The following is a 56,767-nucleotide window of genomic DNA, read 5'->3' as shown; positions in this document are numbered from 1 at the left end:
CATGTGCTTCACAAAGAGACTTAATGTTGAAAATGGAGAAATATAAAAAAACAAAATATATAGAAATCTATTGAAGAAACATTTAAAATGACCAAAATTAAAAGGTTCATCACAAATATGACTAATTACTTATGTGAAGTTTTAAGAAATATTGTGCTAAAAGTAACAATACATTTAGTAACGGCGTATTTTTTCCCCCTTAGACTTTTATCTACGCTAATTTCAATGTTTAGTCTATTTCAAAATGATCCCACACCGAAGGGTGACGGCCGCGCCCAGGGCACTTTGTCTTGTCCACATACATCCAAGAACAACATGGTTTCCTTTACACAGGAAACAACGATATGTTGAGTTTGGCCACGTTCTGTTTCTTTTCTCTCACCGATCTGGAAATAAATTCGCTGGGAAACGTCGGTTTCTTAGGCACAGTGGTCAACAATCTAACGAGCCTTCTGGGGGGAAAGTTCGCCCACCTGAGGTTGGGACACCGTGGACCTCATAGATGACTGGCACTAATAGGCAAAGCCCCAGATGGCAGGTGTCACTGTTAAACATGTCCTGCTGCTGTGTTTACAGCAGAGTAGGTGGTGCAGGATGTTATTTAGAAAGCTGGAGGAGATGGAAGAAACTGAATTCAGTCTTGTAACGCTGCCTAGCCAAGGATTCTCTCAAGTAGTTGTGGCCAGTAGCATTAAAGTTGTCATGCACAACCGCAGGGAGCCCCTCTTGCTCCAGGAAAACGTAATCTCTTTTGACTGTGTGGGTTTCGATATAGGACTGTTTTCTACCGTCAGTGAAGACAAGAATAAACTTCACCGATACATGGAAGTTAGCGGATCTAAAGAGCAACAAGATTGTTGTGTTTTTGTTTTTGACCGCCTCCATAGCCGCGTCTGAATCCAGTTCAATGCAGTCACCACCAACGTTTCCATTACCAATGCATTCCCTATTGCTCAGTTCTCCATTCCAATGCGATGCGACTGTAAACCAGATGTCGCTTTGAGCGTCTCCCATGTGGAGGAGCTCGCTCCGGTACCAGCGCCTTCGCTCCAGCGTTCAGACGGTGATCGGTGGAAGAAGGAAGCGCAGAAACGGCAGCGGATGTTTCATGGCTGATGAGATCATGGAGTCATCTGTTTCGCAGCACATCATCAGGCCGTGCCTCGTTAAATTGGGCTGAACTGTGTTACAGTTGTGTGAGTTTATTGAGGGAAGACAGAGGGGATGAAAACTAATTTCAAATAAAGCATGACATCGAAACTCTGCAGGTTTCTCTTACACAGTTATTGATGCCGCTTCCAAGAACATATTTATTAGCGAAGAAGTCCCTGTTCTTTAGATTCCAACCAGTTGAGTACTGGACCGAAGAGTCCGACCCAACTCTTGAGCCGTTCTGGAATTATGTCATGGTCGGTGTCAAAAGCTGCACTGAGGTCCAACAGAACCAGCAGTGTGGTTCTTTCACAGTCTGTGTTTATGTGAATTTTATTGAACATTTTGACTTACAACAAAAAACTGTCTGACAGGAGACAGGTTACCTCACCAAGTTTCAAACACATCTCCTTCTGCCCTGTTCAGGAATCCAAAGCCATATCTGTAATTTTCTGACACACTTCCATCCTAACCAGCAGGACTGGGAGGAGAACATCTGTCCCTCCAGATGTTCTTCTCCTCCACATGGCAGGAGAACAAGCAGCTTTCTGGAGTGAACGCACAGGCACTCAGTCATGTCTGGATAACAGATGGAAGATGATTCCCTGAAGCCGTGTTCACACCTTCAGATCCACCAGGGCCTCAACAGAACCTCATTTTCACATCAGTAGCGGTTTGAGTTCACATCAATAAACACAGAACACAGTCTGGGGAGCGAAACTGTGCGACCAACAGCCTGCAGGACAGCATGAGCTCAGCTAACAGGACTAATGAAGCTCACAGTTTGTTAGCTGAGTTTCGTGTTTTAGGGCGACAATGATGCATGTTGTCTCAAACCTCCGGTGGATTTGGACCAGACGAACAAAAAAAGTAAAAGTAAAATTAGTTTAAAACCAACCAACTTTTCACAGACAGTCCCGTGCTTTGTGCTCAGAAACGGCAAATTGAAAACCGTGGCATCAGGAGGTCTAATAATGGCAGTAATTTCCTGATCTTCCTGTGGTTCTTCAGTCTCAGTTTGATCCTTCGTTTCGCCTCCTGAGTTTGATCCAGCATCTTGTTTGTAGATCTGCTTTCCAATTATTGTGAGCGGCTATCAAGCGCAAATAACATGTCTTTGTTGTCCTTGGTGCCGGGGCGGAGGCTGCGACTGTGATGGAATGACTCAGATCAGAGATGTCCAAAGTGTGGCCCCGTGGATGGTTTTATTTGGCCCCTCGGTCCACAATTCAGGAGTGGAGCCAATCTGCGACTAATTTGAGATTTTTACAGCCAAATAAAATCTTCTTAAACATTTATTTAGATGCAAGACAAAGTGTTTTTCTTTTAACAATGTTTGATTTTATTGACTATACATTGATAAAACTGGCAACCGCTGTTGCCAAATGTAAAAAAAAAAAAAAAAGATGACAAAGAAAAATTGAGGACAATTTTTGGAAACTAATTAGTACAGCAACTGTGAAAGACCCTGTTTATATCTTAGATCAACATTATTTACATATTACTTCTCTAGAAAATTTAGACTGTTTTTAGAAATATGTGCCTAATATATTATGGAGTAAATGACTTAAAGAATAAATCTTTTCACTTTAAATTTTTTTTAACGCGTCCCTTGAGTTTTCTTACAGTTTTGGCCGTAATTGCAAAAAGTTTGGATACCTCTGATATAGATCAAAGCAAATTCAAGTGGCAGCTTGAAAAATAAATTAAATTCAATTAATTAAATCTCTACAAAAAAAAAAAAACCCACAGGGAGTTGTGCTGCTGAGATTGAACATTTTGCAGAACTGCTTAAAAAAACCTTCATTAATCCATAAATGTAGGAATATATTTCTTTCTTTGTGGAGCTGTGGACGGAATAACTGAATCATAATAATTGTGTCCACTTCTATTCCCAGCAGATTCACCAGGGGAGCAAAGTGAGAAATTAAAGGTAATCTCTGTAAGCGTCTCGGCTTTTGGCTTCCAGAAATAACCCGACTATTATCGGTTTCCATCGCTCACTCGGTTCTAAACAGCGGGACACGGAGGATGTGACCGCTTCCTGGCTGCGCGCGACATCTCTCTTACAGCACGCGCTCACTTTGGCCCATTTTAAATTTTCATGCCACTTCAGGAGATGAAACGGGTAAAATTAGCCCCCACGCTGCCAGCAGCAGCTCCTCATTCAGAAGTTATTACACCCTGAAGCGGCTCATTTCGCCACGTTCCCAGAAAAGCAGTTCCCGCGGAGGGAGATGGGAATGACGGAGGGTTGGTCACTGACCTCTCGAGGAACGAGGAACGCCATAAAAATCTAATTTGTGACTCACTGCGTGTGTGTTTTGTCAGGCGAAGCCCCCACTGGTTAGATGAAGCTCTATGGAGGGTGTGCGCAGTTCCAGACGTCCACGGTGGGTAAATGTGTGTTGAGGTCCGCTGGGAGAGCACTTCCTGTCGGCGTGACGGCTCAGTGTTCACCGGCTGGGCCCTGAGGGCCTGGATTCAGACCGCTGCCTGCTCCCGCTGCTCCATTAAAACTCTGCAGTTTTCACAAAGATGTCATTGATTGTGTGACACTGTGAAATAAAAACGTTAATTTAGAGCAATTTCCAAACGTTTCAGATTGAATCTGAAATCTATAGCGGCATTGTGGATCATAACGCAGTCCAGCCATATTCCAAATATAAGAAAAACAAAGTTTTTCATAGAGGTGAAAGATTTCAAAATGACACGTTTTTTTTAGATAAAGTATGACTGAACCGTAAATAGTATTATAGAAAATGAAGTAAATAGTTGTATTCTTGCCTTTATACAAACAAAACCCAGACAAGACAAGATTTGACGTAATATGTCATTAATATTCATTCATTAACCCACAATACCTTCTGGTATAGTTACAGTATCTTGTACTGTGATGTAAAATAAATATGTATTAAAAAAAACATGCTGCTTACTCAACACATCCAAACCCATTCAGTATCTTCTACTTTTTGACATTTATCGTGCAACCGTATTTATTTATTTATGTAACTTTTATAGGTTTTATCAAGTAAGAACAAAAAAAAAACAACGGATTTCAAATAAACCGACACAAAGTCTGATATAATTGCTACCTGGAAGGAAATAATAAAAATCACAATCTTATTTCTTTGAATTTAAATCTGTACTTTGACTTGGTCTGTCTGTCTATCAAAAATAATTTCTTTACTGCATATCTCTGTCACCGTCTTGCTTCACAATGGAAATGTTGACCTTATGACCTCTTAAAAATGCATTTTTTCCACCAAGTGATAAATGACCAAAACTGAAGCCGTAGACAGACAGGACTTTCATTTTCTGTACAAACCGTTCAGCCATCCAACAGTGAGCTTGTTTTTATCCTCACTGTGTCTCAGTTGGAGTCTCCTCTCCTCTTCTCCTTCTTTATTTCTATACAATAGCAGCACATCATAGATATAATGGTTGTTCACACATTGAATCATAATAATCCGGACGTTTGATTTCATGTTTCCTGCTTCTGTAAACAGATTAAACTGATGACCTTATTCCATATGTCAAATAAGCATGCTGCTTACAAATGCATCAGATTTATTTTATTTTCCTCTAAATGTGAAGTTATACACACTGCAACATGGTAAATAATGACCAGGTCTGAGCGCAGGAGTTGTTCTGAAAAAAAAGGACACCTCAAGGAGAAACTGTCTTTTACAAGAAGTTTAAAATGTGATTATGATCCGAGGTCACCTTTATCAGTGGGATAAGTCATTGTCATGATTGCTTATTCTTCTCTATGAATAATGACGGGGAAAGAAACATTTAAACAGTATAATTCATTTACTTTAAAAAAGCGACAGGCTAGTTGAGATTCGGTGTTGATTAAACCGAATAAAACTTTTACATTTCTGATTGCAAGAAGAAGCTTTTTTTAAATGCCTTCACTTTTTTAGGACTTACCTTAAAAGCGGCATAAAATATAGTTGTTCTTAGCAAAGTCTGATGTCACTAAAAATAATCAATTTATTTGCAAAATTTGGAAAGTCATAAGATTCTCTGATGTGAACAGGCTATGATTTTGTTCAAAATGCAGAAATGACTGAATTGAGGTGACAGCAGCAGGTTCCTTATTTGTGGTAAAAAAAAAAAGCTTGATGAAGGTAAATAAACAGAATGATGAAAAACAGCAGCAAGCTACTCATTCCAACAGCCACTTTAACTCATTTTGTGCACACAAACAAGAAATGTGACCTTGAATCTTCTTTGCTTACAATAACGACATTTAAATATAAATAAGGGAAACATTTTTAAAGGGCGGGTTCATGTGGTGGAGTGGGTCTAATTAGCTGTTAGCTTTCCTTTGTGGAGTTTGTCACTTTTCTAAAGTCTTACTGAAATACGTCAGACCTCCACCTATTCGCATTTTCACCTGTCTGTGAAAAAACAGGAAAAAATCATTTCCAGTAGCTTGTCAAATGTCCGCTTCTTAAAGCTTTCATGACCAAACAGTGGATTTTCTGCAACTTTCCACAACAAAGGAGCTTCATGGTCACCTCTGCTGCCTCTATCTGATCAGAACCAAAGTTCTGGTTCCCCTGTGACTGAAGACATGGAGCTTATTAGAGCTTATTAAGCTCAAACTGAACACTTAATTATGGTTTATCTCCTGAAGCCTCACTGATTCCCCTCTTCAGACATTTTGTTTTAGCCCACGGTTTAGAAACGAGGACAATTGTCTCCTTCATTAACAGGGTGGTGATACGAACACCAGAGGTTTACAGAGGCCTGTTATTTTAAGATTAAATAAGGACACAGTGGTCTGTTCACCTGTGTGTCAGTTTCTGTGTTTTTTAGGGGCAGAAAGGGGATTAGAAATGAGGAAAAAATAAACTGGTTGCTGCGACGGAGTATTATGGCCTTATTATGGTTTTTATTTTATTATGAGAATAAAGTAATAAAATTACAAGATTAAAGTTGAAATAAAAACACTAGAATAAAGCCATAATGACTTTATTCTAGTACATGTCATAATATTGCAAGATTAAAGTTTTGCGAGAAAGTAGTCGAAATAAAAGTACTCTATAAAGTCACAACTTTATTCCTGACTTTATGTAGTCACAAATAAAGTGGCGACATTTATGTATTCTAGTGTTACATTCGTATATGACTGTCCTTGTACTATGACTTTACTCTCGTAGTTTTATGACTTTATTCTCATGATACTTATTGTATTTTCATAATGTTATGACTTTATTCTTATAATATTGACTGTATTGCCATGTTATTTCATTTCATAAGTCATAATATTCTTGTAATATAACTTTATTCTCATAATACTGACTTTATTTTGAGCAATAATATGACTCTGTTCTTTTTATTTTGACTTTTTTCTCATAATATTATGACTTTCTCCTCAATACAACTTTATTCCCATATTATGACAACTTTATTCCTGTATTATATTTTTGTAATATTATGACTTTTTTCTCATACTATGATTTTTTTCTCGTAAAATTATTATTTTTCATTTTCTTAGCCCGGACTCTGCTGTTACCAAGACGACAGCCGATCAATATTTTTTCTCCACCCTTCACAGAGCTGCAGCTGCCTGATTGAAAAGATTCAGTCTGAGTGAGTCAGAAGCCATAGAACTTTAGGAAAGTTGACCCAAAATGTTTCTGGAACAGGAAGATAAGAGTTTCTAAAACGCTGCTGTGAGAGAAAGTTATTTGACAAACGCCACACAGGAAGGTGGAGAGACACAGATAGTTTTTATAGAGATCAGAACGTAGAGCTGACAGGCCTGTTCTCCACATCAATTTCCTGTTCTTGATTTGCTCGTCACTTCCTGGTGAGGGCTGCAAGACGGGCTTATAAAACTTTATTTTGATAACTTCTTTTCACATAGCTACTGCGAAAGAACACAGGTTTGCTGACAAATGATTTAGATATTTTTTTTGTGTGTGCTGTTGTTATTGTGATTTCATTTTTCTGTTTATTTTTGCTTTGCTTTCCAGGGCTTTTTAAAGAAATGAAAAAAAAAAAATTGGGGATGAATGCATCTGTTTGGGAGTTTTCATGTTCACACTTTGCTCCCAGAAACTTCAGTGGATTTTATTTATATTTTATGTGATGCAAAAACAAATACTTAGTTGAGAAGTTTAAGAAAAAGGATTAAAACGAAATATAAATCTCTAAGGTGTGGTGCTGATTTTCATCCTGTAACGCAGAGGTAGGCCCATAGCAAGCAAAAAGAAAAACATAAAATAACGAGAATAAAATTATAATATTGTGAGAGTACAGTCGAAATAATACAAGAATAAAGTTGCAATAATATGAGAATAAAATCATAAGATTTCTAGAATAAATTATCCGCAGACTAAAGTTGCAATATTGCTGCATTATTTTTGTATAATTTTTATTTTAGGCCAGATCAAAATCACAAATGTCATTAAAGGGTCGGTTTAGTAAGAATCTATTGATAAAACCAGAAACAAAATGTTAAAACATGAAAAAAAAACTGTCTTTGAATTCCAGGTGTACTTCTTAAAGTTAAATAGTATTGACATTTTTTTTCACATTAGTGTGACTTGGCAGTATTCAGATAAAAACATCTTTGATTTGAGTGATATAGTAGTTTGACGCGTGTCTTCTAGTGACTGAAATTTGTTCTTACTCTTCAGATTATGTCAGATCTGCTAGAGCAGATCACTTGGTCATGTGACTGAAATCCACATGGGAGCAACAAGAACAACAGCATTAAGTCAAGATCCAGCTACAAGAACAGACAGAGGTGTTTGATAAAAGGTACAAATTCTGACTTGCATCCTCACTACAGTATTATTAATTATTTATAATACATTTTCATTCTTCAAGTTTATTACACTGAATCTTCACAGCAGCATTTAGGATGCCTGCAGCTTCCCTGTGTCCACCTCAAGCTGCTGAACCGTCTCTTACTTTCACCTTTGTCTCTGAGAGTTTTGGTCAACTTTAATAAAAATAATTAGTTCAGAGGAAAAACAACATGAAAAGTTTATTCATTTATTTTATTTTTTTTATGCCTTCCATTAGGAACGAATCTTCAGGAATATCAGAGTATTATATGTGCAATTTACAAATTAGAAAGTCAGCTTTCATTTACAACTTTTATAGAAATAAATGAAGTCAGTAAAATCAGCCAATTAAAAATGTCCAAAATATGTCACCAATAATCCACAATATCAAAAGATAAAAGTACAACCCTAGCCGTTGAACAGCTACAGGAGCTACAGTATCTTACGTTCATAACAAAGATTCTTCCACATTGTGTGCTATAATTCAGCTGTGGAGTTTTACTGTAAGTGCCTCACAAGCTAGATGAGTTCAAACTTCATAGAAATATTTTAGTCTTGTCATCAATCAGTCAAAGACCAGAGGAAATAAAGATTTCTGAACGGTTCTAATGTCTGAGCAGAAAACATTTGAAGAGCACCAGCTTTAAGACCAGCAACTATTTATAAATGATGCTGAGATGATTAATCTAAAGCAACATCAAGAAATTACAACAGTCAATGTGAGGATAATAAAAGCATGAATAACAAATTCCATAAAAAGAGAGATAAGGCTTAGCTTTAGCCAAAGGTCAAAGTTCAGAAAAGATGGAGGTAATGACATCATTATCTTGGGCGTTATGCTTCATACAGAGAGGATAGTGGCAACATGTACAAAATAAACAACTAAATTCCTAAAAACATAACAAAGTTGTGTTTTTAGGAATTTAGGTCATTTCAATCTGACAAGTCTCATCAGAACACATGATTTATTAAATACGTCTATACATTATTATACATTGATTTCTTCTGATTTGCTTTCTTGTCTAATTAGAACTTGGGAAATACCTTTTAGTACCGTCAAAGACATCATAAGTCATTTGAGGTTGTTGGGTCCATGTTGGTTCCCAACCTGCAAAGAATCAACCAGAGGCATAAATTGCTTTTCTGCAGAAGAGCGGAGCAGAGCCAGACGCAGAGAACCGCCGTCAAACACTGTCTGGGGTCAACTCCGCCGGCTCCCAGTCCCCAACTGCCAAGGAGAGAGGTTGGGCTTTTTCACACAATCACACAAACGATTGCAAAGACCTCTACCACAAGATGTTCTGGAACCTTCTGTGGACATGCCCTTACCAGGGCACAAGGCTGACCGTTATAAATCAGCTTCACAGGCAGCTGATGACACAGGAATGTGTAAACGTTTCTAACCCCCAAGCAAACATCCAAAAACCAGTTAATATTGTACCACAAAAGAAAGGAGCCAAGTAAACAACACACAGAATAATAATATGAAGACATAACCTTTCAAATAAACTCATAAGTAAATGAACTTGGATAATAATTTTTCCAACAGATTTATAGAACTTCATTATCCTTATGTTTTATACGCATAATATTTTTGTAAACAATTTGTTTTGTTTCCAAGAAGAATTTATTTCTTTGAATTTCACTAAGTTGATATATACTGTAGATGTTTCATAGTAAATCAGTCATGAAGTTTATGTTCTCTCTGCTTTTGCATTTGATATACAGTGAACCCTCGCTGTATCGCGGTTCACCTTTCACGGTCTCGCAGCTTCGAGGATTTGCATCGTGTTCTGTATTCTGATTGGCTAAACAGTCTCTCCGCTTCTTCTCTACTTGTGTGTCAATAACTTTGCGGGTAATATGTACACGTACGTAAAACAGCTTGCCAAATTTCACATAATCGATGGTGGCATGTCGGTTTATAAGAATTCTTTTGCCCAGAAGAAAAAAGAGCGACAACAACAACCGATAACTATGTTCTTCTCTCGAACAAAAACACACCTGCACCGCGGGCTTTAGAAGACAAAAACGTGACAGAGCGAAGTCAGGAGGAGCAGTGAAATACAAGTGAATCACTATTTGTCCAACTGCACTTTGTATTTTTGTTCATAATCATTTTTTTCCCTGTTCTAATCCAATGACTCGGGTCGCGGTGCTGATCTCCGCAATTTGAAGCCTTCACTTTGTATTGATGATTAAAATTATTATTTTTACAGTACAGTAGTTATTTGTAAAAAAAGAAAAACGTTTATACGACACTTTTATTTGTTAAAAAATGCTTGGCCCTGTAAAAAATGTTTTGTTATTTGTTTTAAATGTATTACGGAGTATTTGATTGTATAATAATTGTTAAAAAAAATTAAGGTTCCTACTTCGCGGATGTCGCTTATCACGGTTTCTTTTTGGAACGTAACCCCCGTGAAAAACGAGGGTTCACTGTAGTTTGATCTCTCTTTTTATTTTTTAATTTACTCCTGTCTTTCTTTTTTCTTTTCTCCGAAGAGTTTTTGCGGCGCTAGTAGCTCGTATTTTTTCAACAGTAGGCAGACAGGAAGGAGGGTGAGGAAGACATGTGGTAAAGGTCGTCGGGACCGGGAGTCGAACCCGCGACGAGGACTAAGGCCTCCAAATGTGGGGCGTGCTAACACCCTGCGCCACAACAGCACACCCAACTACTGATATTCATTTTTTCAGTTTTGCTCTTTTCCTTTTGTTTTAAAAATTCAACAATTTGATCCACTGCATTATGATTTTGTGAACATTTCAACAACCCCGGCACAGATTCATGGAACAGAACATGAACATCCAAGTCAACATTATCGATTGTTTCAGACCAATTTGTCCCAGCAGTTGAGTAGTCAGGATCTGTGGTGTGGTGCATCAAAACCAAAATGATATCTCGATCACCTGTTGAAACAAAAAAGAGAAGCTCAAAGTTTGGCCTCCATATCATTACAACAGACTCTTCTAATTCCATAAATGTATCCTTAATTTATCAATCTCAAAAATCTGAAAATTCAGTACCAAGAACACTCTTCTCACATACAAGTTATGAACACATTCATAACTATATTCAGGTTTTTAATGAGCTGGTCTAAAATGTTGGACCAGCTCATTAAACCTGCACTTGATCAAACCGATTCTACAAGGTTTTGATTGATCAACTTGAAATTTGGTGAGTTTTCCCACAAGGCATGGGGGACCTAGACTTATTGATGTTTCTCATCTCCTGACTTTTTTAATATGTTGAAGTAGATTATGAAATTTACTAAAAATCTGCAGCGTCTCAAGACCTACAGAAAAGCCGCAGAAAAGAAAAACATGCTGGACTGCAACTTAGTATAGATATATGACAACAAAGTTTGGTAAGATATTCTTGATTGTTTTCTATTTAAAAAAATTAAATACATAAACATAATACTTTTCATTTTGTCCATGGCTGCTTCCACATCTGAGCCAACACGAGACGTGATGGGACAAAAAACAATGAGGTGGTGTATCTTGGTGCGGATTTTTTCCTTGAGCTTCCTGGTAACTTGTTCCTTCAAAGCTTCGTCTGCCCCAAAGGTTTCACCTGTACTGACACACTAAATACACAGTTAAACAACCAAGGGAAAATTACCATAGAAAACAATGCCAACAATGAGATTTCCATTAAAATATTTGCTGGCCTGCCTACAAATCTGGTCCAAGACAAGACGTGATTGAACGAAAAAGAACAATGTCATGTCTCTGCTTGTTTACATATGTTACCTCAAGCTGCTTCTTATTATGTTTTGTTGATGTTGCACCATCTGTGTGGACTTGATTGTGCTTATCTGAGCCTTTTATGAGAAATAAAAGAGCATAAAAAATGAATAGTTATGTAGGATCATACAGTGTAAGTTTGGTATTAAAATGAGTTGAGATGATCACTCACTTTGCTTATTCCCCATCTTGTGGTTTCCTAGCACAAATAAATACACATTAACATGAGTGGATCCATCCATCTTTCTACTTTAGTGCAGTGGCTGGCAAAAGTATTTATGTCCAATGAATTTTCTAGATTTTGTATTTATCTTTGTTTATAAACATATGTAATTGTACTTTAATGTGGAAGACAAAGTGGTGTACAATTGTGAAGTAGAAAGAAAATTATACATGATTCAAAACATTATTTTTTTTTACAAATAAAAACTGAGAAGTGTGGTGTGCAAGAGCCCTTAGCCTCTCTGAGTCAATGCTTTGTGGAACCTTATTTTGAATGCAGTTACAGCTGCTAGTCTTTAGGGTTCGTCTATTTCAGTCACAACAGGTGACTACATTTTTTGCCTGTTCTGCTTTGCAAAGCAGCTCAAACTCAGTCAGATTAGAAGCAGAGTATTTGTGAGCAACAGTTCTCACATCTTGCCATAGCTTCTCGATTGGACTGGACTTTGACTGCGGCATTGTAACACATGAATGTGTTTAGTTTTAAACCATTCCATTGCATCCTTTAGAATTAGGGTGATTGTCCTGCTGGAAGGTGAAACTTTGCCCCAACCCAGTCTCAAGTCACTGCCGTATATTTGGCTCCATCAATCTTCCCATCAACTCTGACCATCTTCCCAATCTTTGTTGAAGAGAACCACCCCACAGTATGATGCTGCCACTCTCTCATGAAGACTACATTTGTAAAGTGACTGACAGTTGCCCTGTGGACACATCCTCCCACCTGAGCTGTGGATCTCTGCATCTGCTCCAAAGTTACCATGGGCCTCTTGGCTGCATCTCTGATCAAAGCTCTGCTTATTTGGCCTGGAGGTTTAGGTGGACAGCCTTGTCTTGTAGGTTCACAGTTGTGTCATACTCTTTCCATTTTCAGATGATGGATTGAACAATGAGATGTTAAAAACTTGGGAAATTGTTTTTATGTCCCAAGCCTGCTTTAAGCTTCTCCAAAACTTTCTCCTCGGCCTGTCTGCTGTTTCTTGGACTTCATGCTGTTTGTTCCCCCAATGTCCTCTGAGCCTTTGAGGCGTCACAGAGCAGCTGGATTAGATGACACACAGTTGTACTTTATTTAGTCATTAGCAGTCAACAGGCACCTTCTGAAGGCAACGGGTCGCACTCAGAAAAAGGAGGCTGAATACTTCTTCACACTACACTTCTCAGTTTTTTATTGGTAAAAAATGCTTTGAATCATGTGTAAAGTGTAATATATGTAAATATATATTTTTAAAATGTTGCATTTACGGAAAAAAACTGTCTGTGCTGAATTATTGTGATGTCACCTGCTTAACGAAGCGGTGTGAACCACAAAATCTAAATATTACTTTAATGAAAGTAATATTTAGATATTTATTCATGAGGATAAATATTGATTCATTTATTTGTTGAATGCATATCAAGTTTTTCTCACACGTGTAAATACACATTTCGGAACATTTTTGATTTATTGGATTGTGGCGCCTTTGGCTTTCCATACATGCCGCGGTCCAAATTGTCGGCACAATATTAGAGACGACTTTAAGATGTGACATTTTTAGACTGGACCTCCAAATGCTATGCGCCGAACCTTCCTTGGCTTTATTTAGAGGCTCTGCGGCAACAACTTCATTCTGTTCTCCTCCAGCCCGGATCCCGTGAGCCGCGGAGAATGCTCAGGTTTTAAGACGAAATCAAAGCTTCCTCGATCAGCTACATTTCTCACATACATTTCTTTCATTTTTAATGACAAAAAACACCATCACAGCCCAGAATGACAGGGGAAAATCTTGTCTCCTACCTTTGCTGTTTGTGTTGCAGCAGCTGAAAATGAGAGCGAAAGACGCTGCAGGATGATCAAGCAGCTGGAAGAGAACGCTTTCACTTTCACTTTAGGTCAAACCACGTGGTTTACAGGAAGCTTGCTTATCCGACATGAAGGGATTCCTCCCTGGCAACAGATTGTTTTGCAGCCCACTTTTCCGTTCATCAGTAAATAATTCACTAATACGTTTTACTGTCAATGACAAAAATAATGAAAGTCTCAGAGAGACGACTCCACATTACATGTTACAATGAAAGAAGAAAAAAAGAAACAAATAAAACCTCTTGGTTGAATTATTGGGTGCTGGTTAATGAATTCTACAAGTTATCTTTCTCTGATTTTGATTAAGATAAGTTATATTATGTTGCAACCTCCTGAGTAATCTGTTGGTAAATAATAATCTATTCTTAAGGTTGTAAACTGTAATTTATTGTACTTTTCTGCATGAACAAGTATTAACCACAGAGTAATGCTCTGAAACTCACTGAATACTTACTATTTATTCCCACGGTAAACGAAACAGCCACCAAAATCCTAAAATGGAAAAACGGTCCTTACACTGAATAAAAAACAAGCCCCTCCCCTGCCACAGACACACACACACAAATTCATGTTTTCATGAGTTGTGGGGACTTTACATTGATTTCCATACATTTTCTACAGCCTAACCCTTACAATACCCCTGTGCCTAAACCTAACCATCACATACCTAACCAAGAAATGCCCCCACAAAGAGCAATGGTCCCCACAATCCCACATTGTAGACAGAAATAGGTTCCCATAAGGACATAAAAACCTGGTGTACATACACACATATTCTTGTACTTGTTATTTATTGAGACTGAAAGCATGTTTTTTCAATTTAATTTCAAGTAATGACAATTGATTTTAATTTTTTGAATATTTGTCTTATTTTCTGACAATGACACACACCATCTCAGAATGTTTGTGTTCATACGAGCTATTTTCCAAAAACCCATCATAATTCATCATCACGTAATTGTTTATTGGTGCTGCTGGTGGATTCATGCTTCTTTAGACAGACAGCAGCCACACAGACATATTCTCTTAAGGTGCATCAGGGTTAACTTTGTTCTGTATTGTTTCAAATATGTTTGTATTTGATCCACTGCCTCCATGTTCTTGGAACAGGTGAGTAAACCCAGCACACTTTCATGGAAGAGAACATGAATATCCAAGTCAACATTTGGATTCATTTCTGACCGAGCAGAGTCAGAGTCGGGTGTGATGCATCAAGATTAGGATTATCCTTTTACTGACTGTAGGGAGAAAGAAAAGAATATGAGATTAAGCTTTATTTTTCAAAGTTCTCTCTTTGTTTTTTTAAAAAGAAAAGACTCTATATTTCCTTCCCTCCACAGCTGAATGGTTGCCTTGGAGATTAAAGGACTTTTCAAGCATGCATGAAAAAAATCAAAGCATCACTCCAGATATGGCGTGATGAGGGAATAACATTATAACAAGATGTAAAGCTCAAAAAAGTATATATTTTTAAAAATGTAGAATTTCCTAAATCTAATGTGCTATGTCTGGATAAAAACAGTAGCATGATGTGTTGGTGTGCGGGTGTGTGTCTGTGTGTGATTGTCTTCCTACCTTTCTTTTACCAAGCAAGAGAAAACAGAGCATGATGTTAATAATAAAAATGACACCTGTCTTACCTGGCACTTTTCTTAGAGCCGCTTCCACATCTGATCCAACACTAGAGTTGATTGGACAGAAGACTATGCTGTATTGCCCATCTTTGGTTCTTCCCTCCAGTCTTATCTTGCTCTGCACCTGTTTCATCAGATCTTCATCAGCACCAAAGGTTTGCCCACTGACAACTGTCTCCACACTGATAGAGTCTGTTATCAAAATGCAAAACAGAAAAATAGAAAAACCATAAGAACCAAACACACACATGGGAAGTCACAATGAAATGATTTTCTCTCTCTTATCTCTCTACTTTTTTGAAAACTTGACTTTATTATTTTTATAGGCAGCATAGCAACAGCCACAGTCATTCGTGTCTTCTACTAAAACGTCACCGTCAAGCACGCTAAGCAGGAATGAACCATTTAACGCAGATCATGGACTTCAGGAGGAACGCTGACCCACATCCACCCATCCACATTAAGGGGACAGTGGTGGAGAGTGTGGACACCTTTAAGTTCCTGGGAGTCCACATCTCCGAGGACCTGACTTGGATGACCAGCTGCTCCAAACTCATTAAGAAGGCGCATCAGCGCCTCTTCTTCATGAGGACCCTGAGGAAGAACCACCTGTCCTCAGAGATCCTCACAAACGTCTACCACTGCACCATTGAGAGCATCCTCACCAACTGTATTACAGCTTGGTACGGGAACTGCTCTGTCTCCGACCGGCAGGCGCTGCAGAGGGTGGTGAAAACTGCCCAGTATATCGCCGGGGCACCGCTCCCTGCCATCAAGGACATCTACAGGAAGCGGTGTTTGAAAAGGGCCGGGAAAATCACAAAGGACTCCACTCACCCAGCACACACACTCTTTTCCCTCCTGCCCTCTGGGAGGCGTTACAGAAGCCTACGGACCAGAACCACCAGGCACCGGAACAGCTTCTTTCCCAAAGCTGTCACGCTGTAAATAAATATTTATATCTCGTAGAGCACTTCTGGATAGATGCAAACTACATCTCGTTGCTTGTACTTGTGACAGTGCAATGACAATAAAGTTGAATTCTATTCTATTCTATTCGGGGGGAGTTCAGTGCAAATATGGATGTGTGCTTTTTGGTCTGGGAGGGGTAACATTTAATTTTTACTGCTAAAAATATTTTTAAAACACACAATAACAGCAATTGAAAGGGCCCTGATTTTTTTTCTATTTCTGTAAAAAAAAAAATTAATAAAAATTTGTGGGGCCTCTGTGGTCACAGTGGTGACAATTTGACCAAAACTTCAGCTGCTTCTACAATGCTTAGCTTTGAAAATGCTAAAAAAATACAAAATAACATGTTATCAAAAAACACAGTACGGTACTTATTAAATGTGAACAAAACAAAAATGGTTTTAATGTCAGTCCTAGACTCTTGTGCTTCTACTTCAGCCAAACCTGATTTAACTATCAGCAACAAGGCAGTTCAAAGGGCTTTACATGATAAAAACATCATAAAAAGTTACAGTGACTAATTGTGAAACCAGGGTGTTTACTGCATAACAACTGCAGTAAACCCAGTTTGTAAATCACTGAGCAAGGAGCCTTTCAGTGATTCATGAACTAACAGAAGTATTTTATGGTCTATTGTCTGAGGGAGCCAGTAGAAGGACTTTAGATCTGGTGTGATTTGCTTTATCTTCCTAGTTTTAGTGAGAACACCAGCAGCAGCGTTCTGGATCAACTGCAGCTGGAGGATTTTTTAGTCAGACCTGTGAAAACACTGTTGCAGTGATCAATGTGACTAAAGATAAATGCATGGATGAGTTTCTCTAGATCTCGCTGAGACATAAGTCCTTAATCCTGGAAATCTTCTTCAGGTGACAGAAGGCCGACTTTGTAACTGCCTTTATGTGGCTCTGGAGGTTCAGGTCAGAGTTCATCACTACTCCCAGGTTCCAGGCCTGATCTCTAGTTTCCTCTGTAATAACTGCAGCTTTGTCTCAAAGACGGAGCTAGCGCCACCTAGAGGTTTTACACAGCTGAATGGTTGCCATGGAGATTAAAGGATTTCACAAATATGCATGAAAGAATCAAAGCAACACTCCAGAGCAAAGTACCAAAATGTATTCTTGTTAACCATTAATTGGCTCTTCTTATCAGTCAGATGAGTTACTCAAAGTAAAAGTGAAACCAAAAATATCCTATAAAAACCTTGAACTCTTACTTTTATTCCACTTCGACCGTCCTCCTTCTCTACAGATCTTCACCTGTTCAGGTAGGTTCAACAGGAAAAATCGCTGCAGTTCAGCTGCACTGACTGATGAATTTGTGTGTTTGGGAACTTTTAGACAATATATTTAATTAATTCTCTATTTTAATTGTTTGAACTGGTCAATGTTTCTAATAATGTGCTGGGGTTTGTCTTAGTAAAGGCTACAAATAAGCTTGTTCATGTTCCTCTGAATAAAAATTTAAAACTCAATTTTACATGTATAGCTTTAAAAGAGCTCCAAACAAAATGATATTAAACAAAAAAGGGAAAAAGAAGGTGGAGTGAATAAACCTAACTCTTCATTCTCTCCCTCCCAGTCATGGGGAATCAGCATCCAGAACCTCGTAAGTATCACAGGATTGTTTCACCGAGACACATACTGTATAATATATACTCTAACTTACTGTCAGTTTTAAATCACTCAAGTCAAATGAAGTTGCAATTAAACAATGAGTAATCAACTCATTTCCACTTTATTTAAATATATTTTGAGCCAATATTTTGTTCTATTAATCAAGACTATTTTGGCAACTTTGTTTATATTGATATTATTATCCATTCATTTTTTCAGTTTATTTAGTTTATTATTTATGCTATATATAGGATTACAATAGCCATCATTAGAATAAAATCTAACAGGGTCAAAAAAGTACATTTAAAAATGTAAATAATGTGGGGTCTAGTACAGCTCCTTGTGGGACCCTGAAAGAAATACCCAGACACTTTGATTTAAACTCATCCATGAGAACAGGACAGAGATTTTAATAAATGTCAGATCTTGTAATGTCTAAATATGCTAAACGTTATCTATGTAATTGTTTTGTGAAAACGTAATTAATAATTAAGATCAATGGGATGATATTCACAATACATGCCACAGAACAGGTGTGACAATCAAGGGGTGGAAATTTTCAACATGTACAAAAATAAAATCTGTCTAATTATTTACAGTAAAATATTAAATGCGCAAGAAAATGATGAGGGAGCTTTATCTTATTGTGAACTTTTTCTTATTAAAGTTCATAAGCATTCTTGTAATAGCAGGCAAAATGGTGTAGCAAGCAATAAATGAAGCCTAACAGTATAATAATCGAAGCATGATTTGAATTGGAACTGCTAAATATTTTTACATGATTTATTATGACTGTTTTATCATTTAGCACCACCGCCTCCCCCTCAGCCTCCTCCTCAGCCTCCTCCCCAGCCGGCTCCCCGTAAGTACTTTTGCTTTTCACTCCCACACAAAAATGCACTCACCTTCTCACTGAAGAGTTGAATCTGTTTTATATATTACCAACTATTCTATAAACTAAAAGTAAAAATCTATCACTTTTTTAATTAAAATTTTTGGCCCAATTAAACTTAATCTATTTTGCTGTGTTTAGCTCCTCCACCACCTCCACGTAAGTCAAACTTATGTATTAAGGCTTTTACAGAGAAAATGTGTTTGTGGTTCTATAATAATATCATTATTATTAATAATAATGATAATAATAATAATTATTATTGCTTAACTTTGATTGCTTGTGTAGTACCTATGTATTTAATCAAATGTGATATCAGTAGCAAATTATTCTTGCTATTGCAAGATGTTTTTTTTAAAACATTGTTCTTAAATCTCCATCAGTTTTAACAACTCCATGGAGAGAAACAACTTGGGGGTGAGTACATTTGTTTCTATCCATCAGCTTGTTGCCAAAGTGTTTGTTGTTCTTTCACAATCTCTTCTTTCTTGTCTTAGCAGTGGAGGAATTGATCAAACACAGCCCAGGTCACTTTCCTTTATGCAGACGCCTACATTCCCCTTATCAACGTCTAGGACAGACTGGACTTTATCCAAAACCATAACAGTCCAGACATTAGAACACCACATCGTCCCCAAAGTTTGAGAACCAGCATTGAAACCAGCAGTGTCTCTTTAAATAAAGAACATATTTAACTTTAATAAAACATAAACTAATATCCCAATGCCTTTGGTACAAAAAGCCAAAATGTTTTGTTTACGGTTATGAAACAGAAAAAGTACAGTCAGCACAATATTTCAGTTCAATTGGAGCCTGGTGTGAACGCCAGTTTTATTATGTATTTTTAGTTTTTGTTCATTTTATATACATTTTAAAATACAATGTGAATAATCTTTTTACAGTGTTACATTCTTTTTATTATTAACTTGCAATTTCAGGGGGTTTTGGTTTATCATAACATCACTTGATAATTCATTTCCTGTCTTCCTATTGTGAGCTCATCATCAATAACTATAATGATTCCAGCCATTAATACCTTAAAAACACTTTCAATTCAATTCAAAAAGGCTTTATTTATTCCATAGGGAAATTAAATTATGAAAATATACAGTACAGACCAAAAGTTTGGACACACCTTTTAATTCAATGAGTTTCCTTTATTTTCATGACTATTGACATTGTAGATTCACACTGAAGGCATCAAAACTATGAATAACACATGTGGAAATATGCACTAAACAAAAAAGTGTAAAACAACTGAAAATAGCCCTTATATTCTAGTTTCTTCAAAGTAGCAACCTTTTGCTGTGATTACTGCTTTGCACACACTCTGCATTTTCTTGATGAGCTTCAAGAGGTCGTCACCTGAAATGGTTTTCACTTCATAGGTCAACCTGCCCTGTCAGGTTAATAAGTGGGATTTCTTGCCTTATAAATAGTCATGAAAATAAAGAAAACCCATTGAATTAGAAGGTGTGTCCAAACTTTTGATCTGTACTGTACATAAATCAATATGGCTGTGGCTTTGTTAAATGTGGTGAAATGCAAAGTCCTTACCACTTTGGCTTGTAAATGCAAATCCAAAACTTGCATTTACAAAAGAATCCAAAAATGGTAAATTATGCCACAAAGCTGATGAGGAGCCAGAAGTTCATTCTGCCTGATATTATTAAAATTATAACCTTTATTTCTGTTCAGAGGTGAAAATAAACAGGAACTTCTGAAGTATGTGAAGAATTTTCAGCCTCAAAATGAAGAAATTGAAGCCATCAGAGTTTTGCTCCACGGCCCAGTCGGTGCAGGAAAGTCCAGCTTCATCAACTCTGTCAACAACGTCCTGCAAGGGAGGATGACCAATGAAGCTCTGGCCAGTTCCACAACCTCCAATCAAAGTTTTACAAAAATAGTCAGTATAACTTCTTGTTTGATGTTAAAGGCTTATTCTTATTTTTGGGATTTATGATTTCTTATACATCTCTGCTTGGTGGATCAATTAATCTCCTCATGGTTGTGTGGAATGTTAATTCATACTTTTTTTAAATAAAGTGTAGAAATTTCTGTCATTCCTCGTTCACCCTCTATCCACAGCTAACATGATACATTTATGGTTAAAGCTTATTATTGGCCAACAGTCATAACAACAAAAATATTTAGTAGTTAGAAAAATAAAACTATGCTAACCTCACATAAGAGACAACAAGCAGTATCATCTGACCTGTCATCATGTCTGGTGGGCATAATGAGGGTCACAGAGACTATTTGTTTTGAGAGTTCTCGCTTTATGGCACCAGTTTTCTGATCTCCACTCTTGTCAGTTGGGCGGCCCTGTTACACTTGTTCATGTTACAGGTTCACTTTGCGGCTGTGTGGTGAGATCTGCCTGACTGTAGAGAAAACATTTGATATGATGCAGTTTGAGGCATTGTGGTGCCGTAAAACAACAGCATGCTGCGTGACTGGGAGGCCAGTCAGTCCGCTAATGTTAGAAACTATCCCACCAAGACTTATTATGTAGCAACATGTTCAGAATTTTATTTCGCAAAACAAATTTAAGATTAGAATTGAACTAATATATGTATTTTGAAGCACATTTACTGCTTTTCTCATAGTTTTAAATGTATTTGTAGCAGCTACATATGAGCTGTTTACATAAAAACAGCTTTAATTTTTTTTCTTTCAGTATCAAACCTATAAAATCAAGAAAGAAGGCAGGGGAAACTTTTACCCCTTTGTGTTCAATGACATCATGGGCCTGGAGGAAAAAACTGGAGTCAGAACAGACGACATCAAACTGGCCCTGAAGGGTCATGTGAAGGACGGATATAAGGTACAAATACATCCGTATTTTTTACTGTTAAAAATTCCTCCTTCTAAAGCTATTATAATAATCTTGCTTGACATGGAAAATATATGTTCATAGACTTAGACTTAGACTTAGACTTGTACTTTATTGATCCTTTGGGAAGACTCCCTCAGGAAATTGAAGTTACCAGCAGCTCCCAGGCAAAAAACAAAGATAACACACAGTAAGCAAAAGTGCAAAAGAATACAAAATACAAATTAAATACTAAGTTACACACTAAATGTGAGTAACCAAAACCTTAAATTATGCAAGAAAAACCTTAAATTATGCAAGAAACAAGGAATAAGAATATAGAATATAAGTAAATATAAATACAACACAAAAAAAATATAAGAATTTGGCGGATAGATTGACCAGTGATATCGTATTGCACTATGTGGTTTGACCTGATAAGTATGGAGAAAAATACAAGGGGTCACTACTCCTTCTACCCTCTGTCCTGTGTCACCTCCCCCCCCCCAATGAGGAATTGTACAGTCTGAAGGCATGGGGGACAAAAGAGTTCTTAAATCTATTGGTCCGGCACTTGGGAAGCAGCAGTCTGTCACTGAACCGGCTCCTCTGGCTGCTGATGACGGCGTGTAGAGGGTGGCTGCTATCGTTCATGATGTCCAGCAGTTTGTTCAGTGTCCTCGCCTCTGCCACCGTCAACAGAGAGTCCAGCTTCATGCCGACCACAGAGCCGGCACGCCTGGTCAGTTTGTCCAGTCTGGACTTGTCCTTCTTGGATATGCTGCCTCCCCAGCACACCACGGTGTAGAAGAGGACACTGGCAATCACAGACTGGTAGAACATCCAGAGCAGTTTGCTGCAGATGTTAAAGGACCGCAGTCTCCTCAAGAAGTACATCCTGCTCTACACTTTCCCATACAGGTGGCTAGTGTGTTTTGACCAATCCAGTTTACTGTCCAGCCACAGCCCGAGGTATTTGTAGGAGCCCACGACCTCAACCTCAGTTCCCACTAATGTGACTGGTCTCGGCTTTGGTCTGGACCTCCCAAAGTCTATAACCAGCTCCTTCGTCTTAGCGGTGTTGAGTTCAAGGTGGTTTGTGTGGCACCAGAGAGCAAAGTCCCTCACCAGACAGCGATACTCCTCCTCTCTGTCGTCCCTGATACATCCGACTATGGCTGTGTCATCAGCATACTTCTGTATGTGACACAGCTCCGAGTTGTAGTGGAAGTCAGAGGAGTACAGGGTGAAGATAAGAGGGGCCAGCACTGTGCCCTGGGGGGCTCCTGTGTTGCTGACCACCGTGTCAGACACGGTGTCCTTCAGCCTGACATACTGCGGCCTGTTGGTGAGGTAACTATGGATCCAGGTGACCAGGTGCGGGTCTACTCCCATGCTGTTTAGTTTATCCTGGAGCAGAAGGGGCTGGATTGTATTAAAGGCACTGGAGAAGTCCAAAAAAAGGATCCTCACCGTGCCGCTGCCCTTATCCAGGTGGGAGTGGGCCCGGTGCAGCAGGTAGAGGATGGCATCCTCCACACCAACATCTGACTGGTAGGCGAATTGCAGGAGATCTTGGGCATGTTCCACCTGGGGTCTGAGGAGGCCGAGGAAGAGCCGCTCCAACGTCTTCATCAGGTGTGAAGTAAGTGCCACGGGCCGAAAGTCATTCAGCTCGCTGGGCCTGTTCTTCTTGGGCACTGGGACGATGCAGGATGTCTTCCAGAGGGTGGGCACTTCCCTTAGCTGCAGGCTGAGGTTGAAGATCCGCTGTAGTGGCTCTCCCAGTTCAGTAGCGCAGGTCTTCAGCAGCCTTGGACACACCTGGTCCGGCCCTGCTGCTTTCCTGGGCTTGAGCATCCTCAGCTGTTCTCTGACCTGGTCTGTGGTGAAGTGGGGCGGGGGTTGTGCTGAGGTGTGTGGGGGGGTTGTCAGTGTAGTGTTGTCTGGGGGGAGGTGTGTGGTAAGGAGCAGGGGTGGCTGCAGTGAGAGAGGGGGTTGGGGGGCCATGGACTGGTTGAACCTATTGAAGAAGTTGTTCTGTTCGTTTGCCCTCTCCATTGTTCCCCCAACGATTCTGGTCTTTGTGTTGAGGCCAGTGATGGTCCTCACACCTTCCCAGACCTCCTTCATGTTGTTCTCTCTCAGCTTCTGCTCCACCTTTCTCCTGTAACTGTCTTTTGCTTCCCTCACACACTGTTTCACCTCCTGCTGTGCTGCCTTCATGGCCTCCCTGTCTCCTCTCCTGAAGGCAGCCTTCTTCTTATTGAGGACAGTTTTGACTTCCCGCGTTACCCATGGCTTGTTATTAGGGTAACAGCGGACAGTCTTGGCAGGGGATACCACATCTGCACAGAAGTTCAGATAGTCCGTCAGGCAGTGTGTCAGCCCCTCTATGTCCTTGCTATGTGGGCTGAACAGTGCATCCCAGTCCGTGGTGTTATAACAGTCTCTCAGAGCACTCTCCATCTCAGGGGACCACCTCCTGATGGAGCGGGATGTTATAGGCTGCTTTTGGACCAGGGGGGTGTACAGTGGCTGTAAGTGAACGAGGTTGTGATCTGACTTCCCTAGTGGGGGCAGGGGTGTTGCTCTGTATGCATCCCTCACATTGGCATACAGGAGGTCGATTGTCCTGTTATTCCTAGTGTGGCAGTCAACAGCTTGGTGGAAAGTGGCCAAAGTAGAGTCCAAAGTCACATGATTAAAGTAACATAGCAATTGTATTGAAAATACATCATATTTTTTTTCCACAGTTCAATCCTATATCTTCACTTTCCGATGTTGATCCTAGCTACAACTCTTCCCCGTCCGTCAGTGACAGAGTTCATATTTTGGTCTGCATTTATGACGCTAATGCACCACAAATGAAGTCGTCTGTTTTACAAAAAATGAAGGAAGTCAGAGAAGCAGCCAGTGAGCTGGGTAAGAAACAAAAATATACCATAAACTTGCGTTCAGTAAAGTAACATAACTGTAAATGTAACTAAGCCAAAAATACTCAAATTTTACTTTAAACAGTCATAGAGGTTACATAATAAACCTCCATTGTGTTTATTATAATAGAGGTTTAAATGATTTCAAAAAGTAGAAATCATGAAAAAGTTTATTTAAATCAGTAATTCCATTCAAAAGGAGAAAATTGTATATTATATTCATTTGTTACACACAGACTTGTAAATTTCAAATGTTTATTTCTTTTAGTGTTAATGACAACTAATAAAAACTCAGAATTCAGTATCTCAGAAAATTTGAATATTGTGAAAAGGTTGAATATTGAAGATCCCTGGTGCCACATTCTGATCAGCTAATTAACTCAAAACACCTGCAAATGCTTTTAAATTGTCTCTAGGTCCAGTTCTGTAGGTTACACAATCAATAGAGAGACAGCTGACCTGACAGCTGTCCAAAAGATGACCTTTGACACCTTGCACAAGAGGGCAATACACAAAAGGTCATTGCTAAAGAAGCTGGCTGTGCGCAGAGCTCTGTGTTCAATCACATTCATAGAGGTGAAGGAAAGGAAAAGATGTGGAGAGAAGATTGTGAAAAAAAAACATTTACAGATTCACAAAGAGTGAACTGCAGCTGGAGTCAGTGCTTTAAGAACCACCACACAGATAAATACAAGACATGGGATTCAGCTCACATTCCTGGTGTCAAGCCACTTTGAACAAGAGACGACATCAGAAGAGTCTTGTCTTGTCTGAAGACGATAAAAACTCTGGACTGGTGCTGAGTGGTCCAAAAGTTATGTTCTCTGATGAAAGTAAATTTTGCATTTCCTTTGGAAATGAAGATTCCAGAGTCTGGAGGAAGAGAGGAGAGACACAGAATCCACATTGCTTGAGGTCCAGTCAAAGTTTCAACAGTCATTGATGACTTGGGTCTCCATGTCATCTGCTGGTGATGGTCCACTGTGTTTTCTGAGGTCCAAGGACAGCGCAGCCATCTACCAGGAAGTTTTAGGGCACTTCCTGCTGCTGACCAACTTTACTGAGATGCAGATTTAATTATAAAATATGACTTAGCATCTCTGCCATGGACTGGCAACATGTCCAGGTTGTACTCCTCCTCTCACCAGTTGGTAACTGGAGATAGGCACCCGACCCCAATGGCATCATGAGGATGTAAGAAAATGGATGGATGGACTTGGGACCTGCACACAGTGTCAAAGCACCAATACCTGGTTTGAGGACCATGGTGTCTCTGTTCTTAATTGGCCAGCAAACTCACCCGACCTTAACTACATAGAAAATCTCTGGTGTATTGTGAAGAGGAAGATGTGATACACCAGACCCAACAATTCAGAAGAGCTGATGGTCACTGGGCTCTCATAACACCTGAACAGCAGCACAGACTGATTGACTCCATGTCACACTGCATTGCTGCAGTAATCTTAGCAAAACGAACCTCAACCAAGAACTCTGTGCTGTACATGCTCATACTTTTGATGTTCATATGTTTCGTGGGCTAACATTTTTAAAATCCTTTTATTGTATTGGTCTTAAATAATATTTTAATTTTCTGAGATGCTGAATTTTGGGTTTTCATTAGTTTTGAGTTCTAATCATCAACATTTAAAAGAAACAAACACTTAAAATATATCTGTAAAGTCTCTGTGTTATGAATGAATATACTGTAGTATCACTTTTTTAATGGAATTACTGACATAAGTCCACTTTTCTATGATATTCACATTTGTTGACTAACACCTGTAAGTATAAAAATGTGAAAAAAAGAAATTAGGAAATGCAGCTACTCTCAAACATTTCATGGTGTTTAGAAAAGCCATAAAATCCATCATGGCAAAGCAAAGGAGAGCAAAGGGAGAGGCCTTCAACTCTAAAACATTATTGACATTTTACAGTTTAATCTTTTTACATTATGTCATACAAAAATTCATCTGAGAAGAATTAATTTCATGTACTTGTTAAAGTATATTTACTGCTAATACCGTATCAAGATACAAGAAAATAATCTCTGTATCCACAGGAATCCCTCAGCTGGCGATTCTCACCCACATTGACTCAGCCTGTGGGGAAACACAGAAAAATCTGAAAAACGTCTACAGGAGCAAACATTTAAAGAAAAAGGTGAGCTCTAGTAAGATTTACTCAAACAGGAGAGAGAAAAAAACGGACTCAAAATAAATGTTCATTTTTAAATATAGATGGGTGACTTCAGCTCCAGTCTGGGGATCCCAATGAACTGCATCCTCCTAATGAAGAATTACAGTCATGAAATTCAGCTGAATCCAGACGTCGACACTCTAATCCTGAATGCTCTGAAACTGATGATTGACTTCGGAGACGACTACGCCGAGAAACTATGAAGCCACAGAAAACTTTGTGGGGATATGCATGAAAATCACAGCAGTAATACAGTTCATATCAGTGAAAAATTATGAGGTGAAATAGTGGGGTTAATATTAATAAAATAAACATCAGTAGCAGCTTTGATTATAGTAAGTTTGTTTTTTCTTTAAGTTGGTTTCATTTAAAACACTATTCAGGTGTAAACGCCATAGAAGTAGCAGCAGAAAACAAAGTGACTGAAGAAATAAAGATGATGTGTTAGTCAACAAAGAAGTAGAACAAAAAGAGATAGAAGATCAGATAGAAGAGGACCAATTTTATCAAAATAAATTTATTCCTTATTAACCATGTCATAAACCATAAAGACAAACTGAGAAAGGCTGGACTGACAGTTTTCTGTAGCATTCATCAAACTTTCCTGTTAGTTTGAAATCACTAAAGACGTTCATTACAAATGAAGAAACCTTAATAAAAGCTGTTTACTGTGAACGAGATTCAGAGAGTGAAGCATCTGTGGCCTGAATGAGTAGAGGCAAGTGTTGCACTATTATTATTGCTGCAAGCACTGCAATTATCATTACAGTTATTATTCAGTAAAGATAATACCTGACATGAAGATATTTTCTTCTGCTAATACTATAAGTTCACTTAAAATAGAGCTTAATTTTTAGTATTCTAATTTTAAATGTTGTAATTTTAGTAGCTGTAAGTGAAAAAAAAAATCATAATTAACAGAAATAAAACCCTGAAAACATAAATCTGTGTGATGATTGATCCTAATATTGTGTTCTATGGGTCCTGAGTGGTTCAGTAGCTACAACTCTTCCCCGTCCGTCAGTGACAGAGTTCATGTTTTGGTTCACATTTATGACGCTAATGCACCACAAATGAAGCACGATGTTTTACAAAAAATGAAGGAAGTCAGAGATGCAGCCAGTGAGCTGGGTAAGAAACAAAAATATACCATAAACTTGCGTTCAGTAAAGTAACATAACTGTAAATGTAACTAAGCCAAAAATACTCAAATTTTACTTCAACAGTCATTGAGGTTACATAATAAACAGGTGGTAGTCAAAAAGTAGAAATCATGAAAAAGTTTATTTAAATCAGTAATTCCAATCAAAAGAAGAAAATTGTATATTATATTCATTTGTTACACACAGACTTGTAAATTTCAAATGTTTATTTCTTTTAGTGTTAATGACAACTAATAAAAACTCCATACTCAGTATCTCAGAAAATGTGAATATTGTGAAAAGGTTGAAGATTGAAGATCCCTGGTGCCACATTCTGATCAGCTAATTAACTCAAAACACCTGCAAATGCTTTTAAATTGTCTCGAAGTCCAGTTCTGTAGGTTACACAATCAAGGGAGGGACTGCTGACCTGACAGCTGTCCAAAAGATGACCTTTGACACCTTGTACAAGAGGGCAATACACAAAAGGTCATTGCTAAAGAAGCTGGCTGTGCACAGAGCTCTGTGTTCAATCACATTCATAGAGGTGAAGGGAAGGAAAAGATGTGGAGAGAAGATTGTGAAAAAACCCATTTACAGATTCACAAAGAGTGAACACATAAGACGTGTTCCTATTGGTTAGCGCTGACTAAAGCGGATGACTTTGTCTCTTTCTCACCTCAGAACTCTGTCCTGAACTGCAGAGCTACCTGCTTCTCTTCAGTAACGGGACATAGAATGTGAATGATAATTTATCTTCACAAAATTACACCGTTAACAGCTACTAAAGTGTCCACCCTGTTTTCAAAGAAGAAATCTTACACAACTTATGACGTCAGTCGCATATTTTGTCCCCGTTAGCATATCGTGCTAGCTAATGTTAGCATTAGGTAAAGTTCATAAACTAGGCTTGTGTAATATTCGCCTGTCTTTATGTTGAATTCGTTAACCAGCGCACTTTTGTAGGGTTGCATTAAGCGTGGAAAATACCAAATGTATGTTTAAAAGTTGTAGGGTAATGCCTCCGCTTCTGTATTAATTAGCATTGAAGCTAAAGTTTGAAAACACACCAGACCGCTGCACCAGTGTGTCATTAGGTCCAGGTTAATCTGAACCACACGTCAAATGACTGTACAAACAGATTATTTATTTATCAAGCACATTATCAGTGCTGTGGATGAGGGGCGGCAATGTAACTCTTAAATATATATTTTCTTCCAGATGCAAAATGAACAAGCAAGCTGGTAGATCATGTCCAATTAATATCTGGGTTAAGGGTGTGGTAAAAAAAAAGAAGCAAAATTCTTACACTCTGTGATTACAGGTTTATTTATTAGGAACTTTTCCAAGAGCAGCATGTTCAGAATTTTATTTCACAAAGCAAATTCACGTTTAAAGTTAAACAAAAATATGCAGTTTGAAGCATGTTTGCAAATGTGTTTTTAGCTGTTTACATAAAGAAACGGCTTAACCTCTTTTATTTTTCTCTCAGTATAAAACATACAAAATAAAAAAGAAAGAAGAGGAAACTTTTATCTCTTTGTGTTCAATGACCTCATGGGTCTGTGGACGGAGAGGGAAGAGGAGTCAGAGCAGAAGACATCGAACTGGCTTTGAAGGGACACTGGAAGGATGGTTATAAGGTACAAATAGTATTGTTACAGGTGGCACCTTTAGGTGTTGCACTCTCTACAGCCTGAGCCTCCATAAAAGGGAAGCTGGAAGGATGGTGGCCAAGTATCAATTTCCTGTGTGTTAGACCGGCTGTGTGTTGGGCCCACTGTTTGGTTGGAGGAAACCATTTTAAAGTGATTCTTTTAAGTAAGTTGTGCTGATGTGGTGTTTTTATACAGGACTGCATTGATGATGGTGTTGGCTGGTAGCGTTACCTGAGCGTTCGACGCCGCAGGTAGGTTTTATATATTGGTCTTTTTTAATTAGAATGAATTGTATGTTTATATATTGTTTTATTTGCTAAGTTTGCACCAGATCGGCTACACCAAGGCTTAATCTGGGAGTGTTGATTTACGCAATACAGGTAGGAAGTGTTTTAATGTGTTTTAGGTTGATTTGATTAAAATGATTTAATAAGCATTTAGTAATTTTTGTGTTTCTGTTTTACAGTTTTTGCACTGCTTCCTGCTGTCCTTTTTAGCGTTTGGTTTTCCTTTTTTGTTAGTCTGCCCAGTTAGGATTGTTTTTCTTCTTGTAGTACTTGTGAGGGCGGGCTGACAACCTTTCCTTTATTTCGTTTGTTTTGGGGAACTTTCCTGAATACTTGCATCCTGTTTGGTATGATCCCCATGTCGGGTTGACAACGAACGGATAAAGCTAGCGGGGAATCCTTTTATGCATGCAACAATAAATATCAATAATTAACTTAATTCCGGTTGTTGTGCTTTGGCTTGTCGAAGCTATAACAGTATGGTTTTTTTTTGCTTTTAAAATTATTTTCAACAGTCATCTGAAAGATGTGTCGTTATTGGCTCTGATCCTAAAGCTAAAACAACCATCTTGCTTTGATAAGAAATATGTTTTTCATTGCATTTTTATTTAACAGACATCATGTTTTTTCTCCACAGTTCAAACCTGCATCTTTACTTTCTGCTGGTGATCCTGACTACATCTCTTCCTGTCCGTCAGTGACAGAGTTCATGTTGTGGTCTGCATTTATTCTGCTGATGCATCACAAATGAAGCTGTTTGTTTTACAGAAAATGCGGGAAATCAGAGAAGCAGCCAGTGATCTGGGTAAGAAACAGAAATACACAATAAACTTGCATTCAGTAAAGTAATGTGAATGTAAACACATGTAAGAAAAATACTCAAACTGTACTTCGGCAATCATAGAGGTTACATAAAATAGGTGGTAAAGAAAAGCATAGAAAAGAAATTAAAATAACATTTTACTGCTTAGTCATTTTTTCATGATGTCACAAATGTTTGTCACTTATTTAAATGAATCCTGAGAGGTTTTAATATTCTTGTTAAAATATAATTATTGTTAAGTTACAAGAAAAGAAACTCTTTGTGTCCACAGGAATCCCTCAGCTGGTGATTCTCACCCACATTGACTGGGTGAGAATCGCCAGTCAAATATTGTAAATAATATTTATTGTTTTTAATAATATTTATTTACAATTATTAATGCAATTTGGCACTATTCAAATAAAAACTGATTTTCACTCAACATCCTGAATGTTCATGAATCAACCAGCGGGTTTTCCTATAAATCACATGATCTATTAAAACTGAAAGTGAAAGTAAAATCCTTTAAATATCTTTGCACTCAGCTTTTGTTACCACTGTATCGGCTCTCCTTACCTGAAGCACATCAACGTTTCAGGTAGGTTCAGCAGATAAAAAACCTTCATTACAGCTGCAGTAACCCATGAATTTATGTGTTTGGGCAATTTTAGGTTTGTGTTAGAAAAGGTCAGCAAAGTATCATACCTTTGGTTGATTAGTTGGATTCTGTTTTCTGTGATTATTAGTTGCTCTTTTATTTAGATCTGATATGTTTTGTTTTACTTTGGTTCAGTCCTTCATAGTGTTTATTTCTTCTAGTTATTCTTAGATACTCTAGTTTAATAATTTCTTATGTCTATTATTATTCCCTGTAGATTTATTTTCTAGCTCCCTGTACATCTTCCCTCACCCCATGTCTGTCTCTCTCTCTCTCTCTCCTCAGTCAGCCTTTCTCCTCTCTCCCCCTCACATTTGTGATCAGTTTGCTAATTACTCCAGTTCTTTGTTTCAGTAATCAACCTCCCAGTAATTAAGCTCCTCTCTATCAGTCACTCCTCGCTGGTTCCTCCCATCATTTCCCTGTGCTTCCCAGTATTCTCCCAGTGTCTCCTGGCTGGATGATCCTAGATCTATTTTATATTTCATAACTTTTTCATTAAATCATCAAATCCACTTGCTGCCTTTGTTTGAAACCAGCCAGCTGGACCCAGCAGAGATTCTCCAAGGTGAGAGTACAAAGAACTTTCTAAGAAATATCAAGTTAAAACTAGACAACATTTCCATCATAACCTCACCTTGGGAACAGGTGGCTGCTGCTGCTCACCTCAAGACAGTTTTAGAACCAGAATTTTCACTCCTGTCATCTCTTGGATTAATGAACATATTGAAGAGGTGAAGATTAACAGACCCACTCCACCCCGACCACAACTGGCCTCATTTCAGGATCATCCACCTCTGCCACAATGCATCACAGTTCAAGACCACTTCCCGTCGGTATCAGCCCCCCACAGCTTTTCTGATTGGTCCGACTGTCACCTCCATGTCTCCTTGTTATTTCTGTCACTGTCTTCATGATTTCCAGCTCGCTCCACTTATCAGAACTTTAAAATCCACTATTCACACCAATTTTTCAGCAGCAGCCTCCTTGTCTCCACCCATAGTGTTTAAATCCATCGCCACCTCTCCCACAACCTTCCAGCCTACTGCAGAACCAGCAGTGGCATGTCTCACTTACCTGCAGCCACTGCTGGCGCCAAGCTCCTCCAGCCTCCTGGTCAGACTCCAGAGTTTCTTTGTGGGCTTCTCCGGCTTCATGGCCTCCAAACTTCCTGCACTGCCTGCGTCCTCCAAGGTTGCTGCTCCTGCATTGCCAGACTGCCAGACTGTGTGCTCCTTCATGATCTTAAGAACTATAGTCTTGTTTTTGTCCTAGCCGTTCTTCTGAGGCTCCCTCCTCCCCCCACTCCGGTTTGGCTTGTTTTTGTGTTTTGAACTCTTCAGCAGTCTGGTATCCGAGGGGGCAGTAATGACACAAAGACTTGCATTCATCCTGAATTCATTTATTTTGTAGCTTCTGAAGCTACAAACTAATTATTTGTTATTATTTGTAAAATAATAAAAGCAAAACAATATGGAGAGAAAAAAATAACTTTATTCTCACATTTTCTCTCATAGCACATTTTTGACCAAGTCATGGCGGGTAACTCTTCATCATCTTCATCTGGTAAGTAACACAGAGTTGCATGATCAAGATGCAGGCAGTTTAATAGGTTCTAAGTTACTTTCTGTTTTAAATTATCTAACATAATTAAATGAAATTAAGCTACTGTTAAACCATTATAAATTCATATTCTAGAATATAACTAAACTGATATGATGAGTAATTGTCTAAAAGTATAGTAATGGAAGCATTACTAATTACCCACAGGGCAAGTTTTTTATTCAACTTGTGTCTGTTTTCTTATTTACCAACTAAGTATAAGTACAGTGATTATTTCTTCTGTGTATTTTCACTCTCACACAAAAAATAGCTAATCTTATCATATTAACAGTTTTGACTTAAGTAATCTTAACCTTAATCTTAATCTGTTTTTCCAGAGTGGGCTTATCCACCGTCTCCACGTAAGTAGAACTGAAGTTACATCAAAGCAAGAGTTTTGCAAATTATCAAATTTTTATCAAATGAACTGCTGGAATATTTTACTAACTGGACCCAAGTTATGTATCAAACACAAAATAAATCACAAATTTTGCTTACTTTTTGCAAGACTAATTCTTTTAGACGTTGCTCTTTATTCTCTTTATTTTTCAGTTTTAACAACCCTATGGAGAGAAATATCCTGGGGGTGAGTAAATTTGTTTCTGTATATCTGCATGTCACCAGTATATTTGTTGCCTTTGCATAATCAGACAGCAAAACTCCCAGTTTATAATCATGTCAGGTTTGCATAATGTTTTCTAGTTTGTTTGGAATAACATATTTAAGTTATTAAAGTTATTATATAAGTTAAGTTATTTTCAGGTTTTGTCAAAGAAAACGGATAAAACAATGTATGTGCCTTTCAACTGTCGTAAAGTTGCAGAAAGGTTTAAATGACCAGGACGATCAGACTGGGCAATCTAAACACTAATAAACTTTCATCAACATTTTCCTGCATATCAATATGATCTCTGATCAATCGCTCCCTCTGAATCCTCCAACAGGCGATGTTCTGCATCAAAGCCAAACAATTACTTGGCTCATCTTTGTGCAGCTACTTTTAAATGTGTGATTATCTCCACACCTAGATCACCTTAAACCTAATCAAAAGTTAATCTGCTGATCCACCCGCTTTTACTTTTTCAGTCAGAATGAAATTAACCCATAGATGCAGGTCATGCGCTTCGGCGCACAGACCAATGTGTTACATCTTCATGAGACAAAAACTGAGGACAATTATTACTCACATTGGAGTGAGGTTTTCACATCCTTTTATTTATATTTTCGTTATTTTGTGTGCTTGTCAGGTTATTATCTGAGGATAATAACCAGTTTCATCATTTACGTTTAAACAATAAAATATTAAAATGATGAATAAACATCTGGTTTGATGATTCTTGGTCTAAATAACTGAATGCCGTCAGATTTCAGTGTATTTAGGTGAGTTTCGACTCTTTGTAGTTTGAAATTTTTCACAGAAAAAGTTTGCGTGGCTGCAGCACATTTTCACGCCAAGGAAAAAGTTTGTATATATTTACGCAAACTTTCACCCCTCGTTCATATTTATACATGCCAGCTTGTGCGTAAAACATGGTGCTGCACATTTTTTTGTGTGTACGCATACTTTATACATGAGGCCCCTGAACATTAAAACATATCAAAATCGTGGAAAAGATAATGTATCATTTAAGAGTTTTACTGATTTAAAACAGGACACTCACATCAATCCTCAAATACAGGACAATTCTGTATTTTCAGGAATGTCTATCTTGATAATTATCGGGTAATCATAACGTTTACCCGATAATTGTGATGATAATCAATATTGGCTCCTACATGATCCTAGCAAAAGTGTAAGTGAAGTCATAAAAGCTCTCAGGAGCAAAAGTTTGTTCTGGCAGAAACAATCATTTTAATTGAAACTTTTATTTTCACATTTTAACAGAAACAAACAGGAACTTCTGCAGTACATGAAGAATGTTCAACCTCAAAATAAAGAAGTTAAAGTGATCAGAGTTCTACTCTGTGGACCGGTCGGTGCAGGAAAGTCCAGCTTCATCAACTCTGTCAACAACGTCCTGCAAGGGAGGATGACCCAGGAAGCTCTGGCCAGTTCCACAACCTCTGATCAAAGTTTTACAAAAATAGTCAGTATAACTTCTTGTTTGATGTTAAAGGCTTATTCTTATTTTTAGGATTTATGATTTCTTATACATCTCTGCTTGGTGGATCAATTAATCTCCTCATGGTTGTGTGGAATGTTAATTCATACTTTTTTAAATAAAATGTAGAAATTGCTGTCATTCCTCGTTCACCCTCTATCCACAGCTAACATGATACATTTATGGTTAAAGCTTATGATTATTCAACAGAGAAAACATTTGATGTGATTCAGTTTGAGACATTGTGGCGCCGCAAAACAACAGCGTGCTGCATGACTGGGAGGCCATTCAGTCCGCTAATGTTAGAAACTATCCCACAAAGACTTATTATGTAGCAACATGTTCAGAATTTTATTTCGCAAAACTAATTTAAGATTAGAATTGAACTAATATATGTATTTTGAAGCACATTTACTGCTTTTCTCATAGTTTTAAATGTATTTGTAGCAGCTACATATGAGCTGTTTACATAAAAACAGCTTTCATTTTTCTTTTTCTTTCAGTATCAAACCTATAAAATCAAGAAAGAAAGCAGGGGAAACTTTTACCCCTTTGTGTTCAATGACATCATGGGCCTGGAGGAAAAAACTGGAGTCAGAACAGACGACATCAAACTGGCCTTGAAGGGTCATGTGAAGGACGGATATAAGGTACAAATACATCCGTATTTTTTACTGTTAAAAATTCCTCCTTCTAAAGCTATTATAATAATCTTGCTTGACATGGAATATATATGTTTGTAGCAATTGTATTGTATCATATTTTTTTTCCACAGTTCAATCCTATATCTTCACTTTCCGATGGTGATCCTAGCTACAACTCTTCCCCGTCCGTCAGTGACAGAGTTCATGTTTTGGTTCACATTTATGACGCTAATGCACCACAAATGAAGTCGTCTGTTTTGCAAAAAATGAAGGAAGTCAGAGAAGCAGCCAGTGAGCTGGGTAAGAAACAAAAATATACCATAAACTTGCGTTCAGTAAAGTAACGTAACTGTAAATGTAACTAAGCCAAAAATACTCAAATTTTACTTTAAACAGTCATTGAGGTTACATAATAAACCTCCATTGTGTTTATTATAATAGAGGTTTAAATGATTTCAAAAAGTAGAAATCATGAAAAAGTTTATTTAAATCAGTAATTCCAATCAAAAGGAGAAAATTGTATATTATATTCATTTGTTACACACAGACTTGTAAATTTCAAATATTTATTTCTTTTAGTGTTAATGACAACTAATAAAAACTCCATACTCAGTATCTCAGAAAATTTGAATATTGTGAAAAGGTTGAAGATTGAAGATCCCTGGTGCCACATTCTGATCAGCTAATTAACTCAAAACACCTTCAAATGCTTTTAAATTGTCTCTAGGTCCAGTTCTGTAGGTTACACAATCAATAGAGAGACTGCTGACCTGACAGCTGTCCAAAAGATGACCTTTGACACCTTGCACAAGAGGGCAATACACAAAAGGTCATTGCTAAAGAAGCTGGCTGTGCACAGAGCTCTGTGTTCAATCACATTCATAGAGGTGAAGGAAAGGAAAAGATGTGGAGAGAAGATTGTAAAAAAAACAAAACATTTACAGATTCACAGAGTGAACTCAGGTCTTTCCTTTGGAAATGAAGATTCCAGAGTCTGGAGGAAGAGAGGAGAGACACAGAATCCACATTGCTTGAGGTCCAGTCAAAGTTTCCATAGTTATTGATAACTTGGGTCTCCATGTCATCTGCTGGTGATGGTCCACTGTGTTTTCTGAGGTCCAAGGACAGCGCAGCCATCTACCAGGAAGTTTTAGGGCACTTCCTGCTGCTGACCAACTTTACTGAGATGCAGATTTAATTATAAAATATGACTTAGCATCTCTGCGTTGGACTGGCAACATGTCCAGGTTGTACTCCTCCTCTCACCAGTTGGTAACTGGAGATAGGCACCCGACCCCAATGGCATCATGAGGATGTAAGAAAATGGATGGATGGACTTGGGACCTGCACACAGTGTCAAAGCACCGATACCTGGTTTGAGGACCAGGGTGTCTCTGTTCTTAATTGGCCAGCAAACTCACCCGACCTTAACTACATAGAAAATCTCTGGCGTATTGTGAAGAGGAAGATGTGATACACCAGACCCAACAATTCAGAAGAGCTGATGGTCACTGGGCTCTCATAACACCTGAACAGCAGCACAGACTGATTGACTCCATGTCACACTGCATTGCTGCAGTAATCTTAGCAAAACGAACCTCAACCAAGAACTCTGTGTATCCACAGGAATCCCTCAGTTGGCGATTCTCACCCACATTGATGCAGCTTGTGAGGAAATGGAGAAAAATCTGACAAACGTCTACAAGAGCAAATATTTACAGAAACAGGTGAGCTCTAGTAAGATTTATTCAAACAGGAGAAAAAAAATAACTGACTCAAAATAAATGTTTTTTTTTTTTTTTTAAATATAGATGACTGACTTCAGCTCCAGCCTGGGAATCCCAATGAACTGCATCTTCCTAATGAAGAACTACACTCATGAAATTCAGCTGAATCCAGACGTCGACACTCTAATCCTGAGTGCTCTGAAACTGATGATTAACTTCGGAGACGACTACGCCTACAAACTGTTGGGGTTTGTCTTACTAAATGCTACAAATAAACTCTTTCATATTTTTATGAGTAAAAATAAATGATAACATTTATAAGATCCAAACAAAGGATATTAAATTAAAAAGGGAGAAACGGAAGGTGGAGTGAATAAACTTAACTCTTCATTCTCTCTCTCTCAGCTCTTTGTTCCCAGTCATGGGGAATCAGCATCCAGAACCTCGTAAGTTTCACATGATTGTTTCACTGAGACACATACTGTATAATATATACTCTAACTTACTGTCAGTTTCAAATCATTCCACTGAAATGAAGTTGCAATTAAACTCTATAGGATCTAACTGCAGATCATAGCTGGCCTAAGATTTCAGTTCATTTCCACTTTATTTAAATGTATTTTGAGCCATATAAATAATAAAAAAAATAGATGTTGCACCGCTCACATTTTTAATAGTTGAGATTGCAGAACTAAACAATTTGTGTGATGTTGTCTGGAGTATAAATATGAGATTTAGCAAACTTGTGTAGTTATTATCCCAGACTTCTATAAAATATGTTCAATACAGTAAAACTAAAAAACAACAAAATAAATGTAGTCCATTGTATTCTAGGAAATATTTAGTTCTATTAATAATTAAAAATCTGTTTGGTAACTTTGTATGGATATTGTTGATATCTGTCCACATTTTCAGTTTATTTAGTTCATTATTTATGCTATGTATAGGGTCACAATGTCATTAGAATAAAATATAATAGGGTCATCTGCAAACAAATAACTAATTTTAAATGTAAATAATTTGGGGTCCAGTACAGACACTTTGATTTAAACTCACCCATGAGAACATGACTGAAATCTTTTTAAATGTCAGGTCTTGTAATGTTTAAGTCTGCTAAAAGCTATTTATGTAATTTTTTGTGAAATCTGAATTAATAATTAAGGTCAATAGGATGATATTCACAGCTTCTTGTTGTTCTGTGCCTGGGTAAATTGCTTTTCAGTGACATCACCATCTCATTTGATTTTGTTTTTAATAAACGTTTAACGATTTAGGAATTATCATGCTTTATTAATGCTTTATGAGTCTCCTCAAGGAGTTATATAATTAATCAGGTAGCAGGTGGGGGATTAAACGTCACTTTTGTTTTCTGAAAAGAAATGTGCAAACAATGAACTGTAGCTGCGTCATTTGAGTCGCATTGGTATTATTTCTGCAGTGGTTGTGCACATATTCTGTATAATACATGCCACAGTACAGCTGTGACAATTATGGAGAAATTGCCAACATGTAAAAAAAAAAATCTAATTATTTACACTAAAATATTAAATGTGCAAGAAAATGATGGGATTATTTTCTTATTACAGAACGTCCACAAGCATTCTTGCAATAGCAGGCTAAATAGTGCAGCAAGCAATAAAATGAAACCTATAATAATCGAAGCATGATTTGAACTGGAACTGCAAAATATTTTTACATGATTTATTATGACTGTTTTATCATTCAGGTCCTCAGTCGGCTCCCCGTAAGAACTTTTTCTTTTCTGGACTCATCTTCTCACTGAAGAGCTGAATCTGTTTTATATTCTGCCTCAATACACTGAAATTCACAGATTTAACAACACCAACTATTCCATGAACTTAATGTAAAAATCTAAATAATTTTTTATACAAATTTTTGACCTAAGTAAACTTACCCTTTGATTTTTTACTGTTTAGCACCTCCATCATGTCCACATAAGTTCAGTTATTTATTCAGGTTATTACAAAGAATAAGTGTTTCTTCTCCCATTATTATTGTTATTATTATTATTATATTAACTATTTGATTGCTTAACTTTGACTGCTCATGCAGTACCTATGTATTTAATCAAAAGCATAATCAGTAGCAAATTATTCTGATTGCCAGACTGAGTTTTTCAGACATTGTTCTAAATTCTCCATCACAGTTTTAACAACTCCATGGAGAGAAATAAAATGGGGGTGAGTACATTTGTTTCTATCCACCAGCACGTTGCCAAAGTGTTTGTTGTTCTTTCACAATCTCTTCTTTCAAGTCTTAACAGTGGAGGAGTTTATTAAACACAGCCCAGGTTACTTTCCCTTATGCAGCACTGAAAACAGTGAACATGTGTTGTTATGTAATGAGGACAACATTTTTCAGTTCATTTGGAGCCTGGTTTAAACGCAGGTTTTAAAATGTATTTTTGTCCTTAGTTAATTTTTTTAATATACATTTTAAAATTCGCTGTGAATGCCTTCACCATTTTGTTATTAATCTTTAACATACTTGTTCATTTATATATCAATGTTCTTTTATTTTGCTAACTTTCAATCTTCCTGTTTAGTTTATCATAATATGGCTTAAGAGTTCATTTATTTTCTTCCCATATGTTCTCATTTGCTCAGTTATGCATTAATTGCAACAATATTTTCAGCTATTTATACTTTAAACAAACACATTGAAAGACTTTATTTACCCTGTAGGGAAATTAAATGCTGGAAATCTACATTAATCCACAGGGATGTGGCTTACTTAGTTGTTGTGATTTTGAAAAGTGTTTTAAATGTACTCTTCTAAAAATCTTATTTACAAAATGATCCAAAAAAACATAAATTGTGCTGATGAGGAGCCAGGAGTTTATTCTGGCAGATATGACTTTTGTTGTGACCCTTATTTTCGCATCGCAACAGAAACAACGAGGAACCTCTGCAGTACACAAGGAACTTTCAACCTCAAAATAAAAGAGCCAAAGCGATCAGAGTTTTACTCTACGGACCAGTCAGTATGGGGAAGTCCAGCTTCATCAACTCTGTCAACTCTGTTTTACAAGGGAGAATGACCAACAAAGCTCTGGCCAGTGCAACAACCTCTGATCAAAGCTTCACAAAATCGGTCAGTATAACTTCTAATTTAACATTGAATATTTATTCTTATTTTTACACCTGAGCAGCTAAGCGCTGTGAAAGCATATTGCAATCATAGAGTTTTATTATTTTTGTTCCGTCAAATGATACTTTTTCGCCGACACCTACATTCCCCTTATCAACTTCTCAGACTGACTGGACTTTCTCTAAAAACATCACCCCATTATGATCAATGAAACTGTAAGGATTTGAATTTTTCTGTGTTTATTTAGGTTTCTGTGTCAGTTGAGTCTCTGTGTTGTCCCGTCACCCTCTTGATTGATCCCAGCTGTGTCTACTTCCCTGGATTTTCTCCAAACTTGAAGAGTTTGTTCATATGGCACATGAAAGTAAAAGTTACCATAACTGGGATTTTTTGAGCATGCTGAAGGGGCATTGCTAGGCCTCACAATTTGAGGTCTTGCCATCAAACAAAAAACAACAACAGGAAGTACAATGTTTTACTTTGAACTGTCCCTATCTGACCCCTGTGACTTAATCAGCATGACAGTTCGTTTAGTGACAGAAGACATTCTGGTGTGACTTGACCTCCAGTACTGGTAGGTTTTGGTGGAGGATGTGGGCGTGGCGACATGGTGCCATTGCCAAACTGTTGTCTCTAAATTCCACAGATTGTAGCCAAGCTGCACCAAACTCCTTATCCAGCCCCCAACAGAAATCCATAACAAGATGTGGTGGGCGTGGCCCAAATCCTCCTCAGCGCCTGCTAGAATATTTTTAAAAGTCAGCCCCAAACCAGGCTTTGACCGATAATTATGAAACTCAATTTCTTTCAGTATCAAACCTATAAAATTAAGAAAGAAGGCAGAGGAGACAGTTATCCTTTTGTGTTCAATGACATCATGGGTCTGGAAGACGAAGATGGAAGAGGAGTCAGAACAGAAGACATCATTCTGGCCTTGAAGGGTCACGTGAAGGATGGACATAAGGTACATGTAGTGTATCTTTTTCTGTAAATAATTTTCAGCCGTCACTTAAAAAGTTTGTTCTTATGACTTAGATTCTAAAGCTTTTACACTCAGCTTTAGCATCTCGAAGTCACATACATACATAGAAATGTATAAATAAAATTCTATACATTTTTATGGGTATTTAACATATATTTATTTTCTTACACAGTTCAGTCCTTCATCTTCACTTTCTCCTGGTGATTCTGGCTACAAACCTTCCCCATCCATCAGTGACAGAGTTCATGTTCTGGTTTGTGTTTATTCTGCTGATGCACCACAAATGAAATCCTCTGTTCTAAAGAAAATGAAGGAAATCAGAGAAGCAGCCAGTGATCTGGGTAAGAAACAAAAATATAAACTAAGCTTGCATTCAGTAAAGTAATGTAACTGCAAACAGAAGAAAGCGAAATACTCAAATTTTACTTCAAAAATCATAGGGTTGCATAAAGTAGGTAGAAAAAACATGTAGAAAAGAAATGAAAGTGACATTTTACAGATTAGTCTTTTATACATGGTTTCATAATTTCCATTTCTAAAAGTTCATCTTGGAAGAATTACTTGTATATACTTGTTAAAATCTGTTTATAGCTAATACAATATCAAGATACAAGAAAAAGCAAACTCTCTTCATCCACAGGAATCCCTCAGCTGGCGATTCTCACCCACATTGATGCAGCCTGTGAGGAAACGGAAACAAATCTGAGAAACGTCTACAGGAGCAAACATTTAAAGAAAAAGGTGAGCTCTAGTAAGATTTACTCAAAACAGAAGAAAAAGTTAACTGGCTCAAAATAAATGTTTGTTTTTTTAAAATGTAGATGAGAGACTTCAGCTCCAGTCTGGGGATCCCAATGAACTGCATCCTCCTAATGAAGAACTACAGCAGTGAAACTCATCTGGATCCAGATGTTGATGCTCTGATCCTGAATGCTCTGAAACTGATGATTGACTTTGGAGACGACTACACTGACACACTCTTGGAAAAATTGTATCATTATCAATATATTATCATATGCTTTCTCATTGGCTTTTTATCTTATGTGTACTATTTTCATGCTTAGTTGCACTTCTGTACTATGTATACTCATTTACTCATTTGGTTTACTTTGCTAAGAATTATTTTGCATTTATTGATTACATTGATATGAGTTAACATTTACGTATTTGTCGCTGTTAAACTATGTTTAGAGACATAGGATGGTTTAGATTTAGAACAATGTAGATGGTTGAAGTGGAAGCTGGGAAGTGAGAATTTATGAAAAGGTTCAAGTTTATTGTTTTCTGTCATGAGGTGAAGACTGGGTGCAGAAGATAAGGATGCATTGCTTTGTGTGAAGAATAATAATAGTGAGAGCATCTCTGTGTTAGAAGGTTGATAACTTATTGTACCTCATTGTCTTCTCTTTGATCAAGCAAAGCCTTGAAATGAACATTCAAATCCATAGTATTCAAATAAAAACAGATTTTTACTCAATGTATGAATGTATCATGTAATCTTATATGTCTTTCTATAGATCACCTGATCTATTAAAACTGAAAGTGAAAATAAAATTGTTCGAATTGCTTTGTAACTGATCTTTTGTTGCCATTGCTTCAGCTCTCCTTCCCTGAAGCACATCATCATTTCAGGTAAGTTCAGCAGATAAAAGATCTGCAGCAACCCATAAATCTACATGTTTGGGCACTTTTAGACAACTTTAGGTTAGTGTTAGAAAAGTTCAGCAAACTGTCATACCTTTGGTTGATTACTTGGATTTGGGGTTTTCTTTTTGGGTTGTTTCTTAGTTGCTCTTTTATTTAAATCTGATATGCTTTGTTTTACTTTGGTCCAGACCTTTCTCAGTTATTTTAGTTAATCACAATTCCGTTATTTCTTATTTTTATTAGTCTTGTATTAGTTTTACTATTGCTCAGTGTGTCCTAGTGTTTCTAGTCATGTCTATTTCTTCTAGTTATTCTTAGTTACAGTAGTTTAATCGTTTCTTGCAAGGGCGTAGGTTTGGTCTAAGTTTTGGTGGGACCTTACAACTTACTGACCATCATTTCATTCTGGAATCTACAGAGTAAACACAGGAAGGGTAGTTTAGTTTATCTTATTGCATTTGACTGGTGTAATTTTAGATAATGTCAAACGTGTCACTATTGGCTGTAATTTAAAAAACACAAAACAAACAAACAAAAAAAAAAAAAACAGTGAGGAGAGAGCCGGAGCCGAACCCAACTTCTGAATGACAATGCCCTCAATATTTCTCTCCAGAAGACTTTGTCATTTGTACGAGCAAAATTGACACAGGCACTATCAGGTGATCGTTACCTTAACAAGCTATAAACAAATGCCGTGCCAGCAGTTTTCATCCACAAAGCACCTAAACACCACTCCCGGGCTGGAAGCACTTTAAATGTTAAAGGAGCCCTGCGGCAATAGTACCCAGAATGCACTGCAGCGTGAACAACATGGTGACATTTATGTGACAATATTTTATTAAAATTTATAAAAACTAAGCAGCCTATGGTATTATTACTGTATTATTTTTACATCTAAAATAAATATTTATCAAATAAAGTCTATTTTTAAAACTAATCATTGATCCTTTTATATTTATATTCCTTTATTTAATCAGGTAAACCCCGTTGAGATCTAGATCTCATTTTTAAAGTACCATTTTAAATTAAAGTACTTCAGTGAACTTAAGCTACATTTAAACCATTAGAAATAATCATGGAATATAATTCTAAACTAATGTGACGAGTAATAGAATGAAGTCTGAAAGCTTAGTAATGAAGCATGATTGGAATTTTAATTACAAAATTATCTTCAGGGTAAGCTTTTTATGCAACTTATTGTGTCTGTTTTGTCATTCACGTACTCAAAATAAGTTCAGTAACTATTCCTTCTGTGTATTTTCACTCTCAAACAAACATTGCTAATCTTCTAACAGTAATAGTTTTGATTTAAGTAATCTTAACTTTAATCTTAATCTGTTTTTTCCAGGGTTAACTCCTCCACATAAATAAAACTGAAGTTACATCAAAACAAGTTTTTTGCTCCTTTATCAAATGAACTGCTGGAATGTTTTACTAACTGGAGCCAAGTTATGTATCAAACACAAATTAAATAGCAAATTTTGTTTACGTTTTGCAAGGCTAATTCTTTTAGAGGTTGCTCTTTTTTTTCTATTACAGTTTTAGCAACTCCATGGAGAGAAATATCCTGGGGGTGAGTAAATTTGTTTCTGTACATCTGCATGTCACCAGTATATTTGTTGCCTTTGCATCATCAGTGTTAGGTAAATTGTATATTATTATCAAATATTTGTTGGTTCATGCGCCTTTATAATGTTCTTGTCTTAAATGCTTTTATTTGTTTCATCTTAGCATAAAGAAAGTTTCTGTGTTGTTGAATTACTTTGATTCCTTTCTCAGAAGGCCTCTCTGAGGAAGAGCAGAGAAACTGTTTTCAACAGGTTATCGCTCAGCAGAAACCTCTGCATCTTTGACCTGTTAGATAGTTAGAAAACCATCGCTGTGAAGACGTACAACTTGCTCTGTGTTATCCTGTGTCTGGAACAGAATAATCTAGTGTGTAGATACCATGTGTTATGTTAGTGACTAGCATTGTGATTTACCTCTTAGACTCTTTACTCACCGTTCTTATTTTTAATCTTGTTTTTTATTTGCTCAATGCACTTTTAGCAGATTGACTTTTAAGAAAATAAATTACTCTAAATCTCTCTTTTACAGTTTTTGACAATCCTTGGATGCACGTGTCCTGGGGGTGAGTGAATGTGTTTTCATGCCATTAATGGTTTTCTCGCATTATTTTGACGTCTAGCAAACAATTATCTTCATCTGTAATTAAGTTATTTAGACTTGGGAAATGTAGAAATAATATTCTATATAATTCACATTAAAACAGTGCACTTAATGTACTGTGTAAACTAATTATGTCCAGTTAAACTTCTGTCCTATTTGCCTTTTATTTCCTCACTTTTGCAGAGAACATGAGATACATCTGCATCATGTGGACAATTTTCAACCAGTAAATGGAGTCAGACACATCAGAGTTCTGCTGTATGGACCGGTCGGTGCCGGGAAGTCCAGCTTCATCACCTCTGTCAGTAATGCTTTGCGAAGGAAAGTGACCTGTGAAGCTCTGGCCAGTGCTGCTAACAGTTCTGGCCAAAGGTTTTCCAAGAAGGTGAATATTTATTTTTCTTTGTTTTAAGACATGAAATAGATACCGTCTTGTATCACTTAGATATTTTATGGTTTTAAAAGGTAAGGTAATCACAGTCAGGGAGACTAACACAACATGTGAGTGCTGGTTTAGTCACAGTTGAGGGAAGACATGTCCAGACATGCCCCATCCTGTCCCTGTGCCTAAAGCCCAGTTCACACTACATGATTTTAATATTGTCGGCCGATTCTCAAAACGTGAGAGACCACACACTAACGGGTTCGATCGTAGAGTGTGAGGTTTCACTCAAGGACATTCCAATTCCAGATATGTAATCTCTTAAAATTCTGTGCTACCACACCTGAATTTAGAGTAAACAAACATGGACAATGATGTTGAAGCAGTAACTTTTGTTTGTGGACTTATTTTAACCCCAAAAAGACGTAACCAAAAATCAAAGCTTTGGATCAAGAACTGGAGACGTGCGAGCAAGGACTGTATTTATTGCACCACAATATGGAGGTGAGGTGTTTTTTTCCTCATAACAAATACTGTTTTTAATTTTCTCGTTTTTTCTCGTTTAATTAACCGTTACCGTTTAGTTATCAGTTTATAATTTTTTGATGTGTTGATGTGGTTGTAGAATATATGCATATACTGGGCCTTCTTTCAGAAAACTGAATGATTGAAACATCAGAGTAGCTTAAGCTAGAAGAAAGCATTTCCTGCATATTTGTTTCTAGAAAATCAGATCCTTTTGTCCCCCCAACTGACCGCGAAAGGTTAATGTATTCCAGCTCCTTTAATTGAAACCCGCATGGGGAGTTAATTGTATTTTTTATGGCATTGCTTCTAAAGCCGCGCAATATTTTTGCAGCGCTTTGCGCTTGTCACAGTTTTCTGCACTTACATCTTTTTTCTCTATCTGCTCCTGTAATTAGACTACAAATAGATGAACACAGCATAACATTTTCTGTATGTTTCCTCTGTTGTGTTATTACTACAGAATGAAATCAAATGTAATGTTTAATGTATTTCTTCAAACGTACCTTCCTTTATTAATCATCTGTTTTAATTCCATTATTAACCTTTGATTTGTCTTTTTATTAATTTCTTGATCTGCTTTTTGATTACATCAACCTTTTTATAATCATCAGTAAATCAAAATGCAAATTGCTTGCTTTATAATCATTAGAAAATCACATCAGTAAATAAAAATACAAAATAACTTGTTTTATAATCATCAGTAAATCAAAATGCAAAATTACTTGTGTCTCCTCCATCGTTTTTGATCTGTTTTCTGCGTTAACCTGGTTTCCATGCCAGTTTTCTCAACATTATCTTTTGACTTTTCTGCATTTTGGCCTGGTTCAATATTTTCTGTCTTTTCTGTTACTACTACTTCTGTCATAATTCACCACCAGGTTTTGTTGGTGGCTATTGTCTTAAAAAAAAATCTACAATTTCACCCACTGCCTTTTCATTTTGTGAACATGTCAATAAGCCCGGCACAGTTTCATGAAACAGAACATGAACATCCAAGTCAACATTACTGAATTTTTCACAACAATTTATCCCAGCAGTTGAGTAGTCAGGATCTCGGGTGTGGTGCATCAAAACCAGGATGATTTCTTGATCATCTGTTGGAAAAAAAGAAGAAATGCTCAAATTTTGACTGATGCACCATTCAAACATATTCTACTCGTCAGTTTTAATTTATTATTCTCACAAATAGGAACGTAAAGTAACAAGAATCTGCACTTTAGCTTTACACTTCCTGTTAAAATAAAATTCAGGATGTTACTCAGAGGTTCTTACAAGCTGCTTTCAATGTCCAACACAGACTTTTTGTCAGGACTCTAGGTTTGGGTTGAGATTTTGCTTCTGTGTTTCTTTGCCTGGGTCAATCCAGAGTGCGAATCTCCTTTCTCTTAAACCATTCTTTGGTACTTTTGCTGTAATGCTTTGGGTCATTATCTTGTTACATAATTTCCATTCCAGCTTCAACTGATGGGAGATTTTGGTCAAGAATTTGTTGATGGCCTGGGAATTGATGGTTCTCTGTATTATATGTGGAAAACTATCCACACTCACCTCACTGTTTTTTTGTTTTTTTTACTACAGCCAACAGTAACACAGTGTGGCATTATTTAAAATTATACCAGTCAAATGCAATATGATAAAAACTGAGATAAAGTTAGCTTTCCTATGTTTACTCTGTAGATTCTAGTACAGAACAGACCAGTCATCAACCCAGCAGGTGGAAAAATGGTGAAAATATAACAAAAGCATTTTTTAAAAGTAATTATGAGTTTTGGCGTATCACAAACAGCAGCTGTTTAGTTAATAGGAAAATTACTAAAAATGTTCATATTTAGGCCAACGTGTTTAAATAATCTTGGATCTCTTTAAGGCTGTTTCCACTTCCATCAACACAAAACCCTGTTTCTGATGTGGTGTTTTGTTTCGACTGCATGCAGAAAAATGAAACTGAAATGACTTCAATGTTTTGCACATGAATAAAAGTCTTGATAACATTGATTACCTTGTGTTGTATCTGCCTTTTGTTCATTGTTGGTCCATCCTACATAGAGAAATAAAAACCAGTCATACTGCATCTTATAGATGTATGACAACAAAACTTTCAGACATACAGTAATACTAATGATTATTTTTCATTTAAAAAATATTAAAACAAAAGTAATATTTTCATACTTTTCACAGCCTCCATGGCTGCTTCCACATCTGAGCCAACACGAGACATGATGGGACAGAAAACAATGATGTGTTTCTTCTTCTTCATGCGTTTTTCCTTGAGTTTCATCATAACTTGATCAAACAAAACTTGATCTGCCCCAAAGGTTTTGCCTGTGATGATTTTCTTAACCTGAATTCAGTTAAATAACCCAAAGAAAATCATCTTATAAAATGATACCAACAAATGAATTTCCATGAAATAAGTTACTGAGCTCAACACACATCTGGATCAACCCTGCTTGTTTAGACTTGTTACCTTAAGCTTCTCTATGTTGCTGTCCAAAGTTTCATCATCATGTTTATTTCCAATTCTGAAAAACCCTTGTGGATAAAATAAAGAATATAAAAGAACATAAAAAGTGAGTTGGCATAAAAAATAACTCAATGTAAGTTTGATATTTATTTGAGCTGAGATGTTAACTCACAAGAGAAGACATCCCTCATCTTGTGGCTTCCTAGCACAAATAAACACAAAATAATAATAATCATCCGTCCGTCGAGTTTTATGTTTATTGAAGTATCACAGGTTTGTTGAATCATACTATGCACTACTTTATGTTAGCTATAACTTTGGATAGAAAATACTGGATATAAATGTTTGGAAAGAAAAACTAAATTATGATACTTGGATTTATGATATCAGAATCTAATACGGATTCTTATCATACTATATCAACATCATTAGATCAATGCAATACAAAAGTAACCAACAAAGGTTCGTGTTACCTGGTGGGCACAATGTTGCTGTTGAGAGGTTGCTGCTCTGGCTGGTGTTAATGCAGGAGGTTATGACTGTTGATCTGAAACTGTAAACATTAAGAAGACCATAAGAAAGACAGTAGATGTTTAAACAAGTGTGTATGAAGTACATTATAAAATTGTTTACATTGGTGCTGTGTTTCACTGAATCAACTCTAATATCTGACTGGTTAACCTCCACAGCCACTCGGCTGCAGACTGATTTAAAGATCAAAATAGCTCACAGGGGCTGACTCTACTTTTCTATGCTCAGCACCTCTGAGCTGTAGATTTGTAGGGTGGAGAACAGAAGCAGCACTAGACATGGATACATGAGGTCAGGTGGAAATGTGAAGGGGGCATCATTATGCTCCATGATATTTATTTACATTTTTGACTCGTGTTTTTCTCATAGCAGTAGTGTAAACTGCGTGACTTTAACTTACTGGATGGTCGTTATGCAGTTATACATCATGAACTAATTTGAACCTAAAACAATAACCTGAAAGTGAAAAAAAAATGTCTCAAACAGGATTAGCAAACAGAAAAGATAAAGCAAAAGTGTTTTTTTTCTTTTTGTTAGAGACCATGTCTCAAAATCTTCTTTCTTACCTCTCACTTTTCTACTTTCTACTCTCATTACAGAGGACTGTGCCACGTGCAAATGTGGTACCAGGCAGGATTGAATGATCTTAAAGTTGCATTGAATGTACGCTTTGGTCAGTCATTTAAATCAGGGAAAGGTTTAAATGTGCATGAATCTGTCACAAAAATGTTTGTAGCACCCTTATTTCTAAAACAATTTCTATAACATATGGTTTAAATTAAAGTTTTTGAAAAGTTCTGATTCTTTGAAGCGTAAAACAGGAAGTCATTCAGAACGGTGGCACTTTGAGTCAGAATAGATCCGCTATTGTTTACAATATGTTCATGTTGTGTGTTGTGTTTGGCATAAAAGAAAGTTTTTGTATGGCAGTAATTAGGATTGTTGGCTACGAGGAGAGAGATTTATACGTGGTTTAATTGAATTTTACCTCTTTATGTTGCTTCAATGTGATTAGGAGTTTTAAAAACCACCTGCCTTTACTACAGTAGTACAGAGCACTTAGAAATACATGACAATCAAGTATTAATGGACAAAACTTGCCTTAATTAAATTAATTATGCTGATGTTACAATTTTTGAATATTTTCTATTAATAGTTTATTTCTAAACTTTATTTCTAGCTTTGTACATGAAACTCTAGGAGGTAAGAATATATACATAAATTGTTGGTATGACAATAAAAATCAACCTTGCGAGGTATTCTGATGGCTCTTTTCTGTAATGACTGACATAATGACTGTCGTAGATGTTGTGCCAAACTTCCACACATTAACTTAGATGTGGCAAAATAAGTGAACAGTAGAGATTATGAAGCACAGAGGAATGTAGAAATTTTCTAGCATTAGAGATAACTGCTGTACATTTAACTGACTTCTAGCTATTTTAAATTGTACATATTTTATATGAGATTTCCAGCACATCTCATTATTAATCAATAATCCCAAAAACCTAACTTCAGTAACTCTCGCCACATTCACATTCAGAGGAAGTTTGGCGCCCTGGGCAAACCACCTTTTTAGCACCCCCCCTTCTCCCCTCTGTGATGTTGTCAACGGGGAGCTGGAGGGGATGGGAAGGGGTTGTTGGTGAGGGTTGCTGTGATGGTCACCTGTGTCTGTGTCATCCAGTTTGCATCTCTTTAAACTTTAGCTTTAAATACATAAAGCTACATAATTTTTTAAAGTTTAATCAGTAATACTTTTATAACAAATTTATGTCAGATCATGATTTCTTGGTTAATGTCAAGTTGTCATAACAAAGACACTTTGAATTATGTCAACTTTATATTAAAAGTCTCATGATTTACCGAATGACACTTTATGACAACAGTCATAAATATTCATGAAGACTTACTCATGTTCATGACAGGTGTTATATCATGTTTATGACGGTGTCATGACAGTCTTATTCACAACCCATCAAATGAAGTGTTACCAAAAAATTTTGCTACCATCCAATGTGGCTGGTGGAGAAAAATGTTAATTTCCACCCCTGGCACTGGGAATTTAAAGCTCTAGGAGAGCCTAATAAAGTCAAAGTCATAAGTTGTCAAACAAGTTGTCTCTTAAATAGAGACATCTTACTTATATTCAAGGGAATACCACAAATTTGAAAAATAAAATAAAAAAAATCTAATCTTCCTTGATCAGCTACATTTTTTACATAAAGTCCTTCTCTTTTTAATCACAAAAAACTAACACAGCCAACAATGACAGTAAGAAAAGACTCCTACCTTTACTGTCGGTGCTGCAGCAGCTGGAAATAAGACTGAAAGATGCTGCAGAATGAGTCAGCAGAGAACGCTTTCACTTTCACTTTCACTGTAGGACAAACCTACTTAAAAAATATGTACAAACTTAAAATTGAGCTTTCCACATATTATGTTGCACATCTTACTCAACTAACTTAACCATTTTGAGATACTGATTGACTTACATTTGGTTCTGTAATTTTAGTGAGTTAATCTGAATATGTTGTAATTACTTAAACAACAAACAAAGCTTTTTTTTTTTTTTTTAACTAGAAATGACTCGTATAGAAATAAAACACTTGATTGAAACTGTTCCTGGCTTCTACTTGCAATTTGTTTCTCTGCTTAAACTGTGACAGAAAAATACAGAACAGTGGTAGTTTGCTGACTTTTTCCAGTAAAACAAACACAAACATATACAAGGTGACACAATCATGTAGAGCAGAGTGATCATGAAAATTGGAGGACTGCAACAAGGATGATAAAAGTTAAAGTTTGAAGCTATTTGTAGAATTTTTGTTTCACTTTTAGTTCAAATAGGTTGTCTGGTGTATAAGAAGGTTGACAAGCGTTGATTTCACTTGTTTATTTTTGCATAAAACAAAGCATTCTGTTTAATAAAAAATTTCAAATGAACTTTATTCTCATCAACTTGTTTGTACTCATCTTAAGCAAATGGGCTGAACGCTTGGATAAAAAATGCTTGATAATTAATTTGAGTCCATGCAAAAAAGTAAAGTATTTGAAAGCGATGAGGATTTTGGATTGCAAAAGGTTAACATTTATGACACGCCCATTTCTCCATTTCAAACAAAAATAAAGTTTTGAACATTTGTACAACTGATTTCAGTGTTAAAAATTATTGATGACACAATGTTTTTTTTTTAAAAGTATTTAGGTATATAGGTTAAGAATATAATGCTGATACTATCTAATGACAGCCTGTATTGTCCAGCGACAGCCTTAACATTTAAAGGATCAGGAAAAGATCTGTATGGAGGAGTGGTTCAATATCCCTGTTACAGTGTGTGTAAACCTCATCAAGAACTACAGGAAATGTCTGAAATCTGTAATTGCAAACAAAAGTTTCTGTACCAAACATTAAGTTTTGCTTTCTTGATATGTGCTATGGAACAAAATGCTAATTAATTACTTAATCATACAATGTGATTTCTAAATATTTACCTAGACTAGAACAATTGGAGTTGTTACAATTGGACTATTATCGGCTCATGTTGTGTGTGGTCAGAAGTTTGGAACCAGACTTAAGACTCACTAACTCTACTCTTCTCATCTCGTCTCCACCACTGTGGAATGTGTGAATCACCTACCGGGAAAAATCCATTCTCCTGTCTCTTCTCTGGGCCTTTTCCCCTTTGCAAAGAAACTTTCCCAAGACATTTGATCTGTTTCTTTTTGTTGTTTTTTGTTGGCACAAGTGGCCTTTATTTGAACATACTTCAACAGGAAACAGGGTAATCAGAGAGGGGGAAGACATGAGGCAAATGTTGCCAGGCCAGGACTCAAACCTACGACCACCACGAGACTAAGACCTCTGCGCCACCACAACACCTTCATTTTGCTGCTTGTGGGCTTAATGTTGCGCGCAAGACATAACCGAGAGAATCTGGTTGAAGGATTTTCAAAATAAAATATCCTCTAGACTCAAATAATACATAAAGGGAAATATTTAATTATTTCTTGCGTGGCCTGGTACCAACTGGTCCGTGGACCGGTACCACTGATCTAGCACATATGCTTATGTAACAGATAACATTTATACAAATACAAACATAAAGGTCTCATGATGAGGAATCCTTATTCTGCTCTGTATGACTTGTGCAGCGACCCTGAGTGATCTGAAAGGCACTTTAAAATAAAATGGGTTACTTTGACAATCTTAAAACTTAAACACACTCACATACACCCTTACATATATACACACACACACCAAACACAAATTCCTGTTTAGCGCACTTGGCCTGCTACTTTGATGTCATATGGAATGAAGATGTAATGAGCAGGACTTCATTTCATCAGGACTTGAGATTTCCGTTTTGTAGAGTAAAACTGCCCTGGCACAAAACAAATAGCAATTAGCATTTATTAATTCTTTCTCATAATTCTTCAACAATTGCAAGACTTGAATGTTCAAAAACGCAGCAAAAATGTAGAAATGTAATTTTTCTGATTTTCTGACCAAAAGACATCAATCTTAGTGAATGGCCACAAAGTTTACCCACCTGCATTAAAAGGATGGGAAAGGAACACTTTATTTTAGAGTTACTAAGTTATTAATAAAGTATGAGAAGCAAATGCTGTGAATTTGTACATTTCATCCTCTGCTATTGTTCCGTTTTTGTTTTCTTTCTTCATGTCGTGACATTAAAACAGCTAGAAGGAACAAGGAAGTAAAAGTACTCTCAGAAAACTCTGAAGTCTTAAGTTCTTGGAATACTTTAAGTGTCAGCCATTGACTCTTTATGCTATTGGGAAAGCAGATGAGAATAGAAAGAGATTCTTCCCTGTACAGTGTAAGATAGCAGAAACAGGAGCATCTTGTTTAAATAATTTTGGCTTCCTGCTCTACCTGAGCCAGAATAAAACTCTCTAGTAAAAGTCTAGAGTATCTTAGTCTTTACTGTAAAATAAAGTGGACCTTATTTAAAAATGTAGCTTGTTGCCTCAAAACCAAAAAAATAAATCAAGGTTTCAAAACTTCTAAGTTTAAGTAGCTGTATATCATAACCCACCAAACTTGATCATTTTTGAGTAAGTTGTAGTGACACAATATGATACGTTATAATTATTTCAACAATTTTTTTTAAATAGTTGGAGGTCTAGGCTTTATCTATTTATTTTATGAATATATATTAGCTAAGGAGCCTATGTTGCACAGCCTTACTTCTTATTCCCTAATCTGCGTTTGACCAGTCTTTACGGTTTGTCTTCCTGACCTAAAAGATCCACAGAGTCTTGGGATTTCTCTGGACATAAAATATGTGCTTTCTATCTCACTAAGAATGACAGTGAAAGTGCCTGAGTTCTTTAATAGCCCCTGGTTCAAGACAAATGCAGTCACTTTATGCTGCAGCTCCCACTGAACAAACTGCACTTGTTAGGATTCAGTTTTGTGAGTGCTCTTCATATAGACAATCTTTGTGGGAGAGTTCTGGCAGGCTGGCGCACCGACAGCTGATTCCAGCAATCGGCTGCTGGACTCTTAAGAAGCGATGGCACTGACATTCATCGCTCGATGGTCCCACTTGTTGGCCAGAGTCAAACCTCAATTTCATGTCGCTGTTGTTTTTATGAGTCATCAAGTTAATTCTGTTTGCCATCTCTCAGATTCTGATTTTGTTTCCTTTTTTTTATTTTACATTGTACGGTATATTGAATAAATCTTTCAGTTTATTCAAAGATTGAAATAATGTGTTGTAAGGGTGAAAATTAAACATTAAATTATGTTGTATTGATTCAGAGCTCATAAGTTTAATCTATCTCTACTATCAGTGTAAAAGGGCAGATCTATTCTGACTTTAGGATCGACACTGTTTACGCTTCTGGTAACTTTGTTTAAAATAAATCAAACTCGTGATGTTTTTAGATATGCTGACCTCCACTGTTTAAGTGGATATCTCCAACATGATTTCCTGTTGGAGATATCCAAGAACTTAAGACTTCTGAGTTTTCCTCGAGTAGTTTTATTTTTCCTCTGCTGTCAAATTATCTGTTCTCAGGCTCTTAAATGCCGTGAAAACTATAGAAATAAAACACAAAGCTTTAGACATAGATACATTTACAGACAGACAGGTGACACATGCTTCAACAAAAGTTACCACTGCCACTTCGGAGGTCTTTACATTTCCGTTGTCCACTCTAAATTAAAATATTATTAACCAATAAATTTAGAAAATACTTTGACAGCTACAGGAGACGAGGCTGCTACGTGTAGCTCTGCTCCAGGCTTCTGCTCCTTCTCTGTTTAATCAAGTCTCGCAGCCTTTCACATATACACAAATCTCACGATAACTTTCAACAAAAAAGTAGTTTGACACGAAATAAAATACAATCATTTTATACAAATCTTAAAACGTGAACCAAACAACTTAAAATACATTATCCTAACTTTTAGAAATAAACACTTTTTTTTCATGACAAATCATTTTAGTGACACAAAATGTATTCTTGTCAACCATTAATTGGCTTTTCTTATCAATCAGATGAGTTACTCAAACTAAAAGTGAAACCAAAAAAATCCTACAAATAGCTTCGAACAGCCCAGGTCACTTTCCTTTACGCAGATGCCTACATTCCCCTTATCAATGTCTGGCACAGATTGGACTTTATCCAAAACCATAACAGTCCAGACATTAGAACACCACATCGTCCCCAAAGTTTGAGAACCAGCATTGAAACCAGCAGTGTCCCTTTTGATTAAAGAACATATTTAACTTTAATAAAGCATAAACTAATATCCCAATGCCTTCAGTACAAAAAGCCAAAATGATTTATTTATGGTTATGAAACAGAAAAAGTACAGTCAGCACAATATTTCAGTTCAATTGGAGCCTGGTGTGAACGCCAGTTTTATTATGTATTTTTAGTTTTTGTTCATATTATATACATTTTAAAATACAATGTGAATAATCTTTTTACAGTGTTACATTCTTTTTATTATTAACTTGCAATTTCAGGGGGTTTTGGTTTATCATAACATCACTTGATAATTCATTTACTTCATCCTATTGTGAACTCATCATCAATAACTGTAATGATTCCAGCCATTAATACCTTAAAAAAACACTTTCAATTCAATTAAAAAATACTTTATTTATCCCATAGGGAAATTAAATTATGAAAATATATATAAATCAATATGGCTGTGGCTTTGTTAAATGTGGAGAAATGCAAAGTCCTTACCACTTTGACTTGTAAATGCAAATCCAAAACTTGCATTTACAAAATAATCCAAAAATGGTAAATTATGCCACAAAGCTGAAGAGGAGCCAGAAGTTCATTCTGGCTGATATTATTAAAATTATAACCTTTATTTCTGTTCAGAGGTGAAAATAAACAGGAACTTCTGCAGTACGTGAAGAATTTTCAGCCTCAAAATGAAATCAAAACCATCAGAGTTTTGCTCCACGGCCCAGTCGGTGCAGGAAAGTCCAGCTTCATCAA

At 36.9% G+C, this 56,767-nt stretch overlaps 2 protein-coding genes and 1 long non-coding RNA gene across 5 annotated transcripts; 2 read left to right on the top strand and 1 right to left on the bottom strand.

The window, feature by feature from the left end:
- Positions 1-10,514: 10,514 nt before the first annotated feature.
- Positions 10,515-13,797, bottom strand: LOC111609258. The gene is made up of 5 exons (XR_002753016.1): positions 13,714-13,797; positions 11,887-11,913; positions 11,721-11,791; positions 11,389-11,554; positions 10,515-10,874 (listed from the first exon to the last, which is right to left on the bottom strand). It is a non-coding gene; the product is annotated as an uncharacterized LOC111609258 (long non-coding RNA).
- Positions 13,798-17,965: 4,168 nt separating this feature from the next.
- LOC111609267 (interferon-induced protein 44-like) lies at positions 17,966-27,751 on the top strand. Its single transcript, XM_023336589.1, has 9 exons — positions 17,966-17,990; positions 18,807-18,860; positions 19,032-19,049; positions 19,274-19,307; positions 20,589-20,796; positions 21,571-21,717; positions 24,462-24,630; positions 26,701-26,801; positions 26,879-27,751. The coding sequence occupies exons 1-9, from the start codon at positions 17,966-17,968 to the stop codon at positions 27,038-27,040; spliced, it is 918 nt and encodes a 305-aa protein (XP_023192357.1). The 3' UTR covers positions 27,041-27,751.
- Positions 27,752-31,271: 3,520 nt separating this feature from the next.
- On the top strand, positions 31,272-43,127 carry LOC102225563. 3 transcript variants are annotated; one of them, XM_023337546.1, is made up of 17 exons: positions 31,290-31,324; positions 31,739-31,952; positions 32,902-32,950; positions 33,325-33,348; positions 33,539-33,572; positions 34,872-35,073; positions 35,592-35,738; positions 35,864-36,032; positions 37,359-37,459; positions 37,544-37,707; positions 37,865-37,905; positions 39,627-39,660; positions 40,372-40,573; positions 41,382-41,534; positions 41,725-41,893; positions 42,193-42,293; positions 42,374-43,127. In XM_023337546.1, the coding sequence occupies exons 3-17, from the start codon at positions 32,920-32,922 to the stop codon at positions 42,614-42,616; spliced, it is 1,815 nt and encodes a 604-aa protein (XP_023193314.1). In that variant the 5' UTR covers positions 31,290-31,324; positions 31,739-31,952; positions 32,902-32,919; the 3' UTR covers positions 42,617-43,127. The 3 variants fall into 3 exon arrangements, with proteins under 3 accessions (XP_023193313.1, XP_023193314.1, XP_023193312.1); XM_023337544.1 differs by having other exon boundaries at positions 31,670-31,952; XM_023337545.1 differs by lacking the exon at positions 31,739-31,952 and having other exon boundaries at positions 31,272-31,324.
- The last annotated feature ends 13,640 nt before the right edge of the window (positions 43,128-56,767 follow it).

Source organism: Xiphophorus maculatus, chromosome 7 (assembly GCF_002775205.1).
Source record: "Xiphophorus maculatus strain JP 163 A chromosome 7, X_maculatus-5.0-male, whole genome shotgun sequence".
In the NCBI taxonomy this organism is placed as follows: domain Eukaryota; kingdom Metazoa; phylum Chordata; class Actinopteri; order Cyprinodontiformes; family Poeciliidae; genus Xiphophorus; species Xiphophorus maculatus.
Note: the sequence above shows the minus strand (reverse complement) of the source record. Positions and strands in the feature narration are given on the sequence as shown.

Coding starts and splice junctions, on each gene's coding strand:
- LOC111609267 (XM_023336589.1), top strand. CDS start 17,966: ATGGGGAATCAGCATCCAGAACCTC. Junction 17,991..18,806: donor GAATCAGCATCCAGAACCTC/GTAAGTATCACA, acceptor TTTATCATTTAG/CACCACCGCCTCCCCCTCAG. Junction 26,802..26,878: donor GCAAACATTTAAAGAAAAAG/GTGAGCTCTAGT, acceptor TTTTAAATATAG/ATGGGTGACTTCAGCTCCAG.
- LOC102225563 (XM_023337545.1), top strand. CDS start 32,920: ATGGCGGGTAACTCTTCATCATCTTCATCTG. Junction 33,349..33,538: donor GGCTTATCCACCGTCTCCAC/GTAAGTAGAACT, acceptor TTTATTTTTCAG/TTTTAACAACCCTATGGAGA. Junction 35,074..35,591: donor ATCAAAGTTTTACAAAAATA/GTCAGTATAACT, acceptor TTTTTCTTTCAG/TATCAAACCTATAAAATCAA.